Consider the following 72,089-nt stretch of genomic DNA (forward strand, 5'->3'; position numbering starts at 1 on the left):
TTATTTTGTAATTTCACAGAATGCCGAATGTTTCTGCCAAGTCAGCTAGATGGGCGTGCTTCTCCTTGGATTTAACCACCATGTCATCAATGTATACTTCCATGGTGCGGCCGAGTTGTTCCTTGAACATGGCAGTAACTAGTCTCTAGTAAGTTGCTCCCGCATTCTTTAGCCCGAAAGGCATGACCTTATAGCAATAGGTTCCTCTCGGGGTGAGGAATGCAGTCTTTTCCTAGTCCTCCAAGTGCATGGCAATTTGGTGATAGCCTCTGTAGGCGTCCAAAAAGCTCATGCGTTGATGATGCGCCGTTGCATTTAAGAGTTGGTCTATTCTGGGAATGGAACACAATCCTTGTGACAAGCTTTGTTTAAATACATGAAATCCACATAAACACGCCAGGATCTGTTCTTCTTCTTTACAACCACCATATTGGACAACCATGTAGGGCAAGTAACTTCGCGAATTGCCCTAGCATCAAACAATCGGTCAACTTCTTTAACAACGGCAGAAGCATGCTCCGTGGCTGACCGGTAACTTTTCTGAATGATTGGTTTACATTTTGGATCGACGTTTAAGTAGTGCTGGGCCACAGACGGATCCACCCCCGGCATCTCGTATGGCGTCCATGCAAACACGTCATGGTTGCCGAGTAAGAAGGATACAAGCTCGTGCTTGTCAACTTCGTTCAGGGAAGTGCCGATCATGAAGAACTTGTCAGGACCCCCATTAATTTCGATCCGATCCAAATCTTCGGTTGCCTTTTCGCTAGGGATCTTTCCAATATCCTCGAGGCTCTCCCGATCTGGTGCTTCAATTGAATTCACTTCCATTTCCTTTGGTCTCTTTGTAGTAGCAACAAGGTAGCATGCCTGTGCTGATTTCTGAGAACCTTTGTTCAATGCCATACTCGGTCGGAAAATGAAGTAATTGATGACAGGTGCTCGAAACAGCTTGCATTGTATGAAACCAAGTTCTTCCCATGATGAGATTGTATGGTGACGGAAGTTTGACAACCAGAAATTCTTCATCTACTGATCTGGTGCCCGCCCGAACTGGTAACGTGATCTTGCCCAATAGATACTCAGGGTTAGCGTTGAAGCCGAATAATGGGTAATTGGCTGGCAACAAATCTGAATCCGTGAAGCAGAGTTTGACGAATGTCTTGTAATACATTATTTTCGAAGTGCTTCCTTGATCGATGAGAACACGTTCAATGGTGAATCTGTTGACGCATAACTCAATGACGAGGGGATCGACGTGTGGGAGAGTTACTCCAACTAAGTCGATGTCAACAAAACTGATCCTCCCAGTTTCATGGGGCTATTTTGCTAGTGTGATCGGCCTTTGGAGGCTAGGTTATAACTGAATTGTCTGTATCTCGGCTGACAGCGGCAGGTTGTATATCATGTGAATTACACCAAGTAGAGGCAAATCTGGCCTTAGGGCTACTGTGTTCGATGGATTATTCTTTCAGAGGTGTTGCGCTAGCCGGCTGTCTTGTACCAGTTCTTCCAGATGATCCTTCAGTGCATAACAATTGTCGATGTCTTGACCGTGGTCCTTGTGGTATTCACACCGCTTGTCCCTTCTCCTAGTGTGAGGAGGTCCAACCATTTTGGACGGCCATTTAAAGAACGGAAAGTGTTGAACTTTTGACAAAATCTTGCCGGCCGGCTTTGCCAACTCCGTGTACTTTTTGTCCGAGCGTCTTGTGCATCTGCTATCCACTTGATATTGTTCATTTGATCGATGTGAACATTGATCGTTTGATCGGCGTGAGTCATGCCTTTTGTCTCGTTTGGCCCAACTCCGCGGTTCGGGCTCCTTGATGGCACGATGCTTAATGGCTGAACGATTCCAAGCGGAGCCGTCTTAACGGCTTTCTGTCCGGCTTTGACCCGCAGAGCATCATCTTCCACTTTGCAATACTCTTCGACTTTCTTCATTAATGCCTAGACTGTTTTGGGGGGCCATCTGGTCAACGAATTGCGGAGGGGATTATCAAGATGTAATCATATCTTAAAGGTGGTGATGGCTATGGAGTCATTGCAGGCATCATCCATCAGGTTAAAGCATTTCCAATAGTGTGCCGAGTATTCACGAAGGGTTTCTTTTGGTTTAATTTGAATTGCCCAGAGAGAATCGGCTTGCTTTGGCTGGATTTTATTGGTGATGAATCTTGCCCTAAAGGACTTTTGGAGTTGATGGAAGCTTTTAATCGATGCCAGCTCCAGTTTATAGTGCCATCTGATGGCTAGTGGTCCCAGACTGCTCAGGAATATTCGACATGAGAGGGCTTCATCATCAGCATGCAGTGTCATCGTCTATTTATAATGATGAATATGATCAGTGGGTTCTGATTTTCCTTCGTATAGGGTGAACGACGGTGCTTTGAACTTCTTGGGTAGTACTGCCCTTGCAATTCGTCACACAAAAGGGTCATGCTTATCTTTTTCATCCAAATCATCATTTCTTCTCCCTCGCTTGTGCCGTACATACGAACTTCATTCAGATGAGCTGGATACATCGACTCGTCCCTTGTTTCTGGGTTCTGGGGATGGTGAGTCAGAATCACTGTCATTATCATGTTTCCGAAGTCGATGTCGTCGATCATCCTTCTTTCCCAAAGGTCGACCCTGGTCTTAGCACGCGGCCTATTGGGATTTTGCCACCTCCAGGGTCAAATCCTGGCGGAAGCACTCATTCTCAGCCATCATGTTTTCCAGCCGCTGTTCATTTTGCTTTGCTTGATTCATAATCGTTTGCATTGTCTCATGCACTAATGTCGAGGGTGAGGTCTGGGCTACTGAGTCGAAGTTCAAGGCCCGTCATGCGGTGATATTCTCTAGTCCAAGCATGTTTCTTGGAGTGATGTCATCTCTTGGCGTAATGTCGTCAGCGACTACCAGAGGATCATCTGTTACACCCGCCATGGATGTGCTTGAGTATTCCCACAGACGGCGCCAATTGTGGAGATGTGGTTCGGAAATACTCTAAGATCCAGTAAAACGTTCTTGATCCTTTGATTGTCACCTGAAAAAGGATGAACACTTCAGTCAAGAGTGCCGGAATTAGCACTCAGACTAACCATTATAAGCTAGTAAATAAAAGGGAGAAAGACGTGGGGTTGGAAGACATACACATTATTACATTGCGCTCTCACGAAGGAGAGTCCGAATGAACTAAGCTCATCAACTAACTAATTAAAGCTAACCTAATTAAGCCAACTATTACAAACCGAAATGAATAAACTAGCTAAACTACTTAACTAATTATTACAACAGTTGAATTAACTAACTATTCTAGTTAACTAACTAATTACAAAACAAAATTTAATAACTAGTTAACTAACTAATTAGTTGCAACACTTTACAAAATTAATTAGCTATTACTAATTAATTACAACAATTTAAAATTAAACATGCTCGGCACACGAGGAATGCTCATGCACATGCTCGGTTTCCATCCTAAAAGACCACCGTTTTTCTTCTGAATGCCTCTGTTTGCACAGTTGAACACCAACACTGTTGCCCACTTCCAGAATAACTCTGCTCCACCTCAGAAACACATTGCTCAATTTTTCATTAGTGGCCGGCCAGCCAGTGATGAAGGTTGCCGGCCACCAGTGATAGCCGGCCAGCCATCTGCCGGCCAGGAAAGTGGCCTGCCGACCATTGATGCACAGGTTCATCTTGTTGCAACAGAGGACAAATAGAGCATATACAGGGTATTTCAAGGGTTTGTTTGCACAACTCACCCCTCATTTTCATGAGTAAATCAAAGGAGTAGCAAGTTCGATTCACAAACTATCAGTGGATGCAATTTCATTGCATGATGGCTTGTGAAACTAAGTGTGCAAGTTCAATAAACACAAAACAAGACATAAACCTCCTCCCTTTCATGAATGATCAAGGGAATTGGTGACCTTGGAACCTTGAATCATTTCATCACTAATGAGTATGAAATGGTACAAGTTTCCATGTGTTCAATTAACGTCTGATTGAACACAATCAAATTATTATCTTGCTCACTTTTAATTCCAAGTTTTAGTTACTCCATTTTAATTACTAACCATTCTTTAATCAATTGAGTCCAAAGGAGGAGTTTAAGTCCTTTAATGGAAAGAGGGTTCAAACCAAAAGTCATTTTAGGCATGAAAGAAACATCATACCATTGGTAATGAACCCTCTAAGGGATTAAACCATTAAACATGACATCTCAATCTCATACTTTAAACAAACAAATAGTTTGAACCACTTTCAAAGCAAAATAAAAAGCCAAGAAAGGTGGGAGGTTGCAGAGATGATTAAGTGCTGAAAATGAGTGCGAAAAGCATAAATAAATGCTATCAACTCAAACAAGATGGTATCTAAGGCCTAGAACACCAAACTTATGAGGACTATTACACCATAAGCATGCAAAGCAAAGCGCAAATGCAACCAATAGCTCAAAACAGTGCTAAAATAGGTCTAATATAATTCTAAAACATGCTGGAATTGAGCTAAAAAAGTCTAGATTAACATGTTAAAGCATGGCACAAACTAGGCTAGTAAGCAAGACACAAAGAGGGGAGGCTAACCCCTCCAGTTTTGAACTTCAAAACATGATTTTGGCCACTGAAAAAGCTCTAAAAATCAGTATTTAAAAGCTTGAAAAAAGATAGTAAAAGGGTGGGAAACACAAGGGCAAAGGCCTCTAAAACAAGGTGTAAAGAAGGGCTATCAACCTCTTAACCTTTAATGGCCTTATACCCAAGGGTCAGCCTAAAAAACACAGAGTTTTGACAGCCCAAAACAATGGGAAAATAGTAGGAAAAATAAAAGAGAAAGCAAGCAAATAGGTAAAGTCTTATACCTCTTGAAGAGAAGAAGCAAGTCAATAAAAAAAACCAAGCAAACAACACCCTCTAGAGCTCAAACCAGACTCAAAGACACCTCAGCTCAAAGATGAGAAGATTTGGTTAAGGGTGTACATGCAAAGGTTAAGGAATTGTAGGTCAAAGTTGTGGTATTCTGCTAAGGACTTCGAGCACTTAGTGATCAAATATATTCATCATCAGGTGTGCATGCGAGGATGTCCAAGTCGTAAGGGCCATCAAAAATGAGGTGTCTACAATATATATTATGTAGGTGACCCAGTTCAGGAGGAGATTTAATAATGGTGATCTTGCCTCAGTTTGGTTAAGCCACTTGGCGTGCCTCATTGCGAGGTTCCCATCTGTCAAAGTTTTGAGGTGGCCAATGATCCCCCTTTTGAGAGTCACCCACGGATTATAGTTGGTTTTTGTTGGGGTTATGTCTGTGGTAGTTGGAACTGTTTTTTTTTTTTTTTTTGCGTTTTGGCAGATTTGTGATGCTTGGATGTACATATGTGTATATATATATATATAAATGCATTTTGTCTCATGCTATTGTCACAGCTCATTGGATGGTTTCTTTTCTCCTATATTAGCTTGTGATAGCCCCGTTTATTTGAACTATTCAGTTAAGCCTTTGGTAATCTCAGATTATTGGCCGGTTATGACACTAAACCTATAGGAGCGGGTTTGGGTCGTGACAGAGTGGTATCAGAGCACGAGTTATACCGCACACACACATTCAAATAAGCTATAGGATGTCCTAGGGAAGAAATTAGAGCATATTATCTGCATGTATGAGTGTGTGTGGTTTGTCTTGATGTACCTATGAGGTAATAATGTAAGTGTGAACTCTATGTGTCCTATGTTTATTATCACTCTATTTACCTATAGACCAATGGAAGAAACAAGACCTGCAGAGAGATCTGAGTCTTTTGATGCAAGAATGGAGTGGTTAGAGTGAATGGTAGAGTTATTGATAGAAGTGCTAAGACAACAACAGAACCAGCCATTTCCACATTTTCCTCCGCCACCAATTCTAGTGGAGCCACCTAACAATAGTGACATTATTACCCTCACACAAAAGTTAAACAAACTGAAACCTCCTACTTTTCCAAGAGGTCTTGAACCGCTGAAAGCTGAAGCTTGAATTTTGGAGATTGAGGAGTTATTCGAAGTATTTCCGTGTACCAAAAAGCAAAAGGTTTTGTTAGCAACTTTTACCTTGTAAGAGGAAACAAGAAGGTGGTAGATGCTTGTCCGTAATCAGCAGACTGCCATGACTTGGGCACGGTTTAAAGAAGCTTTTTATGAAAAGTATTTCCCATAGTGTGTGCGAGACCACAAGGTGACAGAATTTGAGCAACTAAAGCAGGGTACTTTGTCGGTAGCAGAGTATGAAGCTAAATTCATTGAGCTTGCACAGTATGCGCCACATATGGTAGATACTGATTACAAAAAGGCTAGGAAGTTTGAAGGTGGATTAGATGTTGAGGTCTTTGACTGAATTAACGTACTCAAGTTAGGAAAATATGTTGATGTTTTGGATAGAGTCATTATAACTGAGGCGAACGTTGTTGTACTAAGACAAGCAAAGGCTCCACTGATTGAATGGAAGGGTAAGAAACTAGAAGTTTACTTCAAGAAGGGCCGAAACAATTTCAACACTCCACCGAATAAGAGACAGAATATGGGATCATCTACTAGCTCAAGCCAAGGGAATGATACACCCATCTGTCCAAAGTGTGGAAAAGGGCATAAGGGAGTTTGTCGTAGAATTTCTAGCGCATATTTCCGGTGTGAAAAAACAGGCCATATGATTAAAGATTGTCCTTTAGTGTCTTAAAGTACGAGCCAACCCAGGGCTAGCTCAATTACATCAATGTCAACACCAAGGGTAAATTTGAAAGCAGCTACGAGAAAAGAAACTTTAAAGCAAGGACAGGTTTTTGCATTGGTACTGGATGATGTGCAAACTACAGAAACGGTTGTGTCAGGTATTCTTCTTCTATGTTCTCAGAATGCATATGTGTTGATTGACATGGGATCCACACACTCTTTTGTGTCTTGTGCTTTTGCTTTAAAATTTACTCGAAAATTTGAACCAATGCATCATGTGTTAGCCGTATCTTCTCCAACTGGGGAGTCTATTACTTGCACATATATGTATCCTACATGTGATGTTAATGTTGGGGATATGACTTTATATGTTGATCTATTGCCTTTAAATATCATGCATTTTGATATGATTCTGGGAATGGATTTGTTATCGAGGTATTGTTCCAGATGATTTGTTGGGAAACTTGGTTGACCGAGAAATTGAATTTACTATTGAGACAGTACCAGGTACCTAGCCGATTTCCAAGACCCCATACCGGATGTGGATTACTAAACTAAAAGAGTTGAAAATTTAGTTGCAAGAGTTACTAGAAAAGAAATTTATTAGGCCTAGTACGTCTCCGTGGAGTGCCCCAGTGTTATTTGTTAAAAAGAAGGATGGAACCCGAAGGTTGTGCATTGATTATCGAGAGTTAAACAAGGTGACAATAAAGAATAAGTACTCGTTACCATGTATTGACGATCTGTTTGACCAACTATGAGGAGCACAGATATTTTCAAAAATTGACTTGCGATCCGGATATCATCAGTTAAAGGTTAAAGCTGAAGATGTGGAGAAAACTACTTTTCAAACCAGATACGGCCATCATTATGAATTCCTTATTATGCCTTTCAGAGTTACAAATACACCAGCTGCTTTTATGGATTTAATAAACAGAGTTTTTAAACCATTCCTTGATGAATTCATTGTGGTTTTTATCGATGACATCTTGATTTACTCCAAAAGTAAGGAGGAACATGAACGTCACTTGAGACTTTCTCTTCAAACATTGAAGGAGAAGAAATTGTATGCTAAATTGCCGAAATATGAATTTTGGCTGGAGAGTGTAATGTTTCTGGGACATACGATAACGAAGAATGAAAATTTTGTTGATCCACAAAAGATAGAGGCAATTATGAATTGGCCTAGATTGACAAATGTCACAGAAGTCCATAGTTTCTTAGGTTTAGCCAGATACTACCGCAGATTTGTGAAAGACTTCTCAAAAATTGCCTTGCTACTTACCCGGTTGACACAAAAAGGGGTACCATTCAAGTGGACTAACCAGAGAGAGGTAGTTTTTCAAGGATTAAAGACAAGACTTGTGACAGCATCAATTCTCACTTTACCTTCTGGCACGGATGGCTTTACCATTTACAGTGATGCCTCTTATAAAGGCTTGGGGCGCATATTGATGCAAAACGGAAAGGTGATTGCCTATGCTTCTCGTCAGTTAAGACCGCACGAGAAGAGTTATCCAACTCATGATCTGGAATTAGCTGCAGTGATCTTTGCATTGAAAATTTGGCGCCACTATTTGTATGGGGAAACATGTGAGGTGTACACGGATCATAAAAGTCTGAAATATTTCTTCACCCAGAAAGAGCTGAACATGAGACAGCGTAGATGGCTAGGGCTAATTAAAGATTATGATCTGCAAATTCTGTACCATCTTGGAAAAGCTAATGCGGTGGCCGATGCTCTTAGTCGGAAATCAATGGGAAACTTAGCTTGTTTGTTCACCACACAGAAGACAATACTGCCTGAACCAATAATATTTGAAGAGGTCAGAGGAAAACAATTACAAGATGAGTTCTTAAAGAAAATAGTGGGTGAACGAGATTCCAAACCTAGACCGGGGTTCAGTTTTGAGAATGACATACTCAAATTTCAGGGACAGTTATGTGTACCAAACGACAGTGATTTAAAGAAATGAATTCTTCAAGTAGGCCACAGTTCCAAATTCTCTATCCATCCGGGAAACACAAAAATGTATCGAGACTTGAAGAAGAATTTTTGGTGGCCAGGAATGAAAAGGGAAATTACGAAATTTGTGTCTAGATGTTTGCAATGTCAGCAAGTTCAGGCAGAATATCAACGACCCGCAGGGTTACTTCAGCTATTACCAATACCAAAGTGGAAATGGGAACATATCACAATGGATTTCATGGTTGGATTGCCTCGCTCCAGTAGAGGTATAGATTCTATCTGGGTAATTATTGACCGATTGCCAAAATCTGCTCATTTCCTACCTGTTAAAACAATATATAATGTAGATAAATTGGCTACTTTGTATATGAATGAAGTTGTGAGATTACATGGAGTGCCTGTATCAATAGTATCTGATAGAGATCCAAAGTTCACTTTACGGTTTTGGCAAAGTCTACAAAAGGCAATAGGAACTGAATTAAGGTTGAGTAGTGCTTATCATTCACAGATAGATGGTCAGTCAGAAAGAACGATACAGACATTAGAAGATATGTTACATATGTGTGTACTAGATTTTCAAGGGAATTGGAAGACACATTTGCCTTTGGTTGAATTTGCATACAACAACAGTTATCATTCAAGCATTGATATGGCACCATACGAGGCTCTCTATGGTAGGAAATGTCGGTTGCCAATTTGTTGGGCTGAGGTTGGAGATAGACCATTATTGGGACCCAAACTTGTACAAGAAACTACTAAAAAAGTGAAGTTGATCCAGCAACGGTTGAAAACGGCACAAAGTCAACAGAAAAGCTATGCTGATGTGCGTAAATGGGAAAGAGAATATGAAGTAGGAAACCATGTTTTTATCAAAGTTACGCCAATGAAGGGACATACTCATTTTGGGGCTAAAGGTAAGTTAGCACCTCGATACATCGGACCGTATAAGATTATTGAGAAACTGAGTCCAGTGGCGTACCGGGTAGCTTTACCTCCGACTATGGAGCACATGCACAACATTTTCCATGTTTCCATGTTAAGAGAATCTCTTCTAGATCCTCAACAAGTTATTGAACTGACTCAGATACTTGTGAGTGATGACTATATATATGAAGAGCGGCCCATTCAGGTTGTTAGCCGCCATATTAAAAAGCTGAGGAATAAAGAAATTCCGTTGGTGAGAGTAGACTGGCAAAACCACAGCGGCTTGTATGCAACTTGGGAAAGGGAAGCAGATATTCAAGAAAAATACCCTAAACTTTTCCCATTAGATTCTATACTCTTCACGAAAGAAGGTAATTGAGTTTGGAGGACCAAACGTCCTAAGGGGGAGAGACTGTAACACCCGCCTCTTAATTAGCCATTAAATTTATGGTTAATTTTAATTCTGTGTTTTTTCATGCGTTTTATGTTTATTTATGTGTTATATACATCATGTTTTGCTTAATAGATATGTTAATTTAAGGAACAGACCTGTCTAATTCGTTAAATTTGTAAGGTTACAAACTAAATAATGGACTAGGTGGGTAGAGCCTAATTCCTCTTAATTAGACAAAGAAGGGTTTAACTTAATTGTTGTGATTCTAATTTAATTAATCCAAGTTAAGGAAATTGGATATTTTATATATATATATATATATATTGAACTCAAATAAGAGGGAAATAGAGAAATATCACCTGAGAGAGAGAGAGAGAGAGAGTACGTGTTCTAGAGCTTGAGAGAATTCTAGAGAACAAGGAGAGAAGAAGAGAAAAGAAAGGGGGAAGAAGAGAACTTGAAGTAACTTCATCAAATTAACCGTTAAAGGTAAGAATTTTTTGCAATTTCTTGCATTAGAACAACTTTCATCTTGAACTCATGGAATTTAAGGAGAGAATGAGGAGTTGAGTAGTGTGGGTTGTGTTACCAACCCTAATAAGAGGTGTTCTCCAAACCTTTGTATCTATGGCACTATTTTAACTCAATCACTTGGTTTTGTATGACTCTTGAGTTAGCTTTCCACGGCTTTTAGAACATAGAACTCCCTTTATGTATAATTCCTATTTTCTTTCCAATTACAAGTTTGTTCATGTGTTTACAAGAGGTGTGAAAGTCACATTTTTGGTTGAAACTTGGTGGTTGCTCATTTCTTATGTTTTGGCAATTGTTTTGGACTTTGATTTGTTCAAATTGGGCTGGAGTTTTGAAGAGGGAGAACTCACTAAAAACAGAGCAGATTCTCGGTTCTGGTCTGCCCAAAACCGCATGTGCGGCAAGGGTGACCGCATGTGCAGGAGGCACTGGCGCACATGCGGTGAGCAGGCCTGCATGTGCAGAAAACAAGGAAGAGTCAGTTTGTATTCTGAAATAATTACACTTGCTGGCGCACGTGCGGTGAGAGTCCCACACGTGCAGCCAAGGGACTCTGCATGTGCAGCTGTTTGGAAGCCTCGGTTTTATTTTTCTGCTTCGTTTACTCCACTCTCGGGCCTCTATTAACGTAATTCGCATCCATATTAGACGTGCATTTGCATTTCCCAGACATTAAAAAAGAGTAAAAGACATTTAGACCAATCACTTCCTAAATAATGAAACTAATTAGTTGATTGTATAACGGATTAAATGTGCTACGATCATATCTGTCTATGTAAGTCAAATGCCACGTCCCAGTCACGTGCATCTCAGAGCCAGCTATGAGTAACACTGTCATAAAGATATGTTTAACTTCAATATTTTATTCCTTGTTTTGAACATGTTTCATCTTATATTCGTTGAATGATGATCCCATTTACTTACACTGTATTTCGTGGCATCCTTAGCACCTATTTACATGATTACGAGATCTTTGTCAATTCCAATTTTTGGAACTCCTGTTTACTATAGTAATGGCCATCATATCTGATTACGGGTCTTTATAACTGTCTGTTCGGTTTTCATGACCGCCTGTATTAGTTTGCTTTGAGATATACCACGTATGACTTTTATGCTTTCTGTATGAGATACGAATTTGTTCAGTATGTGCTTTGTCTTACATTATGATCATCATTCGGAATCCCTTTACACAGCTATTATTCACTAGGCTCTAGCTCACGTTTTGTTATATATATTATGTAGGTGACGCAGTTCAGGAGGAGATTTAATAGTGGTGATCTTGCCTCAGTTTTGTTAAGCCACCTGTCGTGCCTCGTTGCGAGGTTCCCAATTGAGGTGGCCAATGATCCCCCTTTTAAAAGTCACCCACGGATTATAATCAGTTTTTGCTGGGGTTATGTCTGTGGTTGTTGAAAATGTTTTTTTTTTTCTTTTTTTTTTTTTTTTTTGCATTTTGGCAGATTTGTGATGCTTGGATGTACATATGTGTATATATATATAACATTGTATTTTGTCTCATGCTATTGTCATAGCTCATTGGATAGTTTCTTTTCTCCTATATTAGCTTCCGTTAGCCCCGTTTATTCGAACTATTCAGTTAGGCCTTTGGTAATCTCAGATTACTGGCTGGTTACAACACTAAACCTATAGGGGCAGATTTGGGTCGTGATACTAAGTGGGATTTGTTGAGACAAGAGATTATACTTGAGAGATAAAGGGAGAGTTCTAGAGAACTCAAGAAGGAAAGAAGAAGAAGAAAAAGAAGAACAAGGGAGAATTGAAGGGATTTTCATAAATTATCACCTCTAGGTATGAATTTCTTCCTAATTCCTTAGATTTGAGTCATCTACACTCATATCCTCTTGAATTTAAGCTTAATTAAGAAAGACATTATGTTTAATTGAGGGTTTTGTGGTGTAAGAACTCATATGAACATATATGTACATAAAAGTGAAGAATGATAGAAACTAGCTCTAGTTTTTGGCATGTACACTTGTTTTCTTGCATGAATTTTGAGAATGAGAAGGTTCCTTCAAGGATTTCGAGATTGGAACTCATACATGTGTATTTTGATTATTTTATACTTTACTTCAAGAGTTTTATCTTTTGAATTTATAATTTTTATTTGAACCTAGAAAGGTTAAATTCAAGATGTTATTAAGGGTTTTGGGCCTTGATTTCCATAAAATTGAAGTTGGAGTTTGAAAAGCTTGAGTTTTCAATTCAAAGTAGATTTTCGAATAGAATTTACCCAGAATTGCACATGCAGAAGTTAGTCCCGCACGTGTGGAAAATAGGATAGGCCAAGCCGAGCATTCTGCTCTAATTGCACGTGAAAGGCGTACGTGCGGTGGTGTTTTCGCACGTACGACTAGACCCTCCGCACGTACAGTTTTCAGGGGTCCCGGATTTGTTTTCTTTCTGTTTTTCTAACTTCTGGGCCTCCGTTTGCATGGTTTTCAAGTGTTTTTCATATGTATATGCATTTCATGAACACAACAAAAATAGAAAAACGAATAGGAATGGGTAGGTTAAGAACCGATTGAATGGATAGAATGTATTTTGAATCGTTGTGCTTGCATGTGTCTGTGTAGGTCAAACGCCACGTCCTAACCACGTGTTTCGAGGAGCCAACTGTGAGATGTTCAAGTTATATTTATTTTCTGATTGATAAACTGCTCTGTTTCTGAAACGGTACTGTTTTTCTGAATGAATGATTGTCCTATTTTATGAATTATATTCGTGGCATCCATAACATTTGCCACTGCTACTGTTTACTGTTACTGTTACAGAGATCTTTGTTAGTTCCAACTCTTGGAACTACTGTTTACTATATTGATGGCCATCAAATGACTATTCAGTCTTTAAGACCTACTGTACTATTCTACTATTGGATGTACCATGTATGACTGCTATGATTTCATTACGACTCTGAAATGTATGAAATACTCATTTGTGAACTGATTCACTACTAAAACTGACTGTTTTAAATTACTGTAGGAACATCATTCATAAATCCTTTACATAATTATTATTCACTGAGCTTTAGCTCATTGTTTTACTATATAAATGTACGTAATCAAGCACCAGACCAGACTTAGTGTCGTCGACCCAAGCCTTGTTTTGTCAAGCCAACTTCTGTGCCTCACTGCGAGGTTCCAAGCCATCACGTGTCAAGACTTTTGGGTTCACCCTTTTGCACTGTGGTCAATGTTATGAAGTTTTGGTTTTAGATCTTTTATCTTGTTTAATTTTGTTAATGGGGATTAATTCCCTAGGTGTAAATGTTTTTGTACTCATGTATGAGTTGGCTTACGTGAATATATGTCTATAATATATGAAGTTATTTTGTTCCATGTAAGTCTCGCTGCTCATTGGATAATTTTATTTTATTATTGGCTTCCGTCAGCCCCTATTACTATCTACTGTTAAGTAGGCCTTTGATAATCCCCGAATTACTGGCTGGTAACGATGCTAAACCTATAGAGGCGGGTTTGGGTCATGATAGTGGTTATGGCTATTTACCTACATAATTTATGGATTTCAGTTTCTGTCACTTAATTAATTTGTTTATTCAAATTAAGTTATGTTTAATGTTTTAGTTTAAATAATTGTCCATGATTATTTTGTGCCTTTTATGTAAATATGGAAATTTGAACCCGGCTCGATAGAGACCGGCTTCCCGACCTCGATTAGATTGGTTTTTTCCTGAAAAATATCCCCTACGGGGATGGTATTCGAAAATGAATCCTCGACAATTTTCAGGCCGGCGACGGTGATACGTTCCCTAGCCCCGGTCCCGGTCCTAGCCCATCCTCGTCTCCGTCCCCGTTTCCTCAAACAAAAATTACTATAATACCCCTATATATATAAATCAAACCCTAACACAACCCCACATACTCACACATGCCTCAGACAGTCTCATATTTCTCTCTCTCTCTCTCTCTCTCTCTCTCTCTCTCTCTCTCTTCTCATTCCCTTTATCTCTCTTCTCGCCGACCACTACTCCCGCAATTGCCCAATCGCCACGACTACCACCTTCACAGCTGCAGTCTCCTTTTCGCTTCCGCGACCTCATCCTCTCTACTTCGAACCGAACACGCACAACCATCCTACCTCATCTTCATTGAATCCGATGATCTCTCTTACCACCAATCGAAGCTTCATCGCCGGAGTTGCTCAGCCGCAAGATCCAGATCCACCACCACCACCACCACCGACAGTAAGATTTGAAATTTTGAAGATCTGATCTAAAGTTTCAACGACTCTCTTTCTCTTTTTCTAATCTGATCTGTGAGAACAATTTCAGATTTTTTTTTTTTTTTTTTTAAGTTGTTGATGATTGTTGTTGATGATGATTGTTAATGATGATGATGATGAAACATTAAAAATATATATATATATATTTTTTCATTATACACATATTGATTTGTTGGTGCATACTAATTTACACATTAATTTTAAAGCTGTGTGATACTGAAAACAGATTGTTTTCATTATAATACTGAAAAAAAAATTAAATTTAATTTAAATTTGTATTGTTAAAAAAATAAATTTAATTTTTTTTTCATTATATACATATTAATTTGTTGTTGATGATGATGATGATGAAACATACTGATTTACACATATTTGTTGTTTTTGTGTTGAACAAAATTCAAAAAATAAAAAAAGATTGGGGATTTTTCGGGGTTAGGGAAACTCGATCCTTGTTAGGGGGCAGGGGTGAGGGGGGGCGGGGGGGTGATGGGTTCCTCACCGGGAATTGGGGACGGGAACGGCGATTTTTTCACCTTGGAGATCATAATCCTGGTCCTGCGCCGGCCTATTGCCATTCCTACCCCTATACTCTTGGCATAATATCTCTCACTCTGCTATGTGTTTATAGTTGTTACCCTTTCAAGTGTTGAAATGTAAGAAAGGATTGTGTAGTGGGACCAACACGGAACTTGATGCCAACATTTTATATTTTTTTATAATAATTGTCTATCACCAAATAATAAAATAATAAAAGCCCGATGGTTGTATTTCCTTTTATTAAAATAGTGGGATAATTAATGAAGTTAATTATCTGTTTAATTATTTCCTTCATTTTGCCTCCGTCTACGCCACTTAATTTGTTAAAATGAGAATTAATTAGTAAGTTGCGATTCTAGCCCTAAGCACTTGGGGTTGGGTCATGACACAACTAGGTAATGACTCATGACTAACTAATATTTATCAGATCATAAAAAGATGTCATGGAGATATCAAGTGCACCTAAGTCGCAAATTTAACCAGTAAGCGCTAATCCCCAGCACCTTTAAGTCAATTTTATTCTCCATACTCTTTACTGCATCTAGTTGAAACTTGACGATACTTCTCTTGCCATCCATGTTTCTCGCTTCATAGTTAGTTGTAATTAATTCTACTATTTACAAGAAGGAGAGAATAAGCTATCAATCTATAACAGTTCCTGAAGCAACTTAAGCGCGAATTAGGCTAAAGAGTCTAATTCAACACAATCCTCTCACAAGCGATGCTTCATATTCTTAAAGTCATAGCAACCTTGTCAGAGTTGATATTTTCATTACTATGTTGCAACTTTTGCGCTTAGTGGTAAATGTCATTTAAAAACGTTAGCCTAACTAAGGAATCATACAAAGAATCACCTCTTCATGTCTCACACTCAAGTATGGAAACAGTAAGTCGTCCAGACTTAGACAAGTTGGCAGTGCTAATAGATTCTACAACCACTAGGCGTTAATCTTCTCACCTAGTGTTGATAGATTTTGCAGCTTCTAAGTGCTAATCTCTTAACTTTAAGTGACATTTCAACGCACGTTATTATAATGCGTGAAATTTTGCTCCATCTATTCCCATCAGTTAGGTAAAGATCAAAACATTGCCCATACTAGTTACTCCTCTTACACTTAATGACTAACTCATTCAAGCTCACATTTTTTGGATAACGTAACTCTTGGATATTGCTTCATCCAATGATGCAACTTTGTAATAAGTCAAATTTCAAAGTCAATCCGCGCATCTCAATAGTTAAGATCACATCTAGATCTATTGAGGGCTTATTAATTTTACAACTCCGAACTCACCAATCAAAGCTACTTAGCATGCCGCTAATCATAGCGCAAGGCAACAAAACCACGACGACGTTGAGTCATGTTTTTTTACTTTGACTCAATCAAGGTCTGACCTAAAGTCTCCAAGACTTTCTTCTCATCTAGAGAATATGATTACATTGTTCACATTTGAACATCTTTACTAAGTTTAGGTCAATCAAATTAATTTCCATAAGCTAAGTCAATTAGAGGAAAGAATGCGCATTGGGATTAACTTGATTAACGTATCACAATATAATTTTATTCCAAAAATTTAAATTAAATAGTGACAATATTACACAAGATACAAGATTAAAAATCTGCTATACTTGTAACCATCTCTTGCGCCATAGGTGACAATTATCCAAAACTTAATTTAATTCATGCTTAAAATATTAGTTTCTGTGAGTAAATTTACAAAGATTTCTATCAACCAAACAACCTCCCACTAACTATGGCATGTCTAAAACATGATAAAATATTTAACTACATATGATAACATATTAATGTAATTCATAAAAAAATAAAAAAAACATGTTAGAATATTTAATCATAGAATTAGAATTCACCAATATAAATAAATCAAGTTATTTAAAATAACAACATACTGCAAGTTCTAATTATTTAGAAGTACTTAACATGCTGTATACAATATTTAAATAATGGCATAACATATTTCTATAATTTTTGAAAATTTCGAGAATTTTCTAAATTTACAAGTAATTAATAATTATACAGAAAATCATAAATAAATATTATAGAATCTGAAAAAATAAAAAAATCATACCAGTAAATAAGATTACATAACATTCATCTACTGTAAAAATTTCAAGTCTAGAATCCAAGTTATACTCCCCCAAGAGCAATTTAACGTAAAAATATTGAATTATTCATTAATAAAAAATATTTTATTTTTCAAAAAATTCTGAAACTTAAGATACTGTAGAAATATGAATTAAGAGTCTAATGGTATAAGCCATGGTTTAATTAAAATTATAACAAATGTTCTACAACCAAGTAACATAATTTTGAATTTGAGGATAGCCAAACAGGGCTCTTGCTAATCAGCAGCTGCCAACAGCGCATACGTCAGTGTCAAGACTTCAGTGTGATGACATTAGCGTCTGTCAATGTTCTTCTATGCTTTAACTCTCACCCAAAATTAAGATTTTAGTTTTTTTCCCACGATCTTAATTCGAAATCAAGTCATTAATATACCGTTTCGAAAGTCTCGAAATAATAATTTTAAATATATAATTTTCACTATATAAAAATAAAGTATGTAATACCAATATATAGTTAAAATTATGAAAATTAAATATAAATTTTTATTTTTCTCAAAATCTGACCATTCAATTTTTTCAAAACTTTACAGATATATTCTGTATTTTATGAACTACAACATATAAAAATTTAGGATGATCAGGTATGATTCAAAAAATATCATTTTTTTATGCACAAATCATATAGAAACACCCAACAATGACTCTGGTACCAATATAGAAAAAATAAGAAATAATATACAGTGGAAATAAACAGATTCGAACTTATCTTTTACACTCAAACCAAATCCATGGATCGTGTGGATGAATCACATGCCTTCATTGATGCCTTCGAATAATTTTCAACAATGGAGTAGAACTACTAGAGAACTAGCTACGCTCTTCACAGTACAAAGACTATTATGTGTTTCTATGGAGAGAGAAGAAAAAATAGAGAAGACTACATGAAACAGATCAGATACGGTTAAAATTAATTTTCATCATATAATATGTATATTATATGGGAGTATTATAATCATTCACAACTCTATCTCCTCAATAGATGAGAAAGTGGATTAATTACACTTATCCCTAAGATCAGTTAATCCAAGTCCACTTTAATTGGGTCGCTCCTTATGGATCTTGTGCCATGCCGCCTTGGACAATCCAATCGGATATCCGACCCAATTTTCAACATCCCGTTTAACTTACAATTCTCAATTCATATCATCCCGTTTAACTTACAATTCTCAATTCATATAGATTCTCACAATAAATTTACTATTTCTGCAACGATTCTCAATAATAAAAAGTATGATTTTAAAAATTAATATATTCATCAAAGTCTTAATCAGGATTTATTGGATAACACTAATTGATAATTTTGTCAAAAAATAAAGATTATTTGAGACGAGAAAATTACGTATCCATACTATTATATATGTGAGCACATGACTTGATATTTAATAGTGTGGTGACTTTTCCTTTTATCTCGTGACAAATTTTCTTATCCTAAAATAAAAAAATATTATTCAAATGCGTGAGCAATTTGAATTCAATATCTTAGATTTTATTAAGAACACTCTTACATAACTTATATATGATAATATTAATTTTTTTATTATTTATTTTTATACTTACTTATCTGAATTGCACACACAATATATGTGTCATATATACATACATATATATATATTGAGACAGAGAGAGAGAGAGAGAGGGGGAGAGAGAATTGGGGAAGTACGGAAATTCTTCACTATTAAAGAGGTTTGTAAGAGCCAAAAGCATTTTGGTTTCTTTGTCACATGATAACCTAACCCACCAACCCAAGTCCGCCATATTCAATAGGAAGGAATGTGTCCACATGATAAAATTATTGCCTATACAGTGTGATATAGAATGTATAAGTTTATGTTTAGTTTTAAAAATAAATAAAGTCTAGGTTAATAATTTATTGGGATATGGCATTGATGATATAAGAGATTATTGAATTTTAAAAATGGAGTAGAGATACAAAATGCGACATTAAAAAAAGGTTTGGAATCCATCTTAAAAAAAAAAAAAAGAGGTTCAAATTAATTGACTCAATTATAAAATTGATAGATTTTGTTAATCTCTCCTTATAATCTTGAATATATCCAATCTAATGTGCCCAAATAAACAAATATTTTAGAAGTTTAGGCTTTGGAATGCTACTTCGTTGGACCAATAACCACCACTGTTTGGCTATTTGGTTACAAAGGATCTAGGCACACTTCATACAAATTTTATAAATTATTTTGTATATGTAGTATAGAAAAGAAAAAAAGAAAAAAAAGGACAATATAAGGCACATGAGACACTCGTTACAAAGTTGTTACAAGATTTAAAAAAGATCGCATAGCCCTATTTCTATATGAAAAGGGATTATTTTCATATTTTGAACTTACGATACTTTATTCAACTTTTCATATTTATATATATATATATATATATATATATATATATATTTGAAACACAAGAATTGTATTAAAATTGAAAAAGAAAGCATAAATTAGAGTTTCATATTATTAATCGTCTAAAATCTCCTCCAATTCTCCTTAAAATTGATAATTTGATATATTAAAACTTGTAAAGAAAAGAGTAGGGGTGTTCGCGGATCGGTTTTGTGCGGTTTGCGGTTCGGTTTTGACCCGCCCGCATCTATGCAGTTTGGGAAAAAGTCAACCCGCAACCGCCCGCAATACGGTTTGCGATTTATGCGGATAGGGTTTGCGGATGTGCGGGCGGTTGCGGGCGGTTTGCGGTTTACACTTTTTTCTTTAAAAATTAATTTTTGAGTTTTTTTTCCCCATCGAATTTAGGCATCAGATTCATTTTATATATTTGTGATTATTTGACAACAATTTTCTGATGAGTTTACAAATAAAAATTGAATATCAATGCATTAAATGAAAATACTTAAAACAAATAGACCCTACGCTAGCATTTTTGTCATGAAAAAAATGTATATCAATGTATTAAAAAATATATATCAATGCATTAAAGGTTGTACGCAATTAGAATTGCCAGTTCAGTAATCAATAATCAAACTAAAAGCTCTATCGACTACCAAAAGGGAAATTTTATTAAAAAAAAGTGGATGAGTCACCAATGAAAATATATAAGAAATCAAGTTTAGGACTTGATAATTCTACGGCATTAAGAAAGTTGAGAAATACTTAAAAATAAGAATCCTAGTGTCATAGAGAATATAATGGGGCTCCTGTTAAAAGTTACAAAGTTGGTATATAAAAAAAAATAATAATAACAATAATAATTAAAGTGCGAGCGGTTTTTGCGGGTTGCGGGTTTAAACCGCGACCCGCCTGCAACCCGCAAATTTGTCATATTTCAAACCGCATCCGCCCGCATTATATTTGCGAAACTGCCCATTTATATGCGGATTGGGCGGGTTGGGCGGTTTGAGCGGTTCAGATAAACCGTTGCCCACCCCTAGAAAAGAGAAAAGACAAGTCATAACGGGAGGAGAGAAGAGAAGAAAATCTACTTTTTTTATCTTTTATTTTTTAATAGAGAAAAAAGATGTTCTAAGGTGTGATCACAGTATTTGTAGACCCAGATTTCGGGATAATCGGTTGTAGCCTGATTTAACCCAACCCATAGGAAGAAACTTACCATCAACGCACTAGCAGAACTCAACCACACGTTATAGACGAACCCAAGATTCGATCGGAATACAGAGTGAAATCTCCGCAAAGAATTACTAGAATTATCCAGCATTTCGCTCCCTGAGGAGTTGAACCTAGGTCACACCTATGAAAAAAGATACCTTCTCCACTAGTCCACCACCTCCCGTCGTGAGAAGAAAATCTACTTGACTAGTTGAAAGACACAAGCAATGAAGAAAAATAATAATTTTAGTTATTTTCCCATGAAACAAATATAAAGTTGTGAGCATTATAGTGGTACCTACCAAGTTTGTCGGTGCAACATTTACAAGGGTGCTATTATCTTGTACAGTAGGTTCTATCGTTTTACAGTGTTTCACCTATGTTGTATTTGTCTATTCTGATTAACACTATAAACATTATCATATGATCATGATGATTTGTCGATATAAATCCTAGAAAATATATTACTGCCTATAAAAGTTGTTGCATTGTACTTTTCACATATTTTTTCTAATCGTAAAACTGATGTGAAGTGATAGGAATCGTAAACGCAATCAATCTAATCAAACTATATTAATCTCAACTCAAAATTAATCTTGCTAGGTGCAGTATTTTAGATTGTTTATAGTGTTTTTTTATTTTTAAAATTTGTGCTAAGTTGGTTTAATTTCTTAATACAATTTATGATGTACAAATAACTTAGTTAAATTGAAAAAAAAATAATAATTATTAAAAAACAAAGAAACTGATATTTTTTTTGGTCCATATTTTAGTTATTAATTTTTAATGTGCAATAAATTGTACAGACAGACTTAGGCTCTGTTTGGTTGTGCTCTGAAATCAATTTTCTACCCGTGGTTTGGAGTATGATGTTTGGTTTCGGTTTCAAATCAATTTTCTACACTCTGCAGAGAGAACTCTGATGCACAGGCGCCTTTTTTGTCCACCCGGATGACCACCCGGTAGACCACCCGGATGACCACCCGGTAGACCACCCGGATGTCCGGCTGGTTCCAGATTTTTTTTTTTTTTTTTTTTTTTTTTTTTTTTTTTTTGCAATTGATTTATATAATCGGGACAAATATTTTCTGAAAATTTTTAAATTTTTTATGTGCTTTAAAATAATTTTGAATTGTATGTTTAGTTATGAGTTGTAAATTTTTTTATCACATATCAAATGTCACATCAATAATTTCCCACTCAAATCAAACATCTTTTCCAAAACTATTTTCAAAACTCTTTACCAAACAAATTTTCTACACTCAAATCATAATTCCACAACACACAAACTCAAAATACAACTCATACTCTCAAATCACATTTACAAAACTCTACCAAACACTACCTTAATTTTTTACCTCAATAGGAATATGAGAACATCATTCGATCTAGACCATGATCAAAACTTTAGCCACAGACCATTTTAACCTTTCGATTGTGACGGTATTATGTGATTGGTGGTGGGTGAGAATTCACTTGAAAATTTGATCACCAATGGGTCACTTTCAAAAGCCAAGGGCACAGCAAGCAACCCACCAAAGGGCCCCTTAGAACTTTGATGTTGTCCAATTCAAAATGTTCCAAAATGCCCTTTAGTGTATTAGAGAAATTGAAACATAAGGGACCCAATGAGGTGTCAAAACTACCAAACACTTTTACTTTTAATAATGAGATCAGCTTTTTGCAAATTAAAAGGGATAGTAAAACCTTAACCCTCATAAACTATTAAGGGCAATTTTGGAAGTATAGAAATTACCGGGTATTTCGCCAGAAATTAGGATGCAAGAAAGCTGAAAGTATGACAAGACATTTGGCTGTTCAGCACGTTGTAACTTTTTGGTCAAGTGTTTGGTACCTAAAAAAAATTATTCAATGCTCAAATGATATTACTGTGACATTGCACATGGTCTCTTAATTAATGAAAATTTAATAGTTTTTTATTTATCTAAAAATATTTTTTTATATTTTCATATATATATATATATATATAATATTTTTTATTTTTCATCACCAACAATAATTCTAATAATTATTTTTAACATTTTTCAAGAAAAAAATAAAATGATGTCGATCTTATTTTTCACTCATCCAATTAAAATGTGTCAGGTTAATTTTACTCATCCTATTATTAGGGACATAAGATTTTCTATTTTCAAATTTTTTAAATACAACATATTCACAATATAAATCTCATAATGATGTGCCAATGAATTAGAATTTTTAACAAATCAAAAATTAACATATAAATTATGAGAAAAATTGTGAGACTTAAATGGTGGATCTCACCCTTTTCAGATTCTGCTTTTGTCTTATCTCTTTCATGTTATCATTTGTCTAGTTCCAAAAAAAAATAAAAAAAAATTGGATACACACTATAAACATTAGTACAATTGAATACCAAATTGAAATAGTTTGTTTAAACTACTAACATTTTGATAAACATTAATATATAGTTTGATAAACATCATAGAAGGTGATCTCAGTAAGTTCTTAAAAACTGATGTACTACATCATACCCAAATTGAAGGCTTTTGACATAGATAAGGACTACAACCATCTCTCTCTCTCTCTCTCTCTCTCTCTCTCTGTACAGTGAAAGAAAGAAAACAGTCCAGTCTGGTCATTTTCTTTTTTTTGAGTCTCTTTCACTGCCTTTACTTACTTACTCCAACCAAAGGGTCACTGTATTTCAAAGAAGATCTCAGACCATTTTCTTTCTGTTTCTGTTACTGTTTCTGTTTCTGTTTCTGTTTTTGTTTTTGTTGTTTGGAATTGGATAAGAGATGAATGAGGAGATGAACGGTGGTGATCAGCTGAAGACGGTGGTAATGGAGGAGATCAATGGCGGTGGTGGTCCTCCGGCAGAGAAAATAGACTATGTGTTCAAGGTGGTGGTGATTGGTGACTCGGCGGTGGGGAAGACTCAGATACTGTCAAGGTTTACAAAGAATGAGTTTTGTTTTGATTCAAAATCAACCATTGGGGTTGAGTTCCAGACTCGCACTGTCACCATCAAGTCGAAGCTCATCAAGGCCCAGATCTGGGACACTGCTGGCCAAGAAAGGTAGCTTCCTCTCCTTCTCTCTTTTCATTTTAAGCTCCGTTTATTTTGATGAAAAACATTATGTAGAACAAGTTTTTGTTTTTATTTATTTATTTATTTACTTTTCAATGTATTTGATTGTGATCTTGAAAACTAAAATGCTAGTTGTTGTGAAGTTGTGGTGGAGGTGGGCAGCACTGGGGTGGTAGTAGAATGGTGGCATCAGTGATGGTGATGGTGATGGTGATGGTGATGGTGATGGTGACAGCGGCAGTTGTAGTAGAATGGTGGTAACGGCGATAATAGGAGTTGTGATAGTTAAGATAAATTGATAGAGAGATACAGAGAGAATGAATTATGTATTGATTGATATATTTGTTATGTTTACAATGATCATATATATAGAAGAAAATGTGGTAGTAGGTGTAGGTGGTAGGTGGAGTGAAGTGGAGGTGGTAGGTGGAGTGGTGATTTATTATTTACAATTTACATTAACAGCCCCCCTCAAACTCAAGGAGGATAGGTACTAGCCAACTTGAGTTTGGAGAGAGAAACAAAACAGAAAAATAGGCTGACAATTAAAAATGGGATAGGAGACACTGTATGGTCGTGTCGGACCGTTGTAGCAGACAGTTTACGGGGTCATGTCGGACCGTTGTAGCAGACACTGTGTGGTCGTGTCAGACCGATGTAGAAGACAGTTTATGGGGTCATGTCGGACCGTTGTAGCAGGACAGTTTACGGGGTCATGTCGGACCGTTGGAGAAGACAGTTTATGGGGTCATGTCGAACCGATGTAGAAGCTGACCGGAATCAATGTCGGGACAGTTTATGGGGTCATGTCGGACCGGTGTAGCAGGACAGTTTACGGGGTCATGTCGGACCGTTGTAGAAGACAGTTTACGGGGTCATGTCGGACCGATGTAGCAGACACTGTGTGGTCGTGTCAGACCGTTGTAGAAGACAGTTTATGGGGTCATGTCGGACCGTTGTAGCAGAGGTTGTGGTGATGCACAGTGCGCCATGAGCGACTTATACATGATACTGTGTATAACCCCCCCTCAAACTCAAATAGGTGTGAAGATAAAAACCTATTTGAGGTTGAAAAGGGATTGATAAAGCTGACCGGTGTAGAAGACACTGTATGAGTGTGTATATAGGCTGCCCAAAAGATATACATGGATGTAGATATCGAGCCCTCAAAAGTCGTGCCCTCAAAAGGTGTGCCCGCACCCTCAAAAGGCGTGCCATGAAAAGGCGTGCCATGAAAAGGCGTGCCAGGTTGTCGGCGTCAAGAGGCGCGCGATGCGCGTGGCTACCTCGGCTATTAAACCAAGACAGAGCCGGAGGCCGAGGCAGAAGCAAAAAACCTGTGAAATCCGCTGAAAAACTCTTCGTTGTGCTGAGAGAGAGAGTCGGAAAAACTCTTCGTTGTGCTGAGAGAGAGACTCTGTAATACGCTGTTGCCCAGAAAATGGCTTCATCGTCCCGTGGGCTGCTCACTCTCTTTCCCGACTTGAACGAGTCCACAGGAGAGAGAACGGGTGCGGTGTCCCGTGAACCTCAACCAAACACCACTGGGTTTGCTCCGTTGAACTTTCCGATGCAGGCGGTGGAGCAAAAAATGGCAGTGCAAACGGATGTGGAGGCTAATCAGTATACTTTGAAGGCATGTGTGGAGTCCATGACGGCGGTCACAAACTTGTCGCACCGGCTGCAGAGTAGGACAAATGAGGTGCAGTAGTTAAACTCCCAGCTGGCTCTGCTCCAACGCATGTATAAGGATGCGCGAGCAGAGATAAGCGTGCTAAGGGCAGAAAACAAGGAGCTGAAGCGGAAGGCCACCGTGATGTTCCGATTTGGAGGTCCTCCATATGCTGCAGTGGAGGAGCAGGGTGGAGTGATCGTGCCCAGTGGAGTGGGAAACACGGAGGCAACACCGTCAAGGGCCGCTCAGGACGGAGGCAAGAAGAAGAGACCGGCGGCAGAGTAGAGAAGAAAAATCTCACTGTGCCGATTTGTGTTGGTTGTGTTTTGTTTTGTGTTTTTTTTTTTTTTTTTTTTTGTTTATGTTTTTGTTGTTTTTTTTTTTTTTTTGTGTGGTGTAAAATGGTGATCGGGGGAGCCCCGACATGAATAAAATAAGTTGGTGTGCAGTTCTTCGTCTTCCCCATTTTTTTTTTTTTTTTTTTTTTGAAAAAGGGAACACAAAAAAAAAGAGAAGATAAATAAAGAAAAAATTCGATTGTGTGGCGAGGGAGTCGGGGAGGGAGGTGCAAAAGGTGATGAAAAGAAATAAAGAAAGAAAGAGTGTGATGATGGATATGGGTATAGATGTAATAAAGAAATGAAAAGAAAGAAATAAAGAAAGAAAGAAAAGAAGAAAAGAAAATGGGATGGGCAAAAGTAGACAGAGAGTCTGTGCAATAGTGTATAATAAACATATATAGATATAAATTAAAAAATAAAAGAAAGTTGAGTGGGTGGATTAAAAAAAGAATAGTGGGTTTGAAAGTGAAAAAAAAAATAAAAAAAAGAAAAGAAAGGGAAGCATGTGGTGAAAGAAAAAAGAGCTGTGGGTTTGAAAAAAAAAGAAAGTGAGAGAGAGGAATGTAGATGCCAGGTTGGCTGACTCTTCGCAAAAACAACATGTGCTCTCGTGGGTGGGAAACCCAAAAGAAAAAAAGAAAATAAAAGGGTTGGTGGGGTTGCTGCGGAAAGAGCCCAAAGCTTTAATGGCAGTAGCGCTCAAGAGGTACTGATGGTATGCTGCAGCTGCCATGGCTCCCACAAAGGGGCCAACCCAGAAGATCCAAAGCTGAACCCAGACTTGTTTATTGTGGTAGATAACAGCAGCACCAAAGCTCATGCCGCCGAAGGATTCCGACGCCGGCGCATGGTCCGGTTTGCTTCTTGTGACCGATGACTGTGGCGACAGTGACGTAGAGGAAGAGGAGTGTGGCTATGAACTCTGCGATCACTGCTCGGAGAACTGGTCCGTCGGTCATGTCCGAAGAAGCCCCTCCCGCCGCAGCCATGGTAAGAGATTCTGATTTGGTGAGATGGGAAGGAGATGAGTGCGGGTTGCGCCGCCGTCAACGGCGGTGGTGGGCGGCGAAGGGTAGGGCGTTTGGAGGTTTTGCTCTGGCGAGGTATGTGCAATAAAAAACTTAGCGGACTAGGTTGAGGTCCGGCGGGCGGCTAAGGTGAGATTGCCGCCCGCCGGAGAAGCGAAAATACTAGGTTCTAAACCTGCTCTGATACCAAGTTAAGATAAATTGATAGAGAGATACAGAGAGAATGAATTATGTATTGATTGATATATTTGTTATGTTTACAATGATCATATATATAGAAGAAAATGTGGTAGTAGGTGTAGGTGGTAGGTGGAGTGAAGTGGAGGTGGTAGGTGGAGTGGTGATTTATTATTTACAAATAAATTGATAGAGAGATACAGAGAGAATGAATTATGTATTGATTGATATATTTGTTATGTTTACAATGATCATATATATAGAAGAAAATGTGGTAGTAGGTGTAGGTGGTAGGTGGAGTGAAGTGGAGGTGGTAGGTGGAGTGGTGATTTATTATTTACAATTTACATTAACAGTGATGGTGGCAGCTTGGCAATGTGATGGTAGTGATAGGGGTAAGGTGGGTGGTGGTAGTAAAGTTCAAAAATATTTTGACTTTGAAAAGTAAAAAAAAGATGTCTTACTCAAATAAATTTATTTAGCATTAATGTTGTTTTGATTTATTTGGTTGTTTAGAAAGTTGTAGATTAATATATTTTTTAATTTTTTATAAAAAAAATATAAAATATAAGTAAAGTTTAAAGTGATATGATAAAAAAATAATATAATTTAAATAAAATAATTATAATTTAAATAAAATATTATATTAAAATAATATGTGTTATTTTATTACAAGCCGAACAAATACTTACTGCAAATGGCTGCTAAAAGGAAAAAAAAAGAGGGAAAGGGGAACATTATTAATCATGCAACGAAGGACTAATAGTAGATTGATGTGTTAGAGAGAGAGAGAGAGAGAGAGAGAGAGAGAGAGAGAGAGAGAGAGAGAGAGAGAGAGAGAGAGAGAGAGGGTGTGTGTTGAAGTTTTTCATTGTTCAAACTTGAAATTGAAAATATGAGAGAGAGAGAGAGAGAGAGAGAGAGAGAGAGATATGGAGAAAGCAAAGTTTGAGCAATAATGGAGGCTCTGATTTTTTTTTAACAAATGGAGGCTCTGATGGAATGTACATTATTACACTCAAATACTTCTGTTGCAGCACTGCGTATGAAAGACGCTCTGTATTAATTTGTTTTTGTTTTTGTTTTTATTTTTGTAAATATTAAAATAATTATATTAAATTTGACAATCAATCAAAAATATATATATATATATATATATATATATATATATATAAAAGAAGTCCAGTAACACCACATATTCACAAATATAACTCCAATATAACCACAATATCAATATAAAATAGAGTCTCATGAATAATTGACCCCTAATATTTTAGTTAGAAGTGTATGGAAATGAGCAATTGAATTAGTTCAATTATTAATGTTGCATAATTTGTTTGGTCCATAACATAAAATTAATAATCCTTAGTTTGGGGCCCAAATTGATAACAGTCGGTGGTGGTTAAGATTTATTATATTTTTAAAATATATTTTCCAAATAATTAAATATATTATTATAGTAGAACAACTCAAATGTATAATTAAGGATCTCAAGTCAATCTTAACATAGTAATGGATGGATGACTTCTAAGGAGGAGAGATAGACTTTGAGAGTTCAATTAATTGTTATAGTCATGCATACAAAAAAAAAATTTTCTTCCTCTCAATAATAAATGGCAATAGGAGAAGAGGACTTCAAATATAAACCCTAAATCTAACTAACCTTTCAGTTCATTAATCAGAATTTTTACATTTCATTAAAAAGTAAGTAATTTGAATCTTTTTATCTATCTATGAGTTTTATTTCTCATAAATTTATTTGGAATTTTTTTATATTAATTATGCATTATATTTTGATATTCATTATGAGACATTAATTGATTTTCATTCATTGAGTATTCTAACATAACACTCTTTGTGCACTTTAACGTACAATAGGAGTTAGGGCCTGCTATGCGAGCAAGGATCCTCTAGAGTGATTTTTTCCTAAAGTTTTCTAGAGTGCTCCATTGTGTGGTTGAGATTTATTGGCAAGTCACATCAATTTTTCTGATGTGACTTGCCAGTGAATCTCAACCACACAATGGAGCACTCTAGGAAACTTTAGGAAAATTTCACTCTAGAGGATCCTTGGTGCTGCTATGCACTAGTTGGACAAGGCGTGCAATTCATTATAGAATGGGAAAATATTTATTCCTATTCATGGGCCAAGATTTTCACTTTCCTTTTTAGAAAATGGGAAAAACCCATAAATTAGTATATATATATATATATATATAATTCAATCAAAACTTCTCTAGTTATCCTAATCTCTAATTTCAATGAAGTCGAATTACTTGTCTTCATTGGTATATTACTACATTTAGATAATATTGAATGAGTTTAAATAGTTCTTATTTCTTATCGATTCTTGTCAAAAAATAACAAAAAAAAAATTTTTCAACTAATGTTATATGTACCAATTGGTATACTAATTAGTGTACTACCAGATGATGTAGTATCATTTTAAGTTTTCAATCTTTTGTAATTTATGTAATAGATGGGATCATAATTTTAAAATAATATATGTTGATATATTAATTAATATATCAATTAGCCACCGTCTTTTTTACATTTTCTTTTCAACTAAACACAAGATGGTGGAATCCACACTATTAATACATGTGTGGTTTGCTTATTTTGTGTTTAGTAGCAAGAACATATGACTGTAGCATTTTTGTTAGTAATATTTGAACATGAAAAATCTTAATCTTATGACAATTTATGCGAAATTCTCATCAGAATAATATAATAATAATATTTTTGTAATTAGATTTAGAAGTCATTTTGACTAGTGTATAGAATGAATAAAGTCAACTTTAAAAAAAAAAAAAAAATTGTGACAAACGCAATAATTGAATATGTTACAGTTATCGGATCAATTTAATTTTTTTTATGGATGAAATATACTAAGTATCCGATAAAATACATTATTCAGATTATTAAAATGGGATCCAATTTAAACGTCTTTCAATCCAAAATCAGGACCGAAAAGGATCGTCCTCAGAAAAAAAAAAAAAAAAAAAAAAAAAAAAAAAAAAAAAAAAAAACTCACAAACGTAGTTTAAAGCGAAAGTACAGTAGTGAAGGTAAATATTTTAAAAAATTAATCTAAAAAATTAAATTATATATATATATATATATTTTTTCCACAGGTATAGGGCAGTCACAAGTGCATACTACAGAGGTGCACTAGGGGCAATGTTAGTGTACGACGTGACCAAGAGGCAGACCTTTGATCACGTCGCAAGATGGGTCGAGGAGCTCCGGGCCCACGCCGATAGTTCCATCGTGATCATGTTGATCGGCAACAAGGCCGATCTAACGGACCTGAGGGCGGTTCCAACGGAGGACGCGGTTGAGTTTGCAGAGGATCAGGGCCTGTTTTTTTCCGAGACCTCGGCTTTAAGTGGTGACAACGTGGACAGTGCGTTCTTTAGGCTGCTGGAGGAAATATACGGTGTGGTATCGAAGAAGGCGTTGGATTGTGGTGATGGGAAAATCAACGGTGGTGATTCCGCGATGCTCAAAGGGTTGAAGATTGATGTGATTGCTGCCCCTGATTTTGAAGTTAGTGAGATGAAGAAATTGTCTGCATGCTCTTGTTGATCTTTTTGTTGCTAAAGTGAAGACTGTCCCAGGATTTGTCAATTATGGTTGTTTAAAAGTTGTGAAATGCATAAGAATGGAGACATGACAGTTGTATTGTATTTACATGTTATAATTTATCTATATATATATTTGAAGTAATGTTTTGACCTATGATTTAAACGCTACATTTATCATATTTTGTTTAATGTAAAAATTGTTATTTCAGAAAAAATTGTGTTTGGCATTAGCAAATTTCATTGGTTGACTGCATTATAATTTTTTTTGAACACTGACTTCATTATAATGTGATTTGAAATCTTAGGAGTTGGGTGTACTTTCTACTAGTGGGACAAATGTATTTGTCAAAAATCTTGATTTTGAATGGACTAGATTAGACGGTATTATATTATTAGGATTTTTAGTTTTGCGATCATCAATTCCTTTGATTATATAACCTATCTTATGCTCGGATTAACTCAAATTATGAGAAAAGATTAATAAAATTCTATGAAATTTATAATTTAGTTAATGAGTCAGGACCTAAATCTTTTTATTTATTTATTTTTTATCTCACCCCTCTTGAGAGATTTAAAAGTCTCCCACATAAGAAACACTGGCTTTGTTTGAATTGTGTTTTGAAAAATGAAAACTAATTTAATAAAAATAAATTTCAAAAATATAATTTTAAAATTTTAAAAATTATTTTTGATCTCTCACAAGATAAAATTATGTAAAAATGACAAGTGTTTTTGATTTTTTTAATTTCCTCTACCAAATTAATTTTTAAATTTTTTTTAAAAAAAAAATTCTGAAAACTAAACCAAACTGGGTGAACTACATTTGAGGCTCTAATTTTTTTAGACAAATGTAAAATTATATATTTTGTTAAATTATTAATTTAATCCCAACAGGGCCTCTTTGAAAGAAACTGGGCACCTTTCAAAAACCCCACCCTGCCATTCCTAGCAAAGGAAGGCTGGGGGCCATGTTGTGGTGGGCTACTCCAAAAACAGCCGGCCCATTGTGTGTGTACATATTTGCATGCATGTATAAATCATAGAGTAAAATTCAGTTTGTCATATATATAATCAGATAGTAAAATTTATGTGTTCTTAGGATATTTTTGAAAAAAAGGAAGGAATTTGAAATCTTTTATCACTTTGTGTAGGCGCAAGTAATCATTCATGCTTGTATTTTTTAATTGAATTTCTGTTTACAAATCGATATTTTGAGTGTATTGAAAAAAGTAATTAGACCGTGACATAATACCACTCAACCCACGCTAGTCTGTTGGTATGTTGATATGGGAATATCCTAATCTAAAAAAAGTGAAAAAGCATGGCACAATTGATTGATGATTCTTTTTTCTTTTTGTATAAAGTGGATAGGACTTGGGAGTTCATTTCTCTAATTTGCCAAAGACTATGTTTCAATCTTGAATTAGATTTGAGTTTTTTTTTCTCAGTTCTTGCATATGAATTAGAAGTCCAATCTAAGTTTTAATCCAAGTAAAAAATCTAAACCCAATATTTGATGGATTAATGAGTAGTTAAAACTGCTCAAATTGGTTTATCTCTGGCCTGAATTTATGTGGGATTTTGGAGATAAAAGAAAAAAAAGAAAAAATGAGTGAAAAATAAATACAATGTTTTAATTAAAAAATATAAATCCAAAGAGAAGAACAAAAGTGATGTCACTACAGCTGTAATAGAATTGTTTATTAAATTTTTTTAATAAACAATTTTTAGTTTTTACGACATACAATCAATTTGATTTTTTATATACATGACAAATCCTAAAATATAAACAATTCGAATCATTAAAATTAGGCTAAAAAATGAACTCAATAACCCACCAAATAATGAGCCAAGAAGAGGATCCCTACTCAAGTTCAAAGGTTTTGATGCATGCATATGGCATCTAATTGTCACTTTTCAATATATCCTCAAAAATTTGTAGGCGTGCCTCCTCCTTATAATGCAAATTATTCCAAAGACCATCTCTCAAAGGTTTTGATGCATGCATATGGCATCTAATTGTCACTTTTCAATATATCCTCAAGAATCATTAGCTGTAAGTGGTTGGTTGGTTGCGCTGTGGAATAAAGAATGTAATTCAGGAATGCACTATGGAGAATAGCAACTAAAAAAAAAAAAAAAATAGTATCAATTCAAAATAATTTGTGGGGGCCGAGCAAATTATTACTGTTGGCTTTTTTGGCTTTCGAAAGTTATTTCCGTAATTATGAGCATGCCAGCAAGGATCAATCAGTCCTTACAGAATTGTAATTGCCAAACAATTATTCAGACAATTGTGTTATGGTTCTTTCGGCCTCAATAAAGAGGACTTTTACTGGTGGCTTACAGGTAATTTGACTTCAGAAAACTTGAACATAAGAACAATTAAATAAACTGAAATATTTCATTGGTATGAAAAACTTACAATGATCTTAGTTCCGTAGAGAATTACAGCGGCAATATACTCGAAAACTACTCCTATAAATGAAGTGCGGTGCAGAAACTTAAAGTACAGAAATATAAAGGACAGGAAATAACACAGGACTATGTAAGTAATTCTTTAGATCTTTTGCCGTCCCTTCCTCTGAAGTCCTTCCTGCTATTTATACTCTCCGAAGATAACCATCGAATTGTACTTCAAACCGTCGAACTGCTCCTCCATAGTCGCTGATCATGCTACCTTATAAGTAGTTCCACTACACCTTTACTTGCAGTTAGGCTTCCCCCTTATATTCGAATTTGAAATGTGAGCAACCATTGAAGCCACGTCACTGTACGTCTCTTTGTTGATCTGCTACTACTCAGATCTTATAACAACCAATATTAATTGCCACGTGTATGATCAGGATCGAAGACCTACCTGGTCTCCCCATATTACCCTCACTTCGCCACGTGTCGGATTGTCACTGGCTTAGTACAAAATGTGTAGCCAACATTACCCCCCGCACTAATATACCCAAGACTTGGTAATATTAGTGGATCAGAGTCCCTTTTCCCACGTCTTAGAACGTGCATGGGTTTTGCATCTTCCTAGAAATGCAATTGTCACACACCATCTGTATTAATACTCTCGTCTTGATCCTTAAGTACTTTCATTGTCTTATTATTCAAACAGACTGATACATTTCATGGCCAAATTAATTCTTTCTTCCAATGATGAAGCATACGAAGAGTCATATGTCGATGCTATTCCTCGTCGAAAGCATGCATTTATTAGCCACCTTTACCCACCTTTCTATATTCAGGTCATGGACGCCTTTGCCAATTACCGACCTTTGGATTACGAACACATTGCTCTTAATCCTTTGATTCAGAAGGCTAAAATCAAAGACATAAGAATTTTCCCTTCTGACATACCTTTACAGTTCGAACAATCTGCTCTCAAACCTCTGATTCGTAAAATTACAAATATGGATTTGAGCAACTCTTCTTCGCAAATTTCTGTATGGGATAAAGCTGCAGCTGCTTCCTCTTCTGGCTCTTCTAGAAGTTCTGACTGGACAAACTGGTCAGTACCTGAGACTCCTGATTTAAGGGAGCGAATCAACCACCATTTTGTTGAGTTCACTGACCCTTTAGAGTTTCCCTCCTATGCTCGAAGTTTAGTTGTTTATCCTTATGTGCCCATTGACCATCGGCGTAGTCTGGAGGAGAATCTTCTTGTAGCATGGTACACATCTTCCATGCCTACAAAGATAGTACACTCTGCTCCTCGCCCAGAAGAAACACAAGGGTATAACCCATCATTCTTAGCTCAGAAGGCGAAGATCTGTTCTTCTGACTGGCTTGATTATATTAATGCCTTTGTTCCTTCTGCTCCCGTATCATCCTCGAAAACAGAAGCGTCCACACCTTCTTCTTCGTCTCCCGAAATTGATTCTCCCCCACCAGTTCTTTCCTGGACAGAAAAATTGAAGATTGCCCTATCCACGGAGAATGCCTTTCCACCTTATAAACCTCTGCCTTCGCCTACCTCAGCTGAGCGGAAACAGGCTCAACTTCTGCTTGCAGCCTTCTCTCACTTGCCCTTTAATGTTCTTGAGGACGAAGTCCCTCTCAAGAACCTTCGATGGGCTTGTGACATCATGACCAGGGGCCATGTCCTTAATCCCCTTGCTCAAGCAGAACTTCATATGTTTCTGGACCAACTTCCATTGCTTCTTCACTGGCATCGCAATTCTATGGCTACTACACAATCGTTAGACCAGCTTTCGTCCCTTCGAATTCATGCTCAATACGAAGCAGAAAACTTTATGGAAGAATTCAATGATTTCAAGAATAAAGACTCTGCCTGTTGGGATGATTTAGACATTGATGAATTGGAACAAGGGTTAAGAGAAGTGGCCTTCGAAATAAAGACTGAAGAGCTCTACTATGAAGTGAGAGCACATCAACTTATGCAGCCGATGGTAGAAAATTTAGAAGATAGAATAAGAAAAGAACAAAAGTTCATTGACCATTGTTGGACCAAATTTCATGATCTTGTTATTTATTCCATTCCTTATTTTTATGAACTCGAGTTCATACCGAGATAGGGTCAGCTGATGTAATCATTCTGATTTTAATATGAACAAAATTTGTCTTTGTTTGACTCTGTCTTCACTTGTATTTTTACTTGTGTTTTAAAAGTCAACTCAGAGCTTCGAACTTCAAACAATTTCATCCTTTAAATTTGGACTTAATTGTTTTAAATAAAACACTAAATGAGCCAATTGTAACCTTTCCAATTTGTGAAGTTGAGTTTTGGCTGATTTTCAACTGGAAACAGTGCCTCGAATCTAACAATCTTTCATTCAAAACCTGTTTTGGCCACAGTCAACATCTAGTCATTGTCATCATTGCTTTTGATGTTTCGAACACCAAATTCCATCCTTAAAGAAACTCAAGTTTTGCTTCGAAGGACATTACCTTTGTTAAAGAAACTCAAGTTTTGCTTCGAAGGACATTATCTTTGCTGAAAAACTCAAAAAACAGGTCTTTAAGCCCTTTTTAAAATAAATACTCGAGTATTTTTATTTCTTGGGTAGGGCAACCCACTTCGAAGCTGGCTTCTCTGTTTTCGAAGCCGTTTGACTCGGCTTTGAAGCAAAATATCTTACTTCGAAGCTAGCCTTAACAACCAGGCTTTGTTTTTCCCTCCAAAAGCATCAATGTTGAAGGAAGCTTTTGTACTTGTACTTTTTATACTTAACAGCTCATGTAATATATTTTCAAATACGAGGGCTTTAAAAACCCTTTTGTTTTGTGTTCTAAAATCACCTGTTCTTCTAATCGCACAAACCCCTTTTATTACCAATCGTCGACTTCTCTCTACTTCCTTTCCCGAAGAAAAACATACCGTCAATGGCTTCTCCTTCAGTATCAGTCGTAGAGCGTATGAGCCCATCTGTGGCCCTGAAGAGAATTATTGACGCGGAATGCGAAAAGTACAAAGCTGGGGAGAAGAGCGCTATTGATGGACGCATCTTTGTCCCTCGTCACCATGTGCAGTCAGACTATGTTCTCGGGCCCATATTCAAAGAAGTCCTTACTGAACTCCCAGCCTTGTATCCCCGACTGGAAAACCAATGTCTTCTCTATGAAGGTGGTCTTGACTGGAGGAACTGGAGGATGAATCGCCCCCACCGATGCTGGCCCACGGTGAGACCAGAGTGGCAAGAGTAGTATGATCGGGTTATCCCTGCTAGGACCCTGGACCTTCAAGAACTCAGCCTTCTCAATGCTCTCAGACTGTCTAGGGTAACTATTTAAGAAGACCTTTTCCTTGTTCCCGCTGCTCTATGTTTTTGGAATCCTGTCTTTAACTTTTTCCAATTTAGATGTGGGATGATGGCCCCTACTGTTCTTGATATTTGCCATTTATTGGGACTATCTCCTATTGGCACTCCTTTTAGACCAGATTATCCTGATTTAGCAGTCCCTTTCTCTCTCCTCTCCCTTAACTCATCTTATAGTGATTTCGCTAGGGCTGAGAATAAAAGACAGGGCCCTGTGACTGATAGGGAATTTTTTTCTTTCTTATTGTATTGGCTTTGTAAGTTCCTTTTTTGCACTTCCTCTCAGAGAATTATGCCTGAATTTGCCCCTCTTGCCAATGCCTTTGTTTTACAGAAAAAGGTGGCCTTAGCCCCACATGTTCTAGGGCATGTATATAGAGTCTGCTCCCTTTTTTGTGAGAAACCCTTAGATGCTAATCAAGGGGGGGCATTCTGGATCCTTCAGTTTTGGCTTTTCGCCTATTTTACCGAATTACAATCCAAATGCCTTAAATTTTCCGAGCCAAACCCTCTTACTCATGGCATAAGGATAGCCAATGCTTCACTTTACCCTTCTACCTTTGCTTTTTACTTCTCTTTCTTTCATCAGCTTCCAGCCTCCCTTCCTACTTACCGCTTTCGTCCCTTCGAACCTTCCATTGGTCCATCCTGGTTGAGGAATTTTCTAAGTGACCAATCCTGTACTTCACTTATTCACCAGGATATATGGGCTTCCATTCTGATTCCCAGAGAGCTATTTATCGGGACTTTAAACCCGAAGGCATATAAATGTATTGCTGAACCTTACTGTCCAGCTCAATTTGCTAGACAATTTGGCCTTTCACAAGGGGTCCCGATACCCCTCTGTAGCAACACAAATCTCAGCCTCACCAGAAGGGACTTGAAAGCCCGAAAATCCAGGCTAGAAGAGGCAACTTTGAAATTTGTAGATGACTTGGCCAACTTTGAATACACCCCTTTCATTCCTCAAGGTACCGTGTTGAAGAGGTATCAAAACTAGTGGGTGACTAACATGGAGATTTATCTGGCCATTCCACCTTTAAGCCTACTAACAGTGTTAGATGTGACCAAGTCCAAAGAAACCGGGGAGGTCACTTCTTCCACTGTTTCAGAATTGGCACATGCTGCTCCTGCTGCTTCAATTCCTCCCAGAGTCACTCGGGCTGCCTCGAAGAAAGGTATACCCTTGTCTCTTCTCCTTTTGTCTTTCATAATGCACTTTGCCTTATCTTTAATTCTTCTTTTGTGAAGGTGGCCAATCACAAAAGAAAAGGAGCCTCCTTGAACTCGAGAAAGGAACATCCAATATTCAAGGGGAAGAAAAGGAAGAATCAGATGAAGAAGAGTTATTTTTAAAAAGAAAGAAGAAAGAGATCGTCTTTTCATCAGACTCGGTAACTGCCAGAGAGTCAGAAGATGAATTCATTTCTCTGGAATCTAGATCGCAGCTTGAAGAACTTGAGGGAAAAGTTGAGAAAGAAATTGAGAAAAAACAGACCCTGCCAATACAGAGGAAAAGGAAAAGAAAGATGACTGTTTCTCCTTCCGATATGGTCGAAGACTCTGATTCTGAGACAATCGCCAAAGCCATAGAGAAGAGAAAAAAGGTGTCTGCTTCCGCTCCTATCTCAGTCGAAGATACCATCCATCAAGCAGCCGTCAGGACAATGGAGCAAGAACATCCTAAAGCCATGATTGTCTTTGAAAGAGCTGAGAAGAGACGGCAGCAACAGTTTCTGAGAGATGAACTTGCTGCTGCTGACACACTACAGAGGGAAACTGTGAGAAGACAACAGACTGCCAGAGATTACACCCTTCGCAGTTCCCCCATTATTGCCGATACTTCTGGAGCAGGTAATTTTACGCTTTTGCGATTTTTCCTCTGTTAGCCTTTGGTATCAAGGTTTGACATTGCCTTACATTTCTTCCTCCTGCAGCAGCAACTTCTAAACTCATCTTTCCGATGGAACCTCTCTCAGTTTCATTCGAGGCAGATCAAACGCAGGATGTAGGGACTACTCAGACCATACTTCCATTTTTGGGGTTTAGATTTTCTACACTTTTCCTGAGGCCAAGCATTCCTGTACCTTTTCCTCTTGGCCTAGCTCCCTATCTTTCTTACCTGACTCTTGACTTTCCCCAATCTACTTCGTTGTTGAGTCTTGCTCCTCTCTCCCCTTCCAAGGAGGCTCCAAGTGCTACCTTGGCTTTGATGAGTGCTGACAGTTCTCCAATTCGTGACTCACCATCTTTACCTAGCTCCAGTCCTCATTCCCTTGATTCATTGGTGACCAGGACCATGGAGACCATCAAAGATGCTCCACCCATTTCTCCTATTGCTATGCAATCTTCTGTGTCTCCCAAGGCAACTCTTTCTGCTCCCCTCATGTCTACTGATGAGATTGACATTTTTGAAGCAAGATTAGCTAGTCTTTTTGACATCACTTCTACTTCTCCGACATTCGATGAGGAGACTGAGCCATTAGTCTTAGCTGATTCTTTGCTGGAAATCTTTGAGAGCTCTCCTTCCTCCAGCAACCAACCTTCTGTGCCTTCAATAGACTTGGACACCTATCTAGACCTGCTAATTTCTTTTTCGAGGATTCCCTTTGAGGCTCTACAAAGGCCTATAATAAAAAACGGGTTTCTTCAATGCTGCAAACTTGCTGAGCAGTCTGGTATGGATGTTTCTAACCATCTATCCCAGGCAGCAGCTACCATTGATTTTTACATCAGCATCTGTCATGCTGCCAAGGCCGCAGATGAGAAGTTGGTCAGAGATCAAAGTTTTGTTTCTCAAGTGCATACTGAAGTATCAACGCTTAAGGAACAACACTCCTCTGCCTCTCACTTCCGAACTCAATTGCTGGAGAGGAAAGCTCAACTCGAAGAGGAGCTTTCTGCAGTGAATCAAGCCTTACTTCGAACTGACCTCAAACTGCAAATCACCAATCAAGGACTGGCTGATCAAAAGAAAGATATGACTGCAACTATTCAACTGTTTGCATCGTTTACCAATAGGAAATCTGTTGTACAAAAACAGCTAAAACATTATAATGATTTCTGGGCCAACTTGTGGCACAATGTACTTGACTCTTTATAAAGCATTTCCTTGTTTATGTTCTTGTATTCACTGTTTATTTTATTCCCTGTGTTTTCCAAATAGTTGGAAAATAAGGTTTTAAATATCTGCCATTAATCTTTTTGGGATGCACATGACCACTTAGATCTTTCAAATGGTATGCCCCAAAAGGCAAAACTCTATGAATTTGATATGGTCATTCCCAGTTAGGTGACCATTTGCCAAATCTATGGCTTCTAATCCCTACTGGGAGTATTGTCCTCCACACCAAATCACCTTCATCAAAGCCAATGTGTTTGACTTTCTTATTATAATTTTTGGCTGCTTTCTTCTTCTGAAAGAGAATGCTATTTAATGCCAAAATTCTAGCTTCATCTATATCTTCTAATTCCAAGCACATACTTTAATAGTACTGCTCAGGATCCAACTGGTCTTGGCATCTTACCCTTAGGGATTTAACATTGATCTCTACTGGTAACACTGCATCATGCCCATAAACTAAGGCATAATGCACATACTTTGATAGTGACTCCTGTGCTTGACCTTGGGGAAGTTCTATAAGCCCACAATACATCTAACAATAAGTTGTGCCAATCTCTTGGATTATCTTCCACAACCTTTTGTATTCCCTTTTTTAAGGACTTGTTAGACGACTCAGCTTGACCATTAGCTTGTGCGTAGTATGGAGTGGAATTCACAAGGCTAATCCCGAACTCAGCCACAAAAGACTTTACCATTTTCCCATCAAAAACAGTCCCATTATCGACCGTTATCGTTTGTGGGATGCCAAATCTATGGATCAAATCTTTAATGAACCCAATAACCTCCGTCTGATCTACAGCTTTATATGGTTTGGCTTCGACCCATTTGGTGAAATAATCAGTAGCCACCAAAATAAAACAATGATGCTTCGACGAGGGAGGGTGTATTTTCCCCATCATATCCATGGCCCATCCTCTAAATGGCCAAGGCTTTACTACTGCATGTAGATCAGTTATGGGCACATGCCTTATTGTACCATGCTTTTGACATGCCTGGCAGCCCTTTGCATATTCTATGCAATCTTTAAGGATAGTCGGCCAATAATAGGAATGTCTTCGAAGCAGCCATCTCATTTTTACACCAGGCTGATGTGCACCACAGATACCTTCGTGAACTTCAGCCATAGCTATTAATGCTTCTTTTGGCCCTAAACATGCTAACAATAGACCATCTCCCCCTCTTTTGTAGAGATCATTGTTGTATATGATATATTGCATAGATTGCAATTTAACTCTTCTGCTGGCTTTCGAGGATGGGCCAGCCAGGTATTGTATTATTGGATGTCTCCAATCCTGTTCCTGCAAATCATTATAATTGATTTCTAGAACCATGTTCCTCTTACTTAGAGGTGGTATAGGTTTTTGGTATGTCGTTTGGCTTACATCCCAATGGGTACCATCCTTACTCTTGAAATTCGAAGCTTTCTGTGCCACATCGTTAGCTCTATTATTCAAGAATCTCGGGACATAAGTTACATTTACTATTTCAAATTGAGAGAACAAATGTAATGCGACAACATAATATGGCAGCATACTTATGCTTTGACACTTGAAAATCCCTTTTACTTGGTTAACAACCAATTGGGAATCTCCAAATATGTCAACTGCATGTACTTGTAATCCAATAAGAATTTCCAATCCTACTATCAAAGCTTCATATTCAGCTTGATTATTAGAATAAGCAGTTTCATCTATTCTGAAACCATGTGTGGTCTCTATTCCTTGTGGTGACTTGATTACTATACCAATTCCAATTAGGCCATTGGCTTTCGACCCATCGAACCACATTTGCCATGGCTCGACACTAGCCATACTGAGTTCCATTATTTCTTGACTCTCCGTTTGAGATGGATGGTCTGCCAAAAACTTGGCTAAAACTTGTCCTTTCACTGCTCTTTGGGGCACATATTCTAAGTGAAACTCTGACAGAGCTAATACCCATTTGCCAATTCTTCCCCTCAACATAGGTCTAGATAGCATGTATTTAACCAAATCTGTGGTTGCAATTACCAAGACAGTTGTAGGCAACAGGTAATATCTTAATTTCATTACAGCAAAATACAGTGCAAGGCAAAGCTTTTCTACAGCTGAATATTTACATTCGCAAGAATTTAAAAACCTACTAAGGTAATAAACAGTTTGCTCCTTGCCTTCCTCATTGTCTTGGGCCAAGAAAGCTCCTAATGAGTCTTCTGCTGCGGCTATGTACAGCTTTAAAGGCTTAACGCCATTTGGTGGCATCAGTACTGGAGGATTGGCCAAGTAGGCTTTGATTCCATCGAAAGCACTTTGATGCTCCGTTGTCCACACAAATTCCTCCTCATCTTTCAACCTTAATAAAGAAGAAAAAAATTTTAGTTTTCCCTGCAGTGTTAGAAATGAATCTTCGAAGAAAATTAACCTGCCCAAGGAACTTTTGTAATTCTTTCTTACTTGATGGAGGTCTGGCTTCAATGATGGCTTTGGCTTTATTCTGGTCGATCTGTATTCCTTTCTTGTGTACTACATAGCCCAAGAAGTTTCCAGATGATACGCCAAAAGCACACTTAAGAGGATTAAGCTTCAATTTGAACCTTCTCATTCTTTCAAAGGCTGCCTCTAGGTGAAACAAATGTTCCTCCATGGACTGGGATTTAACCACAATGTCGTCAATATAACATTCTAAATACCCACCAATAAGATCATGAAAGATAGTGTTCATAGCTCTCTGATATGTGGCCCCAGCATTCTTCAAGCCAAACGGCATTTTGACCCATTCGAAGGTCCCAATATTCCCAGGGCATCTAAATGCTGTCTTATGAACATCTTCCTCCGCAATGCAGATCTGGTTACAGCCTGAGTGTCCATCCATCATTGATAGAATGTGATGTCCGGCTGAGCTGTCCACCAACAAATCTACTATAGGCATAGGATATTCATCTTTTGGAGTTGCCAGATTTAAGTTTCTAAAATCAATGCGTACTCTCATTTTGCCATTTTTCTTGACTACAGGTACAATATTAGACAGCCACTCAACATACCTGGCTGTTCTGATAAAGCCTGCCTTGAGTAGTCTAAGAATTTCTTCCTTGACTTTCTGGATCACCTCTGAACCCATTCTTCTTGGTTTTTGTTTGTATGGCTTGAAGTTAGGCTTCATGGGAAGCCTATGTTCCACTAATGACCTATCCAATCCTGGTAGTTCATTGTATGACCATGCAAAACAATCTTTATATCTTCTCAGAATAACCAATAACTGGTCCTTATCAGGAGAATTCAACCAAGCACTTATATAAATGGGTTGTTGTATAGAATCTCCCCATAAATTTATTTCTTCTAAGGGGTCTTGTATCTGAGTACTTACCTGAACTCCTTCTTTGATCTTCTCAGACTTCGCAGAAATCTCCTTGCTGTGTTCTGCTTCCAAGCTCTTTGATTCCTCCTCTCTATTCTCCTCCTCATAGACAAAATCTGTCCCCAAAGTTTCTTCTTCCTGTATTTCTTGGACTTTTGTTTCTATGTCCAATGCACAGTATTTATCAAGGGTCAAAACTCTGGCTTGTTACTGCTCCCGCTTGCAGCCAATCGTCATGACTTCTTTCTCCTGCTCTCGAACTTTCTGGACTATTGACTTTATATCCAATATTGAAAACTTGATTAAAGCCAAAGACCTGGCTTCTGGTGCTTCATCTCGCTGCCTATAACCAGGCATCATTGTCATCTTTAACTACTAGCTCTTCATCAGCACTCTCCTGGACTAGTTGCTTCAGGTGTGCTACCTCCTTATCAGCCGTTACTTCGGCTGAGCCATCGAATTCCATCAGTATACTAAGCGGTGCCACGCCATCAATATACAACTTGGCTTCTGCGAAATCCGCACAGGCTATGAAAGGTTGAGGATCTGCATTAATTTCCTCCGTCTTCCCATTGCCTAGAGCTATTATCATTTTCTGATGCAAAGAGGAAGGCACACATTTATTTGTGTGGATCCAATCTCTACCAAGTAAAGCATTGTACTTCGCATTGCTATCGATGACGAAAAACGCCGTCATGCAGTCCTTGGTTCCCACACTCAGGTTGATGGGTAGAATTCCCTGGGCCATCTGCTTGTCTCCAGCAAAACCAGCGATGGTCGTACTGGTTGGAATCAACCTGGGATTCCTCTTTCCTAATTTCTTCAAGGAAGATTTCGGTAATAAGTTTACCGCCGCTCTATTATCCACCAAGACTCGGTTTAACTGAACCCCATCGAAGAAGGCCTTAATGTACAAAGGCTTAACATGCTGCGTCATGGAATTCGAGGGATATTCGAATGGATACGAGAAGTTAATGCTTACCACTTCTTCGCTCTCATATTCAGCTTCCATTGGGGTAACCATTTCGAAATTATCTTGCACCATACTTGCTTGTGAATCTTCACTAGAGATCGGAATTGGATCAGCTTCCTGCCTCTCTTGATTCTCATCTCCAGCTTGGAATTCCCGTGGTAATATGTGTACCATGTTCACTGATACCGGGGGAAACGAGCCAAACTGGATGGCTGGCTGTACCTGTTTCCCCTCTTGGTCACTTTGGTCAACTTCCTCAGAAACATCCTGCATGATGCATTCTGGTATTTTATTGCTAACAGGTCCCTTCGAATGATTTTCCTCAGCTGGCTTTTCAACCAGAAATGTTTGCTCAGCCATGAAGGCTTCGAACATTTCTTCTTCCACCATTTCTTTCTTCTGGGTTACGCCAACATCTTCTTCCGTTTCGCTACCACTCTCCATCAAAGCTTTCTCCAACCCTGTTAGACTTTCCTTCTCTCTGGCCTTTAGTTCAGAATGAACCTTGACCAACTGTTCTCTGCTGCGATCCACCTCGTTTTGTGTAACTGGCTTTGAACTATGGTCTGACTTTCGATTCTTCTTTTCTCCAGTCTGGATCATCGAAGAACTCTCTCCACTTTCTTTCAGGTCTCTCTGGTATTGGGTGTACCTACGCTGAATTTTTCTCCTTTATGATCTGGAAATAACGGGGACCATATCTGGTTCCCTCGTTCTTGGGTGTTTCAACAATACCCAGTTGTTGGGAGCCACCAAATGAGGCTTAACCATCCTACTTTGATTTCCAAAATTCCTTTGGGAAGGCATTTCCCTGGGTTTGTTTTGCATCACAAACCAATCTGGGACTCCAGGTACCCACGAACTTACTGACCCAGATGTTGAACCGCCTCTTTCTTCTTTCGAGGTCACCTTCGAGGCTGGCTGTGAAGACAATTGCTTGGCCCTGTCTCCAAGCTTTGAGCCTGATTCAAGTTCTCAATGATGATAATCATTTTCCGTCCTTCGTGAAGCTGGCATAAGGGGCCAATTCCTGGCTTTGATCCCAAAACCTGAACTCTTCTCCAGCCTTCTTTCAGAATGACTACTCTCCAACCTGTAATAGTTGGGTGATCTGGACTCATATAAGGGCCTCTTGCCTTTAGCATGCAGTCTATCAACTGCAGGTTCAACTGCTAATGGCTGCCGCCTAACATTAGCCGGATACGGCCTTTTGTTATAAGCATTGGTTGCTTTGGGACGCCTCTACACATCCCTGTAATACTGCTTCCCATCGACTGGAAGGCCTTTCAACCACTTATAACTCAGTCTGCACCTGGGACACATTCGTTGCATTACGGCTGCCTCCAGGGAGTCATCATCCAATGCTTTTTCATCAGAGTCTTCCCTCTGATGTAGGAAATCTCGTCCCATGGCTGGTGGACTTTTAAGGTCTTTTTTGGTTGCTGTCTGGTTAGCCACATGCATCTGTACATTGACTTCCTCCAATTCTTTCAGAGACAGATTCTGAAAGTCTGTCATAATGACATTGGCTGCCACCTCTCCAATTTCTGGAAATGGATTGCTATCGATCCCCATGGCTTTTTCAGCTTTGGCTGGGAACTTCAAACTCCCCTTCCGAATTTGTTCTTGGATCCTGTCTCGAAAAACAACACAGTTTTTAGTCGAGTGAGACCAAGAATTATGCCATTTACAATATATTTTTCCTTTAAGTTCATCAAGAGATGGAATTTTAACACCTTTTGGCAACTTAAGGAAGTTGGCCGCAAGCAAATGATCAAAAATGTCATCTGCCTTAGTTAAGTCGAAAGAATATTTCCTGTGGATATCTTTCTTTTTAAACTGCTGGTCAATTGTTGTATCTTTATGAATTAATGCTTCACAGATCATAGGCTCTTTTCCCACAATCTCTGCTGCATCGATCTCATAATTAGGATCTTTGTAGTACGTCTTATATGACGCATTATTTCGATCCTGTTCCTCTTCTAGTAATGCTTCATATCTTGATACTTTATAAGTCAGTTCCACTAAATCTCTAAACTCTGTTGAATCAAACTTCTTTCGAAGCCTGAACTCTAGGCCATTTTGGGCCAATCTTACAAATTCAGTTTCTGGCAAGATTACTCTACATTTATTTCGAGCCCTCTTAAATCTGGAAATAAATTGAGTAGCCTTCTCTTCAGGCTTTTGTCTTAATCTGGCCAAGTCTGCCATGGAAACTTCTGGCTCTGATTGGAAAAACTGGGCATGAAATGCCTCTTCCATTTGCTGCCAAGTCTGGATGGAGCCAGGTGGAAGGTTAATATACCACACGAATGCTCCTCCGGTTAGAGAATTTGGGAATAGTTTCAACTTTATATAGTCATGATTGGTAAATTCACCACATTGAGCGGCAAACCTAGCAATATGTTCTACTGTGGATTGGTTTCCGTTCCCATGAAAGAGGACAAAATCTGGTATCCTAAAACCTCTTGGATATTCATGTACCCTATCAACCCATTCTGGGTATGGTTTTCTATACACAGGGGTCTGGACCCCCCGAGCCATTGGTCCACACAACTCCCTAACTATCTCAGTGATCTGGTCCCTAGGGACCATATTTTGCACCTGCTGAACCACCATTGGGGGAACAAACACAGGATTTGGTGGACAACCTTGTGCTTGTGGTCCTCTTGGTCCATAAGGTGGTACATTTGGGACCGGCTGTCCCTGTGGTAGAGGGTGTTGTTTTGGGTGTAGGTAACCTCTTTGAGCCTGTCCTGCGAAAGGACCCACGAAAGGTGCTGGAACAGGTATTGTGTCCCTTCCACTTGTAGGAAAACCTTCCAACCCCCCGGGTATAAATTCGAATACGGGATTATTGTACCCCCTGGTGCCAGGTATGGCTTCGAATGTGGGATTTGGACTCATTCTTATGCCATTTTCTTGTACCGGGCCAGATCCACCAATCTGCATGGCTTCACTGTTGAACATTGAGGCATTCTGGCCTGCTACAGGCCTCGAAATGGGTTGGTACCAAGACTGAGGTGGTAATCTTTCATGAATCTGATTACTGGTTTGACCATTAGAATGTCCATTAGCTTGCATAGGCTGTTTGTCTCTAGTCAATCTTTGCTGAGGGACATTCACCTCCTCTATGTATCTTACATTCGTTGGTTGGTGGTTATTCATTCGATCCAAAAAGGATACTGCCCACCTTTCCATTGTGTTTATTAATTGCTGTCCCATGGCGTCTACCAAGCCGCCCCACGGATCGGCTGGCTGAGTAGATGGGACACTGGATGGTCCAATTCCTTGGTCTCGTCCACTATTACGAACAAATGGTATTTGCTCTGAGGTATTAGTCTGTTCGACCATGGGTTCCGATAGGATAGGAGTCTCCACAGGATGTGTTATCACATTATCCTCTGGGTTGGATGTCTCCACTTCTCCTTCCACGCCTTCTTCCAAACGTTCATTTTCTCATTGTCTCCTACGTCTAGCCATTTTTGTTTAAAAGGTCCCACTGGGCGTGCCAAAAATATATGTTGGTTTTTTGGCTTTCGAAGGTTATTTCCGTAATTATGAGCGTGCCAGCAAGGATCAATCAGTCCTTACAGAATTGTAATTGCCAAACAATTATTCAGACGATTGTGTTATGGTTCTTTCGGCCTCAATAAAGAGGACTTTTACTGGTGGCTTACTGGTAATTTGACTTCAGAAAACTTGAACATAAGAATAATTAAATAAACTGAAATATTTCATTGGTATGAAAAACTTACAATGATCTTAGTTCCGTAGAGAATTACAGCGGCAATATACTCAAAAACTACTCCTATAAATGAAGTGCGGCGCAGAAACTTAAAGTACAGAAATATAAAGGACGGGAAATAACACAGGACTATATAAGTAATTCTTTAGATCTTTTGCCGTCCCTTCCTCTGAAGTCCTTCCTGCTATTTATACTCTCCGAAGATAACCATCGAATTGTACTTCAAACCGTCGAACTACTCCTCCATAGTCGCTGATCATGCTACCTTATAAGTAGTTCCACTACGCCTTTACTTGCAGTTAGGCTTCCCCCTTATATTCGAATTTGAAATGTGAGCAACCGTTAAAGCCACGTCACTGTATGTCTCTTTGTTGATCTGCTACTACTTAGATCTTATAACAACCAATATTAATTGCCACGTGTATGATCAGGATCGAAGACCTACCTGGTCTCCCCATATTACCCTCACTTCGCCACGTGTCGGATTGTTACTGGCTTAGTACAAAATGTGTAGCCAATAATTACGTAGGTTAGCCAAATAACTTAAAGAAGGAAATCAAGTCATGTACTATACGGCTCTAGCCCAGAGGGACAAAGGCCGAATATCCAGATCGGCCTTTAAATCAGGTGTAAAATAGGGCGAATATGAAGATATAGTCGCATGAGCGAGTGTTCATTGGACAAGAGGTGGGCCCAACCCTCAACATCAAGGACAACTATAAATAAGAAAAGCATCAGTTAAAAAAGGTATGTGAGAACAAGTAAGTTTAACTTGAGATATAAGCAACCAAGAGAGTATACACTGACTTATCCGTCGGAGTACTAATTCCGGCACCCCCGACCGAAGTGTTCATTCCTTTTCAGGTGACTAGCTGAGGATCACAAGCATCTTACTGGATTCAAAGAGTATTTCCAAACCACTTCTCCACATAATTATAATGTCATGAAAGTCTAAGCAATTCATATATTAGATTGTGTAACTAAATCTTGTACTTTTACTTTTTATAATTATTTTGAGTTTAATATATTTAGCATTCTATGAAGAAAAAAAAAAAACTAAAATTTAGACGACTGTTAATAAGCAGTTGACAACCTTTCTTTCTTCTTCTTCTTCTTCTTCTTCTTCCTGTTTGTTTGTTTGTTTTTGTTTTTTTTTTTTTGTTTTTTTGTTTTTTTTTTAAATAAAAATCCCTAAGTTGAACTTGCGTTTTATTTTGTTTTGGTAATAAAAAAAAAAACTAGATTGGCTGACTTTCATAATTGATTAATTGATCAATATTTATATTTTGATCTTGAATCTATGTAAGAAAAAGAAAAGAAAAAGGACAAGATAGGAAAAAAATAAATAAAATTCTTTTGTTTTATCATAATGGTATAATAACTAAATTTTGAATATCATTAATTTGCCAAATATGTATTGTTTTAAAGGATCCTACCTTTTTTTAAAAGAGATGTATATACATTTAATTATTCAATCTCTAACAGTAATTAATTATGTTTCAGTAATAATTTTTAATTATTGTCTTTCAAGATACATGAATAACACTAAAAAAAATTAAAACAAAAATTTGTAGGCGTGCCTCCTCCTTATGATGCAAATAATTTTTACGCTAGCCCTAACTCGAGATTGAGAGATGCTCTCTGGAATAATTTGGAGTCCATGGCTGATAATACTTCTGAGCCTTGGCTTGTGGCGGGGGACTTCAATGATTTCGCGTACCAAAATGAAAAACGCAGCTTTTCTACAAACAAAGATCAAGCAAGAACTAAATTCCAAGCTAGGTTGAATAGATGTAAGTTCATGGACTTGGGGTGTTCAGGACCCCGGCTGACCTGGTCTAATGGGAGGCAGGGTATGGCAAATACACTTGAAAGACTTGACCGGGCTGTCTATACCATGGAATGGAGATTGCAATTTCAAGAAGGGTCAGTGAGAAATCTTCCGAGAACTTATTCTGATCATGCTCTTATGATTATCTACACTAAAGGTATGCAACATTCTAACCCTTCTCTACGTCCTTTCAGAATGGAAGCTGCCTGGTTTTTAAACCCTGATTTTAAAAATCTGGTTAAAGATTCTTGGAATGATACCAACAACTCAATCCTTGAAGCCATCACCTCTGTTACTTCTAAAGCTTCTCTATGAAATAAAAATGTTTTTGGGAATATTTTTCATAATAAACGGTGGCTTCTAGGTAGAATTGAAGGCATTCAAAAGGCCTAATCCAAGAATTTTTCTCATAACTTGTTTGTTTTAGAAAAAGATTTGATTAAAGATTACAATAATATTCTGTACCAAGGGGAAATTTTTTGGTTTCAAAAATCACGTTCAAACTGGATCTCTTTGGGCGAAAGAAATACTAGATTTTTTCATATTTCTACTTTGGCTAGGAGAAGACATTCTCGTGTTATCACTTTGAAAGACCTTAGTGGCAATTGGATTTCTGAACCCACTGCTTTGAAAAATCATGTTGGTAATTATTTTGAGGATTTGTTCACTGCCTTACTTGAGGTAACTGGGACTAGATGCGAGCATGTAATGCTCTCTAAATTTACTATGGATGATAATGCTGAGTTGGGTAGACCTGTAACCAACTTGGAAATTTGGAAAGCTATGAAGTCTATCAAAGCCTTTAAGGCCCCCGGTTACGATGGTATTCAATCTCTTTTCTACCATTCGTATTGGGACATTGTGGGATCTTCTGTTTGCAATTTTGTTAAATCTTGTTTCAACTCGAGAGATATTTCCTTAGATATTAACAAAACTCTAATCACTCTTATCCCGAAAATTGACAATCCCGAATCCATCAAACAGTTTAGGCTCATTAGTTTGCACAATGTCCTTTATAAAACCCTTACTAAAACCTTGGTGAGTAGACTTAGACACTTCCTCGAGAATGTGATTAGCCCAAACCAAAACAGCTTTATCCCGGGTAGGACTACTAATGGTAATATCATTGTTGCCCAAGAGATCATCCACACTCTCAGATTCAAAAAAGGTAAACAAGGTGATATGATTTTCAAAATTGATCTTGAAAAAGCTTACGATAATGTCTTTTGGTCCTTTCTTCATGATACCTTGGTCGACTTTAATCTGAATCCTCATTGGATTGAGCTTATCATGAATTATGTTACTAAGGTCAATTCCTCTTTGTTATGGAACGGGGAAACAGTCCAGGAGTTTAATCTCAAGAAGGGACTCCGTCAAGGAGATCTTTTATCCCTTTATCTTTTTGTTCTTTGTATGGAAAGGTTGTCTAATTTGATCACTTTGAAAGTTAGTAATGGGGATTGGAAGGGTACTAAGGCTTCTGCTAGGGGACCTGCTATTTCACATTTATTTTTTGCAGATGATCTTCTCCTCTTTGCCAAGGCTAACTCTAGGAATTGTGATACCATCATGGCTGTTTTAAATCAATTTAGCAACTGCTCAGGTTTGAAAATTAACATCGCTAAATCAAAGTTGTTCATTTCTCTAAATGTGCCTACCTCTAAGGCTAGGAGTTTGAGTAGCAATTGTGGTGTACCCATCACCCATGATTTGGGTAAATACCTTGGTATACCACTGCTTCATAACAGAGTGAGCAGAGCACATTTTGCTTCCATTTTTGAGAAACTCCAGAACAGGTTGATTGGTTGGAACGCGAATATGTTATCTATTGCAGGAAGGGCCATCTCATTAATTCGGTTACGTTTGCCCTCCCGGCGTATAGGAATGGCAACGGGACAGGGCGGGCGGGGGCCGGGGATCACACTCCCCATCCCCGATCCCCGACGGTGAAAATCCCTCCGTCCCCGGCCCCGATCCCCGACGGGGACCCTATATCCACTCTCACCTCCGCCCCTAATGGGGATCGGGCTTCCCCGACCCTGAAAATTCCCAGGCTAAAAAAAAAGTTAGATCCAACCTATTAACAGATTTGATGAGCTCAAATGTTAAAAAAAAAAAAAAATCAGATCTAACAGATCTGTTCTTCATCGTCATCATCATCAACAACAACAACATAGAAAGAGAGGGATCTATTCATCATCAACAACAACATAAAAAGAGACAGACATCTGATGCTTAAATATAATATATATATATATATAACAAATTGAGAGAGAGAGAGAGAGAGAATATTCCAGATATAGGGTGAGGGTCGCGGCGGAGATTCGCGAAGCTTGGCCTCACCGCCGGATGGTGTCACTACCGGATCGGCGAAGCTTGGTCAGTGATGGTGGCGATGATTCGGCAAGCTTGGCCTCACCGCCGTTGGAGAAGAAAAGGAGATGGTGGAGTTGTGGTGGAGTTGAGGTAGATCTCGGCGGTGATGGGAGGAAGAAGAGGAGGGAGATCGGCGGTGTGAAGATAGAGATCGACGGAAGGTTTTAGAGAGAGAGACAGACAGAGAGAGATGAGAGGCGGTGATGATGAGTGAGTGTGAGGTTTAGCCTATGTGAGTGAAAGGGTTAGTTTATATATGTATAGAGTGGTAAAATGGTAATTTTGCTTCGGAGCAAATTCGGGGCCGAGGACGGGGACGGGCCGGGGCTTGAACACTGATCATCGTCCCTGGCCCGAAACTGATGGGGTTTTAATTTTGAATACCATCCCCGTCCCTACGAGGGTATTTTTCGAGGAAAAACCATTCTTATCGGGGTCGGGGGATCGGGTCCCCGTCAAGCCAGGTTCAAATCGCCATCCCTACCGGCGTATATGATGCAAACTATGGACTTACCTGTGAAAATGTGTAAGGACATGGATAAACTGAACATGAATTTTTTATGGGGTGATGTGGGCACCTCCAAAAAGATTCATTTAGTGAATTGGGATACGGTGTGCAACAATAAGAAATTTGGTGGGCTTGGCATTCAGAAGGCCAAGGATAGTAACATTGCTTTACTCTCTAAATTGGGTTGGAGACTCCTTAATGGGAAGTCCTGTTTATGGGCTAAAGTTCTCTAAAATAAATACCTTTACAGGGACTCCCTGCTCAACTATTCTAGTAAGAGAAAAGCTTCTCTCACTTGGAGGGGTATTCTTAAAACCTGTGACATTCTCGTTAAGGGTAGCAAATGGTGTATTGGCAATGGTTCTAATGTATCCATATGGTATGATTGGTGGTGTGGGGAGTGCAGTTTGGCCTCTTTATTTCCTAATTCTCACATCATTAGCTCGAAAAATGTGGATACTCTCTTGGATGAGGAGGGTAGATGGGATGTGGGTGTTATATCTGTTAAGTTGCCTAGGGAAGCTTGGGATCTTGTTTTGAAGGTTCAGCTTCCTAGGTTTGTAACTTATCCAGATATGCCACATTGGAAGGGCTCGAGATGTGGTGCTTTCAGTACTGCTTCGGCTTTTGAGTTGGTGACTGATCAGGGAGCTGATTCTGGGAATTGTTCTGGTTATGGAAATTGAAAATCCCACAAAAACTCAAAGGCTTTGTTTGGCTGGCACTGCATCAGAAGTTGCTAACCAACAGCCTAAGAGTTACTAGAGGAATGTCAAATTCGGCTTTATGTAATAATTGTGGTGATCAGGTTGAAGACTTGAATCATATCTTCAAAAATTGTCCCAAAGCAAGAACTATTTGGATTGGTTTGAATTGTGGTACTTGGTTGTTTAATTGCAGGAATTTGTCATTTATAATTTGGGTGGAGTCCACTTTAAAGTCTAAATCTCATCTTTTTATTGAGCCTACTTTTTTTGTTACTTCATTATGGAAAATTTGGAAAAATAGGAACCTTAAGATTTTTGAGAATGTTGAATTGCCTTGGTAGCTTAGTATCTACATTATACATAGCTATGCAATTGATATTAAAGATGCTTTTAATATATCTATTGTGAACAGTTTGGATGATGAGCTAATTAGCTGGTCTCTTCCTCTTCCAGGTAAATTGAAGATGAACACGGATGGAAGCTCAAAGGGAGATCCAGGCGATGGTGGCTTTGGGGGGCTAATCTGGGATGAGAAAGGCATTTGGCTTTGTGGGTATTTCAGTAAGCTTACAAATTGCACCTGCATTGAGGCAGAGATCTGGGCACTATACAAGGGTTTGACAATAGCTTTCGAGAAAAGCTATAAGGATCTTAGCATCGAAACAGACTCCCAATATGCTATTGATATGCTAAAGGGGAACATTGAGGTTACTTCCCCATTGAGAAGTCTAGTGGAGAATTCCAAGTTTCTCATCCAACGAAGTGGGTTTTCGATTCAACATGTCAAAAGGGAGGGCAACAAGAGTGTTGATGGTCTTGCAAAAATGGGGTCTAATCAAAATGAGATGCTGATTGTTATGGATGACCCTCCGATTCAGGACATCTACCACCACTTGCGGCAGGGGCAGCCTCAGTTCCCCCTTTAACGCTTCCTCGTAAAGGGCAAACTCCCCTAGCCTGGCGTCGGATGGCCTCTCCGTCGACATCGGCAACAATAACTCTATTTCAGCAGGCACCTGGTATTTTTCGCGAATAGCCTCCAAATCCGCTGCAGTAACCGTTGATTTGTCAGCCTTCGTGTGCCAGTGATATGGTTCCACCTGGCTGATTGGCTTCGGAGCTGCCATTACGGTGGAGACATGAGATCGTACCACCAGCTCACCTACCCTCTCCATTTGCCTCTTCGTCCTATACTGCTCTGCTAACTCCACTGCATCGTCATCACCAAGCGGATCCACCTTGGTATTCGTAGCTTCTTCTTGGGCCATTTTTATAGTATGTCTGCGAATCGTTTCAGATGCGGGTACAAGGAAATCGAAAAAGTGTTGCAGAAGTGTATCGTGAGCAACAAAGGAGTTAACACTTGGGATGTTTTGATTTTTTGCAAACAAGTAGGTGAATTGAATAATCCCAAAAGCCCAAGGCTTACCCGTATTCCAAGGGTCACAATTAATTTTTGCCAATTTGAAAACTTTTCAAAATATCCACCAAAACTGTCTTTTCAACACTCATAATGATCTATCGTTTCATTTCTGATCCAACGCCTAATCTTCTTCCCTCGGGATGTTGCCACGTGTACGACCACGATCCACTGTATCCTCCCCTTATCCTGTCTTTTCCACTTCAAATCACTACGTGACACGCCGCCTCTCGAGCCCCACGCCCCTCCACCTCACCCTTCGTGGTCGACCCTCCCACTCGGTCACCCTTCGCGGTCGGCCCTCCTCGTGGTCGACCCTCCCACTCGGCCATCCTTCATGGTCGGCCCTTCCACTTGGTCACCCTGTACGGTTAGACCACCTCCCGGTCAGTTCACCCTCTCGGTCACCCCTGCCGGTCGACCACCATCCTGCCAATCCCTAACACCCTCATCTTCTTCATTAGTATTCCCTTCGTTAGACTAAAGCTGCACTCGGGAATGGGGGACTACTGATGTGTATAAGCCCATAAAGGCCATGAATCACTATGAACAACCCAAGCCCATCATTTGGAGCCCAATACATAACCCAGCTGGTGAGGTCCAGAACAGCTGGAATCCAACATGGCATAAAGAGCCAATGACATTCAGACATATGGCAGGTGAAGGACGAGCCACATCAGCAGACAAAGATCTACAAAGTTATTGCTACTGCACATCACCATTAATGCAGTCCATCACAGCATTTATTACGACAACACCTTTCCGTCGGAACAGAACCTCCTTACCCTGAACAAGGTAAGCTACATCATAGACTTTCGACGAGAAGGGCAGGTCGGAAGGGACAGCGAAATGATTACCAAAAGATATAAGTTAACGTTGAAGACAAGAAGAATGTTAAGCTTTCTATCTCTAATCTCTCTCTACACCCTACTTCTCTTTTTAACTTGCTCGTTGGAGGGTTCACTGGGGGACTACCCCGTTCCCCGTTGGACTTGTTTGTAGGTTATCCGGTGGGCTTGATTATTTGGACGTGGGCCTGAGGAGCTTGGACCTGTCCGATCCATTCACTAGAACAAACTGTATCATCAAACTATAACCAAATATTACATAAGGTATAATTAATTTTTTTTATTATAATCAAAATAATATCATAATTAATATCACAATTAGTCAAAACTAATAACCTAATAGATAAAAATCAATAATTTCAAAAATAATAACAAAATGACATATAGTACACATTTCAATTTGATTAAAAAAAATAGTACGCACTCCGAACCATGTAATTCCAGCTGGTATAATTTATGATCTTGTACCCTAATATTTTGTTAATTTGTTTTTAAAAAATTGAAAATAGCATTCACAGAGCAGGTTATCCGAGGTAGATAGAGAGCACGTGGCTCTTGTTCCTAGTTACTCCCTCCGTCCCGTAATATTAGTCCCTTATTCCATTTTTCATAGTCCCAAAATATTAGTCCCTCTTCAAAAATTAAGTACAAAAATAATATAAATTTTCTATTTTGCCCTTCTTTTAAATTCATAAATAATATAAAAAGTACAATTATGACATTGATATTTCTAAAAAAATGTACTATCAAAGGGTAAATTTGGAAAATCAACTTTTTTAAAGTACAATAATTGTACTACCAAAAAAAGTTAAATTCCCCAAAAGGAACTATTATTTTGAGACGGAGGGAGTAATAAAACTACTACAAAAGACAAAGAGACAGTGTAACTTTTTAACTACCTGACTCAATTTTGTCAGCACCAATCATGGGCCCAACATTACTAAAAAAATTAAAAATAAAATGTGAAATACACTAGTCTTCCTCACATTAAAAAGTCACTGTCACTTGAATCTTTTGTTCTAAAGCCTCATTAGAGAAGCCACTAAATAAGATATTTATTGATTTATTTAGATTTGTACAAATTTTTTTTTTTGTTGATAATAAACGAAAATTTCAACTTATAAATCATATTCAAAATAATTCTTAAATCGTTTCATTGTTCAATTAATTAATTTTTTTATATAAATAATTTATTTAATAAATATAAAATATTAAATAATTTAAATTATTAAGGTGATATTATAACCCTTCAACAACCAAGGGTTTTTTTGGTTGGGTATAACAATCAAGGGTTAGCCACTTGGTAGCTTGCAAACTAACTAGTTCTATAACCGTATAACAGTTAAAGACGCTATCACAAGAATTCAAGCACATTCAAGAATCGAATATGATCCATTCGATACTTAAAAGTCTATCATTCTATTAATGGCTTTAGCCCTTATGACAAATTACAACCTCCCAACATGATTTTTTAATTCAATTATTAAACTTTTTAAAAGTGGATGTAGTTGCCAAACTTTTTTTATATTTTATTTATTTTTGTTGTTATTTCTATTTCGGACTGAAAGGTTTTTGGTAAATACAAGTTCCACATGGACATGTCTACAAATTCAATTTGAAAAAGTACATTTTTAAGTTCTTGGTATGCATTACTTCAACTCCATTAGTTTGTAATTGGAATCTTTCATCTTTTCTATTGTTGTACCAGGGATAGGCAAATTTTTAAATTAATGAAATTAAAATAAAATCTTATTGAAATAATTAGAACCAATAATATATTATATCCCTCTAAGTGTTTAGAGAATATCATATAATTATATGGCCACTTAATAATTAAAACATGCAAATGATAATATAATTGCATCTCATTGAATGAATATACCGTCATACTAAAATTCTTAACTTGCTTCATAATTTTTATTTATTTGACACTTTTCTTTAAAATAAATGTTGCGGATGTTCTTTTACTTTGTTATAATGTTTTTAGTGTGACACGTCATTATTGAAATATATATTGAATGTGAGGCCAATCTTTTCTACATCAAACTGGAGTGCAACATGATACATTTTTTTTCTCGTCACTCAACCTTACTTTTAACAACTTTTTCTTAGGGGCTAATCAATACACATCATGCAAAATTACAAAAAGAAGATCGTGGGATACACACTTCTATATCAACCACATATTTTGATGTCGAATATAATTTCAAGTAACTTCTAGTATGTTTTGGGCAATGGTTTTTATGTTCTACAACAAGCTCACCATAAATGTTTCTACTAAAAAAAGCCAAATGATTACCACAATATATTATTGGCAAATTTACATTAAAATGGATTTATGAGTATAGAATGCTTCAATTACTATAGTGGATAAATTTGAATATTAAATTTTAGATATCAAAAAATGGCAATAGGGCAAAATTAAATTTGTTGTGTTCCACTCTTGTCTCGTTTTTTATAGGTGCAGAGAAGAAGCAAAAAAATCAAAGAGGTAACGAGGATGAGGTGAGACCAAAGAAGTGCTAGGAAAATTTGCTAAACTTAGGCATATTTTGGGAAGTGAGTTATAATCCACTTCTTAGATTATAACCCACTTCATCTTTCACAAAAAAACTGTTTATAAGCAGCTTTTTAGCTGATTATAACCATTTTCTCAAAATAATCCTTAGTAAAGGGATAGTTACTAATAAGATAGAAACTATACACAAATTAATCTGAGAGTTACAAGTTGAAGATAAGAGATAAAGAGGTAAAAAAAATGATATACACAAATGTTTCAATATTTTATTTGGATTATACTAAATAATTTAAATTATACATAGATAGATAAATATATAAAAATTATTTAATTAATATAATCATAATGGAAGCAGAACAAATAAAGCGGATTTCCTCCCAGTTTATTATGAGGCAGAAAAAATATGTGTAATAAAGAGTGTTTTGGAAAGTTAATAATAAGTGCAGAAAAAATTGACTTTTTAATTTTTTGTTTTTTTTAATGATTTTATTGCGTAAAAAAATTAACAAATCAAAAAATTGACTTTTTTAACTCGTTGCCAAAAGACCCTAAGATGTATCATCAAATAGATCCCAGTTATAGTTCAAATGGTTAACTATCTCCAACAGTTCACCAAAACTGATATCAAATTCAAATTTTGATGAAAAAATTGTTGTTCACTGCTCTAACGTTTGCACCAAATGACTATCAGATTGAGATTTCATCAAAAAATTTATCAAACTGACGACGAAATACTGATTTCACCAAAACACTGTTGGTGACCATTGGAGGGAGACCAACTGGTCAACCAACCGGTTGAAGAACTGGTCGACCAGTAAAAGATTCAAACAGTTCAGAAAAAAAGTTCAAACCGTAAAAAAATAATAATAATAAATAAATAAATAAAATTTTGCCTAACCGGTCGACCACCCGGTCGTCCCGAAAAAAGTTCAAAAAGTTCAAAAAAAAGTTCAGACAATTCGCGAAAAAAAAAAAAAAAATTTGCCTAACCGGTCAACCGGCCGATCGACCACCCGGTTGTCCCGGGATAGATTTGGTGAAAGGTGAGCCGTTGGAGTGAGTGGGTATCAAATTTGGTGAAATGAGTCATTTTTTACTCAGATTTAGTGAAAAATTTGAGTCACCGTTGGAGATGCTCTTACGAGGGAGTATTCAGGTGCCTTTGACGTAAAGTATCGAGTTCAAGTCAATGGACTAATATCGATTTGTTGTAGCAAAAAATAAAAAAAAATTATCCAATAAAATACCACACATTAAGGCCTTATTTGGAAATAAAATATTTTCATTAAAAAGTCATTATAAATTATTACATCATTTTTTTTTTATCTTTTTATATATTTTGTCCCAAAAAATTTAAAAATTATGCAAAATTTACCAAGAAACAGAGTTGGGTTTCACATGTGCTTCAATTCTAACTCCATTTCAAACATAAATTTGTCATTTACATGTCAACAAGCCCAAACTACATATTTGTTTAAACAAAATCTACAAACAAACTGTCCCACCAAAAAAAAAAAAAAAAAAAAAAAAAAGAAATATATATTTGAGGGAGAACCGAAATAAACAAATCTATAATACTGTAATTTTTTTTTTTTTAGTTTTTGAATTTCATCTTGAAAACTACTACAAACTATCCAACAATCGAATCAGATTTGGTGTACACAGCCTTAGCCATCCGATTTTTTTAACTAAGGTAGGCCCACCGTATACCCTCACTTGACGATCTGCGTTGATTCATGATCAGACGGTCCAATTTTGTTACTGCTCCGTAACCTCAATATACCGTACAACTTCCGAATCTCCTTGATCGCAGGCACACCACCATCTTTGTTTCCGCCGCCACCGAGCTCGCCGGAGAACTCCGCCGCGCTGCTCTCGCTCAGCCGCCGTCCGACTCTCGCCGCCGTAATCACCGACCTCAACGCCCTGCTCGGCGAGTTCCTGTTGGCGATCATGATTTCGCCGATCTCCGCCGCGCTCAGCGTCGCTCCGCCCTGAAACACCTCTTCAACTTGTGGAAACAACTTGTGATCCTTGAGCCCTAGATAGTTATTCGCTAAGCTCTTGAAGGAATTGAAATCACAGAGGGGAAAATGAATATGAACATCGATTCGTCCTGGTCTGAGTATCGATGAATCGATCTGTTCTTTGTTGTTCAGCGTGAACACCATCACTCTCTCATCTCCGCAACACGAACTCACAAGTCCATCCATGAAGTTCAGTACACCGGACAGGGTCACCGTTGTCGATTTCTCTTTCTCCGCCATGAATCGATCCAGATCTTCGATTACGATGATTGATTTGCTCGTCGTCTGCAATAGAAGCATTTTCAGATCGGAATCGTCTGTGACTCGGAAGAGATCGACGTCGAAGACGTCGTAGCAGAGGAATTTCGCCATGGCGGCGACGAAGCTCGATTTTCCGGTACCGGAGGGACCGTAGAGAAGGAAACTCCGTTTCCAAACACGGCCTAGTCGGTGATAGTACTGTTTCGATTTGAGAAACGATTCGAGATCGGATTTGACCTTGTTCTTCAGATCCGAATCCATGACGATCGTGTCGAAACTCGAAGGATGTGTGAAAGGAACCGATATCCACCGTCCGTTTCTGTGATGATCGGAGTGAGTGTTCATGAACAGCCTCACCTCTCTCCTCCTCTGTTCAATCTCATCAGAAACCTTGTGAATGTGTTGAAGATAAGGTCTCAGAATCCGACGCTTGTCTTTCTTCTTGATCCTCAACACCAAAGTCCTTGTGCAACTTTTCTCATTGCCTCTCCCAATCTCATTCTTCCATGACACTCTCGCTCCGAGAAACTCATCATGAACCGTCTGATTGTCATCGAGGCAGAGAACTATATCGTTCGATTTCCTCCCAGCGAAGAGATTGGTGAAGTCGGAGTCCTCAATCGAAGCCAAGGAATTCAGGTAAGCAAACACTTTCCTGTAGAATTGATTCTCCTGAGAGTTTTCATTCAATTCGGCTACTTTGAAGAACTGGTAAACGTGAACTCGGTCTTCAACCCAGTGCAACCATTTCTTCAAAACGTAAATCAAAGCAGTTCGATACAAGAACAATCGAACTAGAACGAATGAAAAAATAATCAATACAAGTAAAAGAAACAAAGAAGTAATAATAGAAAACATGGTTTGATTGATGACTCCAGATTCGCCCAAAAAAAGGTGGCTAATTCTGGGTCTATGAAGTAGAATTCAAAGCTTTTTCCTCCTGAAAGGGAAAGGGCTAACCATTTTTGAGAAAGTGTGTGTAGGATTGAGAATATGAATAGGGTTTTAAAGGATTGGTTGTTGCAGGCGAGGAACAATGAAAAGGGTCAAAAGGGGGTGGGGAGAGAGAGAGAGAGAGAGGGGTTGGGTTGATTTTGTTTTGTATGGGTATGGTATGGGTATGGAGATGGAGATGAGTATTTTGGAGTGAACAAGGGAGACGAAGAGATGAGTCTGTTTGTTTCTCCGTCATCTACAACTACTTTTCCAGGCAGGCTTTTATATACTCCAAAGGATTTTATTTTGCTACGTTTCTTACAATAATAATATACAGGTTGGTTTTGAATATATGGACCTACATAGTTTTTTTTTTTCTTTCTTAATATATTACCTCAACCTTCTGAAAAATGAAAGTTGAAGGATGAAAAATGTAATTTATCCATTCTCGTATTATTTTAAGTCATGATCTTCAAGATTGTTCCAAATCCCAATAATCGAACCATCTTCTTAACTTGTAAAATAACATGTTAACTTGTGTTAACTTGCAAGTTTTATTAAGGTCCAATTGACTAATATTATCTAACTTCTATTTTCTTTTTCTTTTGTTTGTATATGTATATATATATATATATATTTGAATTTGTCATAACATTTTAATCTTAAGCCTACGTTTGGAAGTGGGTTGGCTTTTTGACTTTTTGGCTTTTTTGACTATTTTAGCCTGGGCTAAAAAGCTTGGTTTGGGAAGGGTTTTTTGGCTTTTTTGACTTTTTTTGTGAGAGAAGAGTATAATGATTATGGGTTAGATGTGATGTTTTGTTTGTTACGGCTAAAATAGCCTATTTTGTTTTTTTGTGGCTAAAATAGCCAAAAAAGCCCAACTAACTTCTTCCCAAACGGTGCTGTAAGGGTTGTTTGTTTGTTCAAAATGAACAAGGGGCTGAAGTGTCCCCACGTAGATTTATGGGCCTCACAGTGGACAAGACAACAAAACACCCTTGAAAGTTCCATTAATCATTTTTCAAACTACTTTTCTAGCTTTGTCCAACTAAGGTTGGTTTGGGCCCAAGATTCACTATTTAACATAATTAATTAGGGTTTCTATCTATTTTTTAACCTTTTATTAATTTATTATTATTATTATTATTATTATTATTATTATTTAACTTTTTAACTACTTTAATCAAGGAATCAACTTGCCGAATGGGACTTTAATCTTATAATTAGATGGTTACAAGTGGTCCAACAAAGTGTAATCCTAGTGTCCAACTTCATAATTTCTACACGCTTTGTACACTAGATTATAACTGTAAGTGCCCTTATTTTTCTTATTTTTCTTTTAGCATGTTTATTTATTTATTTATGTTGAGATTCATAGCCAACTTTAATTTGAAATTTTTAATGGTTTGTAACTTTCAATTTAAGAATGGACAATATAGATTCGTCAATGTGTAACTTTTACTACGTGGCATAGATTTATCCACATTTTTGTGGCTACTTTTATATTGGATTATGGTTTGATACAGAAAAATGACATATTTATAATCGAATATATAATTCACTCTTTATGTGTATTTACATAATAAAAATTTACATGTATGACCTATTATATTTTAAGGAGTAAAATTACACTAATTTTACTGGAGGTTTAGGATAGATAAGTCGAATTTTACGAGTTTGGCATAATTACATTATGATCTTTTATAATTTATTATATTTTTTCACATCTCAAAAAATAAGCAATGTAATTTAATAGATTTATCCACATTTTTGTGGCTACTCTCTATTGGATTATGGTTTGATATAGAAAAATGACATATTTATAATCAAATATATAATTCACATTTTATGTGTATTTACATAATAAAAATTTACATGTATGACCTATTATATTTTAAAGAGTAAATTACACTAATTTTACTTGAGATTTAGGAAAGATAAGTCGAATTTTACGAGTTTGACATAATGGCATTATGATCTTTTATAATTTATTATATTTTTTCACATCTCAAAAAATAAGCAGTGTAATTTATGGCCCTCTTTGATATTCTCAATCAAAATGAATATATATATATATATGTATATATGTGTGTGTGTGTCAACTTCATGATAACTTCTAGCACTGGGATATTCCAAGCAAGTTGGACTATTCTTTTAAAATCCTAAGATTGCTAATTGTTGGTCTCATAACATATGAAGATGAAGCGATAAGGATTTGAGAATAAAATTTAAAGATTTGAATTTGAGTTATTTTAAAGTCATTTGAAATTTATTTGATTATTAATTTCAAGGTCTAAGAATTAGTCAAAGAAAAATGTTTGGGAGCTCTAAATTGGGAGCACTAAAGGAGCTCTAGAGAGTGGGTCCTACTGACTGATGTGATGTTTTAGCCTTAAGTTTTTTTTTTTTCTTTTTTTTTTTTGAATTGCCACCTTATTAGTGGTCCATTAGTGCTCCCAAATTAGTGGGATGTATCATTGTTGTTGTATGCTTGACGTTTTAGAAAATTTCTCACACCTTTACACATCATAGCTATAATGGCATTTACACTCTATTTGGATGGAGGAATTTGGTAAGAAAAGAAAAGAAATGGTGAGAATATAAAATTTCTTTACTTGTTAGGATTATAAATGATGAGAGATTTTAAAAAAGGATTCTCACTAAACCTATGTTTTGTTTCTCACCAAAAGTGATAAGATTTGGCGAGAAATTAATTGAGTTTAATGAAAGTTTTTTAAAATATCAAAATTACCCTTATGGAAAAACATAGCTTATTAACATCAAAGGTTATTTTGATAAAATGAAATACAACACTTTCCTTTCTTTTCGGGAAATTATATTTTCACCCACCAAATTATCTCTGTGTACATCTTTTCTCAATCTACACATTTAGTAATTTGATTTTTACTTCTTTATCTCAATCCACACACTTCACATTCCAAATATACCCACTCCTCTGTGCACATCTTCTCCTTCCATTCACTCTTCTCTCATTGTTTTAAACTCAACCCAACATTCATACTACTAAACTAATCAAACCCATTTCATAGAACTCTCTTAATCATCAAACAATGGCCTCGAATTCGATTCTCGGCCCTTTTTCTCTGAATCTGAATCTATTCTGCCTCACATATGTGTCTATAATTTTTTTATGTCTTCTCGGCTACTGTTTCTCGTACGACTAAGTAGAACAACGTGGTGGTCCGTACAATTCCTTCACCGTTTCGAGTTATCGTTATTCCAGAATTGAGCTTAAACCCTACCAATAGCGTTACATCAGAGGTACTATCTCGTACGACTAAGTAGAACAACGTGGTGGTCCGTACAATTCCTTCACCGTTTCGATTTATAGTTATTCCAGAATTGAGCTTAAACCCTACCAATAGCATTACATCAGAGGTACTTTGCATGTATACTCTTCTTATATATATATATATATATCGAGAAATTGTGAGAAGTGGTGGGTGAGATGCTGTATGGAGAAATTGTGAGATATGTAGATGAGATGGTGGTGGGCGAGATGGTAATTTTGTTAAAGGATAAAATTGTGATTTTGAAAAAATTCATTAAGTGTGTAGAGTAAGGGAACTTAGTGTGTGGAAATAGAATTTTCCTTTCTTTTCTCTTATACTCTATCCAAACAAGATAGGTGAGAAATTACGGCTCTGTTTGGTTGTGTTCTGGAAATGTGATTCCATGTGTCTTTTTGAGTTGCGTGTTTGTTTACGGTTTTTAAAAATCAATTCTGCACTTTGCTTTGAAAACTCTGTCACCTGGATATCCCCCCGGTCGACTCCCCGGATGTCCCACAGGACGTCCCCGCCAGTGAAATTTTTTTATTTTTAATTTTTTTGGAATTGACACATGTTTTGTTTTATATATTAAATAAAAATCTTTTCTGAATTTTTTAAAAAAGATTTATGAGTTTTGTATAGAATTTTGAGTTGTGTGTTTGGTTATGAGTTATTAGTTTTTGTATCAAATATCACATGTCACATCAAAAATTTCCCACTCAATTTAAAATTCTTTTCAAAACTCTTTTCAAAACTCATAACCAAACAATTTTTCTACACTCAAATCATAATTCCAAAACTCACAAACTCAAAATACAACTCATATTCTCAAATTATATTTACAAAACTCTACCAAACGCAATCTACATTTTCTTTTCTTTTCTTTTATTTATCCAAACATAATGGTGACATCATAATCATTTTTTTTTTTTTTGTCTTTTTTTTTTGGTCTTTCTCATTTAGATGAGAAACCACAATCATTTTTTTTACCTTACCTCACAATCCAAACGGAGTATTAGAAAATCAAAATTGAAACAACTTATACCTGGTCATTCCTATTTTCTCCATACAAATCTAAGTAAATTCCATAAACGCAGAAATTAAGGTATTTTTGGTTTGTGGTTTCATTTTCTTTATTTTTGTCTTTCATGCTTTTCTAAAAACAAAGTAATATAAAGTTTGAAAATACCCTTCATTTTCATTGCAGGAAACAAAAACACAACTAAACATGAATTTTGGAATCTTAGTTTTAACAGCCCTTAAACTATTACCATATAGTGTCTACTTTTCACTAGTCAATTATCTTTAATTACATGATTACATAAGAAGATAGATAATTAATTCATTTATTCATTCATTACTGTTCAAACCTGTATGGCATATGCTAAGTGGGTGCCATAATGCTACCTTGTGAATTAATTAATTAATTATAAGTTTTTCATGTTTTCAGAAGCAAAAAAATAAAATAAAATAAAATTTCAAAAACACCCAACGTTTTTTAAATTATTTTTATTTTTGTTCAAAAAAAGAAAAATTAAATTTCAAACACAGCTTTTTGGTGTGCCTTAAAAAGTTGGCTGTTTTTACGGAAAAAAAAAATCAAAAACAATTAGCCAAACAAATACAAAAACCACTACAGGAAAATAGAGATATAACCATATTTTTTTGGTGGCATTTTGGACAAATGCCGTCAAATCTGTTAACAAATCTATTAAATTAATAGAGATGTTTTTCTATTTCTGTCAATTGAACAGAGACGCGACTTGAGAGAGAGAGAGGGCTGGTTCTTTGATTTCCATTGATTTTTGGTGATTTTGATCTAGAAAATCTTGTTCTTCCTCTTGACTTTAGCGTATCTTCAAGATTGTTCGAATCCCTCTAATCTAAATTGATCTAGGGCTCAAGGTAAGGGTTTTTTGACCATGATTCGTTAATTTCACTCAAGATCTGTAAAATCTCATGGTTAAAACAACAATTTGTAGTATATTTTTGGTTGATGTCTGTACATTCACTTGCATTTTTTCCCCAATCTGGCTTATTTCTTGCATTTTGGCTTTTGTTTTGTGTTTTTTCTCTCTTCGTTTGTGGTCTCTTGCTCTTTCTAGTCCATGCAATGGGATACATGGAAAGCGCTTCTCATTCATGGCGAATGGATTTCGTCTAGGGTTTTGAGTGCAGTGTCAGTGTCTCCGGACAATCAAAGGCTAATATAATCGAGATGGGCCGTGTGTAGAAGTTAACGATCTAGAGATGTAGATCTTATTCTCAAATCTGCTATCTCTCCGATCAGATCTGCAAATATCAGGTCCAAATTCTATTTGTTACTTTCTTCTAGTTTTGATTGGATTTATGTTTAAGTCACAATACTATTTTGAGCAGTTGGAAAATGGGTTTTAGTTTAGTTTTTGACATAGAATTTAATTTGTTGACAGTCCATTTAGTATTAGCAAGTACAGAGAAATGTGTTTTGAAATAGTTTAGAAAGGATTTTAAGATATATATTTATATATTCTGCAGTAGAAGAAGATGAAAAGGACTCATTTGAGTTTGTTGAAAAGATTGTTTACTCCTTTGAGAAAAAAAAGGTTGCTGGTTTTGTAATACACAGGTTTGCCCATCCCTGTTACCATATTACCGATTGTCTTTTTTTGATAGGTGATTAGAATACTAAACATGTAAAATTAAAGGGTCCTATGAGCTGAGTATGACCTTAATAGAAAAATACTAGCAATTAATAGGACCGGTTGTGGAAAAAGAAAACTATTCTACATCATCGCATAGGTGGAGTTAGTAGAATGACATTATTGTTCTTATAAAATATATAAAGCTGCTGAGAAGATAGTGGTTAGAGTTTTGATTGACGAATGATCTTATTTTTTTTTATGTTTACTATTGTCTATTGTCTTTGTCTTCGATTATTATAGTTTTTGACTCTTTTTTTTCTTTTTTCTTTTTTTTTTCTCACATTTATCTTAGAATTGGGTAACATTACAGGAAGCAAAATGAAGCTCAAAGTAAGATATTTTTATTATTATACATTCTAATGGAGTTTCACAAGCAAACATGCGCATTGGCGCATTCAATTTTTTAAACTACACATGGTAAATATGTAATTTTTTAACTTCTAATTTTAATTACTAAATTATAAAAGATTGCCCCAAACCAATCCATTACTTAGGTTGGTGGTTAGAGTTCTTGTATTCTAAAAATGCTAATGCTTCTCAGGTTGTGAAAGCTTTTGCATTCAACTGTTATTGGGAATTGGTATAACCAAAGGCAGGTACCAAAATTTTCAACTCTTCAGTTTTTATGTAATTGATTGATTGGTTAATTATGTGGGTTTTGTGTTTCTTCCTCTGTTTGTTTGGTTTCTTGATTGATCAAATTTGTGTCAACAATCTTGAGATATTTGGGATTAAACGTTAGCTTAATGTGTGCAGGAGGTAAATGAGATGTGGGCAGGTTTGGGCTATTACAGACGAGCACGATATCTACTATAGGTGAGCTCTTCTTTGGACTCTTGTGCAGCTAGATATTTGTAACACTATTTGATACGAATCTATTTCTTGTTGGAGAATCTACAATTCCTCTACCCAAATCTACCAATAAATAATCATATACCATTGTTTGGTTGTTTGTTTTACTACTATCAAAACATTTATAAGCTCACTGTGGACTGTAAGCCAATCGCGAAACCAGCACAAAACCTAGTTTCTTTTGGGTTTTGACCATAGGTTTTGGGCTATAGATTTTGTGTATATTGAACTATTGACTGGAGGATATTTGAGGATGGCCCTGTTTTGTTAGCTTCTTCAATTGTCTTCTACTTATAACTGTTGGTGACTTGACTTATTGCATTCTATCTATATGTGTAGGCTGTGGCAAGGGCAAATGCATGTTGTTGGTCTAAACAAAGGGATGAGTTTTTGGTGTATACATCAAGGTACCAAATGTTTTTGGTGAGGCTTGGGAAGAAGAGTGTGAAGGAAGTATATACTGCTATATTACATCATATAGCTATTAGGACTGATAAGTTGTTTTCCCTAATTAACAAATAAGGACAATATCAAATCAAGTAAACAACTGAAAGAGGAACCAGATAAAATAGCACTATTAGCCTCCAGATGTGTCCATGCTTTTTTTCTTCTGCTTCAATAGCTCTATCAATAATACCGCCTGGCTGAAAGTGTCATTGCTTTGGTTTGCTTACCTCTGGACGATGTGCAACTGCTGCACACGCTTGCTGGGATTTACAATTTATACATGCAATCATTTGATTTCTTTTTTTTTTTTTTTCATTTTCAGGGAAGCTGTGAGTTGCAGTATTGTAAATGTAAATAATTGATTAGAAAAAATATTCTCTTATTTGTGCTTCATATATATTTTTTTCTTTGGTTTATGCTCTCAGATTTGGATTGCTCTGATCATACCATTGATTTTTTTTGGAGAGAAATCCATTGGTAGATATGGGAATTGTTTGGCAACCTGTCTCACCAATGCCGTCCAACCTTTGAAAGGAAAGTTGCATTAATTTTTTCTGTAGAATCCAGGTTGATGCATCTTGCATTAATTTTTCTTATCGTCCTTGATACTTTCAGGATAGATATTGATGATCAGGGCTTCTACACAAGTCTTGCATACTCTGATTGGTAGGCTACTCATGAAGGTTGTAATTGTTAAAACAGCTTATGGGGTTCTACGCAAATTTTTTGGCCAATCACCTCTTTTAAATGTTCATCTCGAATTAATGAGAGCTACTCTTGAAGTTAGGGTGTGTTTGGTAACGTTTACGTTTTCAGTTTATATTTACAAAAATTTTATAAACTGGTTTTTGTTTATTTTTTGTTTATTTTTAGAAAAACATAAACTACAAACGCGTTTGGTAATTGACAAAATGTTTAAAAAAAATTTAAAATAAAAAAAGAGTGAGAAATGGCGAGTGGTGGTAAGTGGCGGCGGAAGACGGTGGTGGAAAGTGGTGACGGTGGGTGGTGGATAGCTGGTGGTGGTGGTGGTGGTGGTGGGTGGGTAGGTGATGGTGGCGGGTGGTAGCGAGTGGGTGGTGGTGGTGGTGGTGGTGGGTAGTGGGTGGTGGTGGCAGGTGGGTGGTGGTGGCGGTGAGTGGATGGGTGACGGTGGCGGGTGGTGGGTGGCGGATGGCGGGTGGTGGTAGGTAGTGGCGGGTGGTGATGATGGGTGGGTGACGACGGCGGGTGGTGGGTTGTAACGAGTGGGTGGTGGTGGTGATGGTGGCGGGTGGTGGATGGTGGTGGCAGGTGGGTGGCGGATGACGGGTGGTCGTGGGTGGTGACGGGTGGTGGCGGGTGGTGATGGTGGGTGGGTGGGTGACGGTGGTGGGTGGTGGTGGTGGTGGCAGCGAGCGGTGGGTGGTGGTGGTAGGTGGGTGGCGGATGGCGGGTGGTGGTGGGTGGCGGGTGGTGGCGGGTAGGTGGCGGGTGGTGGTGGTGGGTGAGTGGGTGGGTGACGGTGGCGGGTGATAGGTGGTAACGAGTGGGTGGTGGTGGCGGGTGGTGGTGGCAGATGGGTGGCAGGTGGGTGGTGGGTGATGGTGGTGGTGGTGGTGGCGGGTGAGTGGCAGGTGGCTGGTGGTGGTGGCAGGTGGGTGGTGAGTGGTGGTGGCAAGTAGGTGGTGGTGGCGGGCGGTGGATGGTAGTGGTGAGTGGTGGGTGGTGGTAGTTGGATGGCAGGTGGTTGGTGGGTAGTGGGTAGTGGTGGTGGTGGTGGTGGTGGTGGTGGGGGGTGGGTGGTGAGTGGTGGGTGGTGGTGGCGGAGGCGGAAGACGGTGGTGGAAAATGGTAGCGGGTGGTGGCTAGTGTTGGGTGGTAAAAAAAAAAAAAAAACTGAAAACTCAAAATGGAAACACATTTTTTGTGTTTTCATTTTTTGGCCAAATTTATAAACTGAGACCACTGATTTATAAATCAAAAATTTTACCAAACAAGTTTTTATTTGAGTTTTTAAAATTTTTATAAATATAAACAGAAAGCTGAAAACGTAAGTGTTACCAAACGGCACCTAAGTAATTTGACTTTTTCTTGACCATTTTAATTTCAACTGATGTATTTAAAGTCTAAACATGAATTGTTTCTATTCTTGGGTATGCAATGCATTGTTTCTTATTTTTATTTTGTTTCCAAGCTTAATTTATTTATTATTTTAGCAAACAACAATTATTAGTTCTTAATAATTGTTTATTACAGGTATGTTTTAGTTCAGCCTCCGTTTGGGAAATGGATTGGCTTTTTGGCTTTTTGACTTTTTGGCTATTTTAACCGGGGGCTAAAAGCCTGGTTTGGGAAGGGCTTTTTGGCTTTTTGGCTTTTTTGACTTTTTTTGTGAGAGATGAGTGTAATGATTATGGGTTAGATTTGATGTTTTGTTTTTTATAGCTAAAATAGCTTATTTTATTTCTTGTGGTTATTTTAACCCTTAACCCACCAAAACCAACTTCTCAAACTATGCCTCAATCATATAAAATTAGTACAATTTAAAAAAAAAAAAGAGAAAGAGGCTATAACGGCATTTTTTAAGCATCACTATATTCCAAAGGTTAGATTTTTAAACCGTACAAATGTCTATGATGGCGCTTTTAAACTGTAGCTAAATATCATATGACGTCATTTATTGTTATGTACAATATTTAGTGGCGTTTTTACAAACGCAGCATATAGTAATATGACGACAATTTCTAAAGTGCCATAAGGTTATAGCGACGGATATATTTTCGGCCTTTGGTGTTAAACGTCACAAAAAGAATTAGAGGCATTTAGAGACCTATGGTGGCGTTTTTAAACGCCTCTAAAATCCCATTTTCTTGCCGTGAACAAATAACGAAAACACAGTAAACATGAACAAATTATTTTAACAGCCCTTTAACTATTACCACCATAGAGTATCTACCTTTCACTAATCAATTATCATTTTGCTTACATAAGAAGATAGATAAAGTAATTCATTCATTACAGTTCAAATTTCAATGGTATATTGTAAGTGGCTGATATAAAGCTAGCTTGTTTGATTGATGGGTTATTTATTGGCCGCTAAATTGACCAGCTAACCATCTATTTTTAATTTTCCAATTTAAAAAACTACAATTTGATAAGTGATTGCGTAAGTTGATTGAACCCTTACTTAGAGATAATAATGATAACTATCATCAAAACTTTTGTTAAAGAAACAAAAAAAATAAAAAATAAAATAAATTGAAAGATAAGTGTGTTTGGTTTGAATTTTTTGAATTAAATTTTTTAAAAATTGAATTTTTTAGCTTTCGTGTTTTTTTTGTTTTTAGTAAATATTTTTAAAATTTAATTTTTTTTTTTACTTTTTAGATACACCTTACTTAGATGTATCTAAAAAGTAAAAAAAATTGTGAAAAAATATTTTAAAAAATTAATAAATACATGAAAATACAAAAAATGTACTAAATTCTTGTATTTTTTTATTTATATTTTTGGTATTTAGTGAATTTTTGAA

General features: G+C 37.3%; 2 protein-coding genes and 1 long non-coding RNA gene across 10 annotated transcripts; 2 read left to right on the forward strand and 1 right to left on the reverse strand.

Moving 5' to 3' along the window:
* The first annotated feature begins 23,325 nt into the window (after positions 1-23,325).
* LOC114280470 (ras-related protein RABA3) lies at positions 23,326-31,011 on the forward strand. The gene is made up of 2 exons (XM_028222847.2): positions 23,326-24,089; positions 30,457-31,011. Exons 1-2 carry the CDS (start codon positions 23,809-23,811, stop codon positions 30,908-30,910), a joined length of 735 nt encoding a protein of 244 aa, XP_028078648.1. The 5' UTR covers positions 23,326-23,808; the 3' UTR covers positions 30,911-31,011.
* Positions 31,012-59,632: 28,621 nt separating this feature from the next.
* LOC114280471 (AAA-ATPase At2g46620) lies at positions 59,633-61,873 on the reverse strand. The gene has a single exon (XM_028222848.2). It carries the CDS (start codon positions 61,216-61,218, stop codon positions 59,785-59,787), a length of 1,434 nt encoding a protein of 477 aa, XP_028078649.2. The 5' UTR covers positions 61,219-61,873; the 3' UTR covers positions 59,633-59,784.
* Positions 61,874-63,214: 1,341 nt separating this feature from the next.
* LOC114280472 (uncharacterized) lies at positions 63,215-69,360 on the forward strand. Of its 8 annotated transcripts, none has more exons than XR_014362752.1 (7): positions 63,216-66,497; positions 66,698-66,897; positions 67,110-67,693; positions 67,818-67,872; positions 68,033-68,092; positions 68,468-68,535; positions 69,001-69,360. It is a non-coding gene; the product is annotated as an uncharacterized LOC114280472 (long non-coding RNA). The 8 variants fall into 8 exon arrangements; XR_014362749.1 differs by lacking the exon at positions 69,001-69,360 and having other exon boundaries at positions 63,220-66,497; positions 67,110-67,200; positions 67,587-67,693; positions 68,468-68,999; XR_014362747.1 differs by lacking the exon at positions 69,001-69,360 and having other exon boundaries at positions 63,221-66,497; positions 67,110-67,200; positions 67,569-67,693; positions 68,468-68,999.
* Positions 69,361-72,089: the final 2,729 nt, after the last annotated feature.

Source organism: Camellia sinensis, chromosome 2, assembly GCF_055761805.1.
Source record: "Camellia sinensis isolate YWXY chromosome 2, ASM5576180v1, whole genome shotgun sequence".
NCBI classification, from domain to species: domain Eukaryota; kingdom Viridiplantae; phylum Streptophyta; class Magnoliopsida; order Ericales; family Theaceae; genus Camellia; species Camellia sinensis.

Bases quoted from the DNA above. Each gene is read 5' to 3' on its own strand.
- LOC114280470 (XM_028222847.2), top strand. From the start codon at position 23,809: ATGAATGAGGAGATGAACGGTGGTGATCAGCTGAAGACGGTGGTAATG. The intron at 24,090-30,456 runs GTAGCTTCCTCT...TTTTTTCCACAG, and splicing joins GACACTGCTGGCCAAGAAAG to GTATAGGGCAGTCACAAGTG.
- LOC114280471 (XM_028222848.2), bottom strand. From the start codon at position 61,218: ATGTTTTCTATTATTACTTCTTTGTTTCTTTTACTTGTATTGATTATT.